At 37.1% G+C, this 65,438-nt stretch overlaps 1 pseudogene; it reads right to left on the reverse strand.

Annotated features, from left to right (window-relative positions):
- Nucleotides 1–20,812: 20,812 nt before the first annotated feature.
- On the reverse strand, nucleotides 20,813–47,626 carry LOC143622043 (pentatricopeptide repeat-containing protein At3g50420-like; annotated as a pseudogene).
- Between the last annotated feature and the right edge of the window lie 17,812 nt (nucleotides 47,627–65,438).

Here is a 65,438-nt window from a genome sequence, read left to right on the forward strand (position 1 = left end):
ATGATTCGTCCCATCGTGTGGATTTACAAAACATTTGATTAAAAACATGACTTTGTGGAAACAAGATTTGTAAGGAGTTTTAATTTAAAACACTAGAGAGTCACCAATGTATAAAATAATTTCAAAAGTTGCAGTAATAATATTTTCACATATTTGCAAGTTTGTCCTTGAAGTTTGAAGATGGAAATATATTGGGGTAAAAACTAAGTTTAGGGCTTGAATTGCCATATTTTGAAAGGTACAAATATATATTTAATTAAGAAATAATATAATAATTAATTTACTTGATAAATACGGTATTTTCATTTGATAAAATAACCCGAACATAAAGTGGGTCGGGTAACGGTTAATAAAATAAAAATTTATTTTAAAAAAATCCGAGTTGTTACATCTACAAATATAAAAGTACTATGAAATTTCAAACCGTAGTTGCACATATGTTGTATTCATAAAACCCGAGAACATCAGTTTGAAGCAGCTACATACTTGGCTTCATAGGTAGATAGCAACACAGTTGTCTGCTTCTTACACTGACATGTCACCAACTTGCTACCAAAGAATTGACAGTCGGCGGTGGTAGATTTGGCGTTCCGCTTGCAGCTTCCATAGTCCGAATCAGTATACACTCTCAGCTCATATACATCGTATCGAGGATACCAAAGACCGACCCCTGAACACCCCTTAAGATACCGTTGTATCCGCTTCACCAACGTTAGGTGAGAGACCCTTGGACTGGATTGATATCGGGCGCACAAACATGCCGGATACATGATGTCTGGCCTTGAAGCAGTGAGGTACATGAGGGAACCAATCATTTATAGGTAGAGTGTTTTATCAACCTTCTCTCCTGTGGAATCAGGATCAATTCCATGATTTAGCAGGATAGGGGTGCTGATCGGCGTTGATTCAACCATATTAAATTATTCGAGGATATCATTAAAATATTTTGCCTGATGAATAAAGATACCATCAGAAAACTGTTCGACTTGCAAACCCAAGAAAAACTTCAATCCTCCCATAGCACGCATCTCAAACTTTGACTTCATAACTTCCTTAAATTCTTGGCACAGAACATCGTTTATCGACCCAAAAATGATATCGTCAACATAGACATGGACTATCAGTAGATGACAATCTACTTCCTTTCTGAGGAGTGTACAATCAATAGTGCCATGAACAAAGCTATTGTCTAACATATTTTGAGACAATGTTTCATACCAAGCTCTCGGGGCTTGATGTAATCCGTGAAGAGTTTTGTCGAGCATGCATACCTTGTCTTTGTGAATTGGATCGACAAACCCCCGGTGGATGTCCTACAAAGACTTCTTCACTCAATTTTCAGTTAAGGAAAGCAGAGTTAACATATAACTGGTAGACATTAAATCCTTTCCAAGATGCAAAGGCTAAGAAAATCCCGATAGCTTCAATTCTAGCAATGGGAGCATAGACTTCATTGTAATCGATTCCTTCCCTTTGATTGAAACGAAGAACCACCAATCGAGCTTTGTTTCTGACAATTATACTATATTCTTCACTTTTGCACTTGAAAACCCACATGGGATTAATGCATCATTTGTTATCAGGTAGATCAACAAGTTTCCATACCCCAAGCTTTTCAAACTGCAACAATTCTTCTTGCATCGCATTGACCCAACTCTCTTCAATTAACGCTTGTTTATATGTCTTTGGTTTAATTTGTGAAATGAAACATTTGAATGAGAACCACTTTTAAAAAGGAGCAATTTGAGTATAGTAACAACTGAGACTCTGGTCAATTTGACATCGAGTTCGTACTACTGTATTAAACTCACCAATAATATTCTCTTCTGGGTGATACGATAATGTTCGAGGCATAACTACATTTGGAACGACCACATCATTTGGATGATTCGTGACATTCTCTTAACTAACCATTTCATCAAGAATCACTTCATTAGAATTCGGTGTTGTTTGAACCAAGGACTCAATCACATCATCTTGATCTTCACCATCATCGTCAAAGGATGGTGTAGCTGGTGTATCATCAACATGTTCATCAACATCACGTGCCTGATGAACATTAATGATTGGAACATCTTGTGTAGTATTTTCTTCATGAAACCCTTCACCCAAATGTTGTTTAAATAACAGTGTGGCCATTTAATCAGTGATTTCCTCTTCAAGAAATGAGAAACAACTCCATAAGCTGTCATAGTTAAACATCCATGAATTACCCTTTCTTTGAATAGGAGTAGCATACCTTTAACAGTCAACATGTTGTACTTACATAATCTGGTTGATGCTAGGTAAAAATACACGTCTTAAAGGACTAGCATAACCAAAAAAGAAACCTTCCACAGGCTTAGCACCAAATTTACCATCATGATTAAGAACAGTACATTGTGATCCAAACAGCTCAAACCACTTCAAGTTCGACTTTCGTTGATTAAGCAACTCGAAACAGGTTTTGTCCAACTTCTTTACCATTAGAACACGGTTAAGAGTGTAACAGGCTGAGGCAATAGCTTCTGACCAAAAACTAATAGGTAGTTTTGAATCAGCCTACATAGCCCCAGCAGTTTCAATTAAAGTCATATTCTTTCGTTCAGCAATTCCATTTAGTTGTGGTAGGAGCACTGGATTTATGAATAATGCCACGCTCGTTACAGTATTCAAGCATTCGGTTGTTCCTGAACTCGGTACCATTTTCGCTTCTGATTTTTCAGATTGGCAGATTATATAACATCCCAAGCTTATTGAATAAGATCATCAAGTTGTCGAAGGTCTAATCTTTTGACTCAAGAAACATCACCCACGAGAAGCGTGAGTAATATCAGTGGCCATCAAACAATAAAGTTCCCCGGTGATACTTTTGACATTCTCGAGACCAAACAAATCCATATGTACCCTTTCTAAAGGTAAGTTGATTGAACTGAGTGACTTCATCGGGTGCGACTTCTTCTTTTGTTTTACTTCTTACAACTCAATAAATCAGTACTCAAATGAAAACCCTTGATATTTACCCCTTCAACCAGTTGGTTGGGAACCAAAAAGTTCATCTTGCGAACATTAATGTGACCCATTCGACAATGCCATATCACCGACTCCTTTTCAGATGCCTTGTTAACAAAGCACTGAACAGTGCCTTGATTCGATGATGCAACACTCATATTAAGAACGTAAAGATCATTCTCCCTTGGTGCTTTCATCAATATCCATTCATCTGGAATCTTGAACCTAGGCTTAAGAATCAAACAATCTTGACTTGTAAAGTGAGTTGAAAATCCTTTGTCACAAATTTGGTAGATACTTAGCAAATTATTCTCAAACTCAGTGATGTAATTCATATTCTCGAACATCACCTTCCCGTTCGATAAAGTACCCTCACCAACAATCTGTCCTCCTTGATTTTCCTGCAAACCCCGCATATCCTCCTCAAATATATTTAACATTCTTTAGCAAATGAAGAGTTCCAGTCATGTGTTGAGAGGCTCCACTATCCATAATCCAACGTGAGTAATTGGATCTTGAAAGCCCCTACAAAAGTAAGCAGTTAGTGAAACAAGGAAATCAAAGCCTTCTTGGTCTTGGGTTGTTTCAATTTATCATAGAATCTATCATCAAAACTATCATCCTCATAGTCAGTCAAAGATTCAACCGATGAGCATGATTCAAACAAATTAGAATTTGAAGGCTCAGATTTTAAAGGTTCAAGTCCTTTATCTTTCTCAATTTTAGAAGACTCAACTTCATTCCCTGTTGTTGAATTAACATGTTTATCTTTGATTTCATCCTTAACCACCCAGTTCTGCCCAACAAAACTTGTCTTCTTGTAAAAACCATCATTTTTCTTAACTTTTAAAGATTCACTACTTCAAGAATCTTTTTGGAAAGTTCCTTATCCATACCCCTTTTTAAAATCTTGATGGGTGAAGATGTAGATCTTACAAATGGAACTTTCACATGTAGTTTTTTATTCACCACATGATTTCTTTCTTGAGAGAATCATTTAGCAAATGAGTAGAACAAATGTCCTTCCTCATGACAACAAAAACATTTCCTCCTATCAACAAATTTGTTAACAGGATGAACCTGATTATCTTATTTCTCTCATCTGCCTAGAGTCTATAAAACTCAACATTTGATTGCTTTGTAATGATGTGTTGTAATCTGTCTGCCCAAGACACATATTATAATTGATATGGCTAGTATGTTATGATCCAACTCGGATCATACCCAATAATAAGTTAGACAAACACCATGATATTTATTGTAGATATGATCTAACAAATAAATATTAACACTTATGATATTAAGAAAATGGGTTTCTATATATTTGAACTTGAGGAATCAATAAATTATATGGATAATTAACTTAGAGAGATTATCTTATGATATTATCTAAGTAGGTCAAATAATATATATATGATAATGGTTATGATATATTGCATGAAACTTATGACATGTTAAAAGTGTTACATGTCACAAAGTTTCAATAGACATGCGACCGTACATGGAGTATTAGTCATGTGACTAGTACATGAGTGTTAGTGTTACCAAAGAAATATAATAAATGGGCTGGTAGGGCCAAACATTTATGGGGGAGGGGGGGGGGGAACTTCCCACCCATTTGATTCGAAATTATCCCTCTTTATATTTTGTTGAACACAACAAAAACAAACCACTAAGATTACATGCAATATTAAAAACTCTCTCCTTTCTCTCTCTCTCTCTCTCTTGGATTTCGGCCAAAGAAGGAGCAACAAGAGAATAAGTTTTTCTTTAATCAAGTGTTATCAAATCCTAGCAAGACAAGGTGTTTGTTGGTGGCTTGGGGGTATACAAGCTTGAGGCACTTCTCTCTTGAAGGCTAGCTATTCAAACATCATCTTCTTCATCCTCCTTGAATCTTGAAAGGTTGTATTACATAAACACCCTATGGTTGTTGATTTTGGAAAGCATGTAATTTCGTATATGGATCCGGGGCTTGGGTTTTTATATATAAAATCGGTTTTATATCAATCTAAATAACAAGATCTAAAACTAATTAATTCGATGTTTTTTTCATATAAATGGGTTTATATGACTTTCATAATCTTGTTAAGACCCAACAATGACATCATGAGCCGCTTCTACGGATACATGCTTCAATAGATCTAAAGATTTTTCGGGTTTTACGGTGTGGTTCACCGTATGGCTGATTTTTTTTTGGGTTTTTGGTTGTCCCTTGGTTTTCAAGATTATATTTTACATGCATGTGATAATCTTGAAGAATTAAGTCATTTAGAATTTAGGTAATAAAATTGGTTTTATTAAATGTTAACGATTTCACAATAAAATGGGTTTTTATTAATAGGAATTTTGAAAATTGGTTTTCAAACAAAGTATCATACATTTGAATGCATGCAAATGCAAGGTACATAAATAGTTTTCCAATTTAGAATTTAGAAAACTTAAATCCCTTTTAAAACAAGTTTAACACCATCCTTTTATACAACCCTCGAATCAATTGGAAACTCGATGTGGGATAAAGGTCACCTAACCACATTGGAGAAAACTTGTGAGTTTGAGGTAGGTTTACCATATTTGTGGGATAAAGGTCACCTAACCACTTGTATGTGCAAATTCACATTGTGTGTAAGTAGGACGACTTGATTTGGAAACCATATGAATAGGGTCACCGAAGCATGGCGTACAAAGGTGTTGATGGTATTAAACATGTCAACTAAATATATGATGTTTAACCAATCCCATAAAACTAGAATTTGCAAAGGGTTGCATTCGTCAGACATTGACTATCTTGTTAATTCAATAGTAGGATAAAGGTCACCCAACTACTATGTGAGTGTAACGTTGGGTTCTAGATTTTAATCATAATTGTCTTGGAGACATAAAGGGTATTAACGATTAAAATTATCAAATGATATCGAAAATACTAAAATTGAGCATTGTTAAATTATGTATATAGCCGCAATCAACAATACACCTAATGCAATTATCCCACCCATGCATAACCTATCACTAAGAGCTATACTTGATAAGGATCGTCTTAACTATAACAATTTTATGGACTGGTATCGAAATTTAAGAATTGTTCTCAAACAAGAAAAGAAATCCTACATATTGTACGATCCTATCCCGATGATCCAAACATTGACGACTTGGATGTCTATAACGATTGGTTGAAATACACCAAGGATTCGGTGCCAGTTTCTTGCCTCATGTTGGGAACTATGAATTCAAAAGGATTTCGAAAATCATGGGGCATATGACATGATCACCCAACTTAAGGAAATGTTCCTTACTCAAACTAGGGTAGAATGCTTCGAAACGGTTCGAGCGCTTCATGATGTCATATGGAAGAAACCCAATCGGTTTCATCTTATGTGATTAATATGAAAAGCCACATTGATCGACTTGAACAGCTAAATTGTCCCGTCTCAAAAGAGTTAGCCACGAATATAATCCTTAATGGCCTAACCAAAGTTTCTAGCCCCATTTATGTGTTGATACTTGTTAATACACTTATCCTAAGTGATAAGTGTATGCCATATGTGATTATGTGAAGAGTATAGACGATTGCTTGTCGGTATGTGAACGATCTTCGGATATCGCACGTATTGACGAGGTATATTTATGAATACGAATGTTATGTATAATGTATGAACGATATGTATGAATGTTATGAATGAATGTAATAATGGGATGATAATGAGAGGAAAAGTAAGGATAAAGGGTTGCATACCCTACTAATATATGTGAAGGATAAAGGGTTACATACCCTACTAATATATGCGAAGGATAAGGGGTTGCATACCCTACTAATATATGTGAAGGTTAAATGGTTGCATATCCTAATAATATATGCGAATTTTATAGGGCGAAACGCTCTTTAAAACGTAATGTGTGAATAGGAAAGAAAGAAAGTATGCAGGTAAGTAAGTATATTGTAACAATAGTATAAAGATATAACGTATGTATGGAAGTATGTAAGTATGTATGTAATGTATGTTATGTGATTAACTAGAACTCCCTCAGCGTAGCTGACTTTTAGTATGCACGCAAGTGAGTCACATGAGGCAGCTCGCTTGAGGGGTACACTTGGCAAGCAAATAAGAGACTGGCATCGAAAGACGCGAGATGTTTATCAGTTTATGTTTAATGTTTGTTTATTTTAAAAGACAAAGATATTTTTAAGACAAGTTATGTAATGTTTTATGAAAGTTTTTATATTTCGCGAATGTTTTTATTAACTCTGATGATTAGAACTATGTAAATGAGTAAATCCAACGTCCAAATGTGGGGCACCGGTAACTGGGCCTTACAAATTGGTATCAGAGCAAAGTTCGAGAGATTTAAGCATCCTACATGCTTAGACTCGAACAGAGAATGGGATTTAAATAAAAAGATGCCAGTCCAAGAATGCCATGTGTCACTCAAGCAAGCACAATAAAGGTAAAGTGTATGGTTAGATAATAAATGTTCATGTTAGCTTAATTGCTAGAGAAAGGATGTGTTAGTGATACAGATAGGATTTCTTGCTTATTTAATTGTTTAACTGTTTGAGATTAGAATCAGTACAAATAGACTCGTAAAAGGAAGTGTATAGGACACGGAAATTAACGTGATCAGCTAATCACAACTGGCCACTGTTATTACCTTTTAAACTTAATATCCTTGTACTAAATAGTTCCTTGAGTGATGACGTTTGTGTTTTCCCTTTTAGAATACAATGGCTGGAACGGGAGGAAATGTGGGAACTGGAGACATTGTTAAAGCTGGAGGTCACACTGGACATCGCGGCAGGCCTCGTCGTGTCCAACGACCTTCGGTCAAAACGACTTCTAACACCGGAGATGAAGGAAGCGCAGTTGGAGGAAACCTGAACAACAATGAAGGGGTTCAACTGGATCTCGCAATTCAAGCAGCTATTGTTCAAGCTGTAGCCACTGCTGTGAAGAACCTGACTCTTGAAGGAACTGCTCTAAGCCGTGAAAGAACTGCTGAAGGGGCGGGTGGTGATGGTAGGAGAGATGGGGAAGGAGAGAGGGAAGCCTCGAGTGGGGTTAAGTCTGTGAAGGCCGATAACAGGAAAAGAGGCCAAGGTGGGTGCAACTATAAGTCCTTCAAGGGATGCGACCCGCCAAAGCTGACTGGTCTGGGAGACGCAATCGCTACTCTTCAATGGATAACCACTATGGACAAGGTTATCCGCATTAGCGAGTTCCGTCCTAACCAAGCTGTCTGTTATGCCACCCAATCATTTGGTGATGAGGCGATGTATTGGTGGGAATCGTTTGAGCAGAGGAAGAGTAAAGAGGAAATCAAGGCTATGAGGTGGGAGGATATGAAAGAACTGGTTATGAAGAAATTCTGTGCTGACGCCGAGGTGGAGAGGGCAGAGATGAAGTTCCTGAACTTGAAAGCTGGGACGATGACACATCGTGAGTACACCGCCGAGTTCAACCGAATGTTTAGGTTGGTGCCCGATATGGCCAATACTAAGGCTAAGAGAATCAAATGCTATGTGAGGGGATTGCCACAGAAAGTTCGCATACTGGTTAGGGCGAATAAACCTGCTACTTTTGACTCTGCTGTTGAACTCGCGGAGATGGTTTATGAGGATCTGGCTGCGGATGATGTTGTCGTGGGGGAAGAGAGGAAAGATAAGAAGTGGGTCGCTCCTGTTAAACGACCTGGTACTCAGTTGTGGATCTCAAAGGATAAGAAGCAGAAAGTGTGGGAGAAGAGATCGTGCAAGACGTGTGGTAAAATGCACGGTGGTGAGTGCAAGTGAGGTAAGGGATCAGATGTTTTTTATAAATGTGGAAAGGCGCATGGAGGAGAGTATAGAGTATGGTCAAATGCCTGTTATAAGTGCGGAAAGGTGGGGCACTATGCTCATGAATGCAGTGAGAAGCCGGCATGTTTCCAGTGTGGCAAGACGGGCCACATGTCCAGGGAGTGTACTGAAGCTGGAGGAAGCGGAAAGAAAGACGCTGAACCAACAAGGCCAAAGACCAGAGCCTACATGCTAACTCAAGAACAAGCCAAGCAGATTCCCGATGTCGTCACAGGTACGTTTCTAGTAAACGGTATTTCCGCTTCAGTATTATTTGATTCGGGTGCGAACAAAAGTTTCGCAGCCACGCCATTTAGTAACTTAGCTAAAATGAAATGTTGCCAAGTGACTGAAACCTTTATAGTAGAAAACGCTAGTGACACTTCAGTTAAAATAATGAAAATGGTTAAAGACTGTAAAATAGAATTAGAAGGACATGATTTCCCTGTTGTTTTGTATATTATGACCTTGGGAGGGTTTGATGTGATTTTGGGAATGGATTGGTTGTCTGAGTATGAGACTCGGATAGTGTGTAAGAGTAGAACGATAAGGTTAAAGTCTTTGGATGGTAGTGTGGTGACGGTTTATGGTGATAAGGAAAGATCTGGGCTTAATGTCATTTCGATGATATAAGCCGAGGGCTTTTTAAGGCGAGGGTGCAGTGCCTACCTAACGTATGCTATCAACTCTACGGCCGAGAGGAAAGAATTGGAAGATGTTCCTATCGTTCGCGACTACCCAGAAGTATTCCCTGAGGATCTTCCGGGGTTGCCACCGGAGCGAGAGATACAATTTCTGATAGATTTAGTACTAGGAGCCCAACCCGCTGCGAAAGCGCCTTACCGTCTAGCGCCGTATGAGATGAAAGAATTGATGTCCCAACTACAAGAGCTCCTCGACAAGGGTTTTATTAGACCAAGTGTTTCCCCTTGCGGCGCACCAGTGCTGTTCGTGAAGAAAAAGGATGGAAGCATGAGAATGTGCATAGATTATCGCGAGCTGAATAAGCTTACGTTAAAGAATAGATATCCTTTGCCAATGATCGATGATCCGTTCGACCAATTGCAAGGTTCAAGCTGGTTCTCACGAATAGATCTCAGATCTGGATATCATCAGTTAAAAGTGAAAGAGGCAGACATCCCTAAAACATCGTTCCGGACGCGATATGGATACTACGAGTTCCTCGCAATGTCATTCGGTCTAACGAATTCTCCCGCAACATTTATGGACATGATGAATAGGGTGTGTCGGCCAATGTTGGATAAGTCAGTTATCGTTTTCATCGACGACATATTGATTTATTTAAAGAACGAGTCTGATGAAGCCGAGCATTTGAGAGAGGTATTGGAGACGCTGAAGGAAGAAAAGTTGTATGCTAAGTTTTCGAAATGCGCATACTGGTTACGAGAAGGGAAATTTCTAGGTCACGTGCTTAATCCTGAAGGGATTACCGTGGACCCCGCTAAGATTGAAGCTATAACGAACTGGAAGACTCCACAGAATGCGACTGATATACGAATCTTCTTAGGGTTAGCTGGCTACTATAGGGATTCATCGAAGGTTTCTCCAAGATAGCCGCACCATTGACCGATATGACCCGAAAGTCGGTAGTATTCAGTTGGGGAAAGCTCCAATCCTTGCTTTACCCAACGGTAACGAAGATTTGGTTGTTTGTACTGATGCTTCATATCGTGGGTTAGGTTGCGGTTAATGCAACGAGGTAAAGTAATAGCTTACGCGTGTAGACAGTTGAAAGTCCATGAGAGTACTTATCTGATGCATGATTTAGAGCTAGCAGCCGTAGTGCATGCTCTGAAGATATGGAGGCATTATCTGTTTGGTAAAAGTACTTCTTCAAACAGAAGGAATTGAACATGAGACAGAGAAGATGGCTAGAGTTGATTAAGGATTACGACTGCGACATTAAAAACTATCCTGGTAAAGCTAATGTGGTCGCCCACGCGCTAAGTCGTAAGAACGAGGAAGTCATTGTAACAGTAAGTCATACCAGCTGATTATGAATTCAAGTCTTTTTGAAGAAATCATCAAAGCACAGTCAGAGGTGTTGGTAGATGAGAAGTTAGTAAAGAAAGAAAGAGTTTACGGCCAGCAAGATGAGTTGATGGAAAACACACATGGTGTTAAGAAGAGGTTTGACCATATGTGGATCCCACGCCATGGAGATCTTAGAGGTTGAATCATAGATAAAACTCATAAGTCAAGATACTCAATTCATCCAGGAGCTACAAAGATGTACCAAGATTTGAAAAGGGATTACTGGTGGCCAGGGATGAAAAACGATGTAGTGGGTTACGTTAGTAAGTGCTTAACTTGTTTACAAGTCAAATCCGAACATCAGAAACCTTATGGGAAAATGCAACAGCTTGAGATACCTGAATGGAAATGGGAACACATCACTATGGATTTCATAACTAAGCTACCTCGTACAGCTAAGCAGCATGATACCATCTGGGTGATTGTGGCCGTTTGACCAAGAGTGCTTACTTTCTGCCTATACGAGAGGCTATCTCGTCAGAAATGTTGGCAAGCTTGTTTATAAAAGAGTTTGTGACTAAACACGGAGTATCGTTATCGATCGTGTCAGATAGAGATACTCGGTTTACTTTGAGGTTTTGGAAGAGGTTCCATGAAGCTATGGGAACGAGATTAAACATCAGTACGGCGTATCATCTTCAAACAAATGGACAGTCTGAAGGGACGATCCAAACCCTTGAGGATATTCTACATGCTTGTGTTTTAGATTTCGGTGGAAGTTGGGATGATCATATGAATCTGGCAGAGTTCTCCTATAACAACAGTTACCATTCAAGTATTGGTATGCCACCATTTGAAATGCTCTATGGTAGACGATGTAGAACTACCGTATGTTGGGGAGAGATTGGACAGAAAGAAATTGGAAGTTTAGAAGTGGTTCAAGAGACATCTTCAAAGTTCGATCAGATTAAGGCAAGAATGAAAGCCGCTCAAGACAGACAGAAGTCGTATGCTGATAAACGACGACGACCGATTGAGTTTAATGTTGGTGAAAATGTGATGCTCAAGGTCTCGCCTTGGAAAGGGATTATCCGTTTTAGGAAGAGAGGAAAGTTGAGTCCAAGGTACGTTGGGCCATTTAAGATTGTGGATCGTGTGGGTGAGGTAACTTATAAGCTGGATTTACCCGAAGAGATAGAGGGAATTCACTCAACCTTCCATGTTTCTCATCTGAGGAAGTGTCTAGCTGATAACACGTCTCACGTGCCATTAATGGACATCGAGGTTGATGAACAACTGAACTACATTGAGAAACCGATAAAGATTGTTGATCGCAAGGAGAAGCAGCTTTGTCACAAGGTTATACCATTGGAGAAGGTAATATGGAAGCATCGAAAAGAATCTGATGCCACCTGGGAAGCTGAGGATGAAATATGCAAGTTTTACCATAATCTTTTTAAGTAGTAGTTAGGTTTCGGGGACGAAACCTCTTTAAGGAGGGAAGACTTGTAACATCCTAAATATCCTAATAATAAATAAAGAGAGTTGCGTTAAATTGTCGTGCGTTAAATAATTAATTAGTATTAAATTAGAAACAAGTATGGACTAGGATTAATTAAAATGAATTAAAGGGTAATGGGCCGTAGGTCCATGGGCTTTAAGGGATACAAATACCCCTTAAACCATTCTAAAACCCTAACTCTCATTTCCATCTTCCATAATCTCTACACACACTTAAGAACACACACATACACCTTACAATAAACGGCCAAGGGAAAGAAAGAAAGAAGAAGCAAATCGAACGCTAAATATTATTAAATCGTCCGTATACAAGATAGATCCAAGGTTTAAAGTTAATAACTAAGCTAAACGACAACGAACGAACTCGAAAAGTTAGCAGAGCCCAATTAAAGAAGGGAATAATGATAAACGGAGAAAGAAACAGGATCCAGGTGATTTTCTAGCCCCATTTATGTGTTATGTTTTCAGGGCTGTGTGCATACTCGATGTGACTTGTTAATACACTTATCCTAAGTAATAAGTGTATGCCATATGTGATTGTGTGAAGAGCATAGATGATTGCTTGTCGGTATGTGAACGATCTTCGGATATTGCACGTATTGACGAGTTATATTTATGAATACGAATGTTATGTATAATGTATGAACGATATGTATGTATGTTATGAATGAATGTAATAATGGGATGATAATGAGAGGAAAAGTAAGGATAAAGGGTTGCATACCCTACTAATATATGCAAAGGATAAAGGGTTGTATACCCTACTAATATACAGTAGAAACTCGATAAATTAATACTCTATTATTTAATAAACTCTCTAAGATAATATTTTTTGCCGGTCCCTACTCGGGGATAGGGTGCTAAATTAATAATTCGCTAAAATTATAAGATAATACATTTTTGATAATTTCTTTAGACCCCATATAAAATATAAATTAATAATTCCTTATATATAGCATATTACATGAATGATTTACGAAGGTTTCTTGAAAAATGACTTAATTGTCTTTTGTTGAAATCAATTTCCCATTGAATCTCATCTCTAATTTTACTTAGCACGGTAAGAACTTTTGGTGTTGTTTTCTCATAGCTCAACAAGAAATTGTTCAATGTGTTTGCCGCTTTAATAGCTTCGTTTCGCGAAGGGGGCTCCATTGTACATAAAACTTTCATCATCTTCTTCATCGATATCATCTTTATTATTTCCAATAACGCTTTCAATAATTTCTTCATCAGTCAACAACTGTGCAACTACATTTTCTTCTGGGTGAGTCAGAACATCTTTGACATCCATTGCATTGCGATAACCCAACTCTTTGATCAAATTCTGAAGTTCTTGAGTGCTTTCACCACCTTCATCTGAGTTCTCAAAAGTCATGTTGTAAACTAAGTCTTCTACTATAAATTAATAAAATATTAATTAATATATAAATTAATAATTATTAATTTATCGATTAATTAATAACTCTTTTAATTAATAAATTTTGGTGGTCCCAAGTGTATTATTTTATAGAGTTTCTACTGTATGTGAAGGATAAAGGGTTGCATACCCTACTAATATATGAGAAGGATAAAGGGTTTCATATCCTACTAATATATGCGAAGGTTAAAGGGTTGCATACCCTAATAATATATGCGAAGGTTATAGGGCGAAACGCTCTTTAAAACATAATGTATGAATATGAAAGAAAGATAGTATGCATGTAAGTAAGTATATTGTAACAATAGTATAAAGATATAACGTATGTATGGAAGTATGTAAGTATGTATGTAATGTATGTTATGTGATTAACTAGAACTCACTCAGCGTAGCTGACATTTAGTATGCACGCATGTGAGTAGGATGAGGCAGCTCGCTTGAGGGGTACACGTGGCAAGCAAATAAGAGATTGGCATCGGAAGACGCGAGACGTTTATCAGTTTATGTTTAATGTTTGTTTATTTTAAAAGACAAAAGATGTTTGTTTAAAACAAGTTATGTAATGTTTTGATGAAAGTTTTTATATTCCGCGAATGTTTTTATTAACTCTGATGATTAAAACTATGTTAATGAGTAAATCCAACGTCCAAATGTCAGACACCGGTAACGGGGTCTTACATGGTGAAAGATACTTCATTACCTTTATTGATGATTATAGTCATTATGGGTATGTGTACTTGTTAAGACACAAAGATGAAGCTTTTGAAATGTTCAAAGTCTTCCAATATGAAGTAGAAAATTAACTCAATAAAACCATCTAAGTACTTCGTTCAGATAGAGGAGGTGAATACCTTAGTGATGCTTTTCAAGATCATCTTTGGAGTTGTGGAATCATCTCACAGCCCACTCCACCAACATAATGGTGTGTCCGAAAGGAGGAATCGAACTCTATTGGATACGGTTCGATCTATGATGGCTAAAAGCACCTTTCCTCTATCATTTTGGGGTTTCGCATTGCTCTCGGCAGCCCGTATTCTAAATATGGCACAAACCAAGAAAGTGGACAAGATACCTTTTGAAATATGGCATGGAAGGGTTCCATCATTATCATATATAAAGGTATGGGGTTGTGAGGCTTATGTTAAGCACATTACCCAAAACAAACTAGAAAGCCGATCCACTAAGTGTATCTTTGTAGGATATCCCAAAGACTCTATGGGATATTATTTCTACAACCTAACCGAGCAAAAGGTGTTCATTTCTCGAAAGACCGAGTTCCTAGAAACGAAGTTCCTTATGGAAGGAACTAGTAGAGCGATCGAACTCAAGGAGGAGCGAGAAACACAAGTTGATACACGTTTAGTTGATACTAGCACTCAACAAGAGGCTGTTGAGAATGATCAAATGGTTGATCAAGACACACAAAACATTCGAAAATCTGGTAGAATTAGCAATCCACCCGAAAGATATGGATTTTTCATGGATGGATGCTATGTGGTAGATTCGAATGAACTGACCACATACCATGATGCAATGTCACAACCCGATTGTGACAAATGGCTTGAAGCTATGAACGTTGTGATGCAATCCATGCATGACAACCAAGTATGGGATTTGGTTGTACCACCTCTTAACTCCAAACCGGTTGGAAGTAAGTGGGTTTTCAAGAAGAAAATCGATATGCATGAAAACTTTGATACTTATAAAGCAAGACTTGTAGCAAAAGGTTTTACTCAAACTCAAGGGGTTGATTATGATGAGACCTTTTCGCCCGTGGCAATGCTAAAGTCAATTAGGATATTATATGCCATAGCCGCATATTATGACTATGAGATTTGGCAAATGGGTGTCAAAACCGCTTTTCTAAATGGACATCTTGAAGAAGATTTCTATATGGTTCCACCCGAAGGTTTTGTCAATCCACAACATCCTAATAAAGTATGCAAGTTAAAGAAATCAATCTATGGATTGAAACAAGCATCTAGAAGTCTTAATCACCGTTTTGATGAAGAGGTTAAGAAATTTGGATTCATCAAAAACGCTGATGAGGCTTGTGTGTATAAGAAAGCTAGTGGGAGCATCATTACTTTTCCTAGTATTGTTTGTTGATGACATACTATTGTTTGGAAATGACATTCCAACCATGGAAGGTGTAAAAGCCTAGCGTGGGAGTTGTTTTTCCATCAAAGATCTTGGTGAAGCCACCTATATTTTGGGAATAAAGATCTACAGGGATAGATCAAGGCGGTTGATAGGATTAAACCAAAGTGCATACATTGATAAAATCTTGAAAAGGTTCAAGATGGAGAACTCTAAGAAAGGTTTGGTACCTAATCAAAGAGGAACGATATTGAGTGTGTCTCAATGTCCAGGCTCAAAGGATGAGCAAGAGAAAATGAAAAGAATCCCATATGCATCGACTATAGGATCCATCATGTATGCCATGATATGCATTAGACCGGATGTCTCATGCGCTTTGAGCATGACAAGTAGATACCAACAAAATCCAGAAACTAGCCATTGGATGGCGGTTAAGAGTGTATTGAAATACCTTAGAAAGACTAAGGATATGTTTCTAATATATGGCTCTGGCGAGGAGGAACTCGTTGTTAAGGGTTACACGGATGTGAGTTTCCAAACTGATCGAGATGATTCTCGATCACAATCGGGATATGTTTTCATTATGAATGGTGGGGCAGTCTCTTGGAAGAACGCAAAACAAGATGTGGTAGCATTGTCCACCACTGAATTGGAATACATCGCCGCCTCATTGGCAGCTCAAGAAGCTTCATGGATAAGAAAGTTCATTGCCGACCTAGGGGTGGTCCATACTATTCGGTACCCTCTAGGGATCTTTTGTGACAACGAGGGCGCGATTTTCTCAAATCAAGGAACCCCATGCACATCAAAAGACAAGGCGCATTGAGCGGAGATTCAACTACATAAGGGATGATGTTGAAAAAGGAAAGATATGTATTCGCAAAGTTCACACCAATCAAAATATTATGGATCCACTCACGAAGCTCCTTGAAAGGGCAAAGCATGAAGGTCACACTTGTGCCTTAGGACTTCGATATTCTAGTGATTGGATTTGATCTATTTTGTATTTGGATATCGGGAACAATTGTTATTTTGACTCATTAATATGATTATAGTTTAAGATTATGACTTGTGAGTTATGTTCCATTTTAGCATGTTTAAATCCCTGAATAAGTAAATTATTCTAAATGTCCGTAGTCGTTCATATTTGTGGGAACAAATATGAAGGTTAGACTATTATGAACTTGGATTGGTGGATATTCATAAGTTACGAATATAGAGCAAGGGTTTGCTGCCAAGGTTCATAGATATATATAGGATGTAAATATTGAACTGACCCCCCCTCAAATATTACTACATGGAATCTTTATGATTGATCTTAAGTAAATTTGAGTAAAGGCGAATATCATAGTATCCTCCGACCTGAGATACATATTGGGTCTTGATATTCACCGAATATTACACTTTGACTTAGTTCTTCGTTGCTCTGAAACATGACGGTACATAAGGCTAAGATCAAGTGTAGTACAAGGTGATTGTGAGAGGCGTATGTAGTAAAAAGGGGATTTGTCGCTCTTATTCGTTGAGAGTAACATGTCTTAAGGCCTGCTAAGTTAGATCAACAGAGAATTATCACTCTTTATCTCTGGATTTGACATGACATATGTAGCAAAAGGATAAATGATAGATTCACCTAAGTCATTTCAAGTAAGGGACTTGAAGGGGATGATGTTATTGAATGGCACTTCATCATACGTATTAGGGGTAGTAAACCGTTGTTAGGCGGTATTTGCTACTTACATAAATCTTCTATGTATCGTGTGCAAGTGGGAGATTGTTGGAATCGGTCTGCCCAAGACACATATTATAATTGATGTGGCTAGTACGTTATGATCCAAGTCGGGTTATACACAATAACAAGCTAGAGAAACACCATGGTATTTTTTGTAGATATGATCAAACAAATAAATATTAAACCTTATGATATTTAGAAAATGGGTTTCTAAATATTTGAACTCGAGGAATTAATAAATTATATAGATAATTTATTTAGAGAGATTATCTTAAGATATTATTTAAGTTGGTTAAATAATATATATATATATATATATATATATATAAATATATATATATATGATAATGATTATGATATATTGCATGAAACTTATGGCATGTTAAAAGTGTTACATGTCACAATGTTTCAATAGACCTGCGACTAATACACGGAGTATTAGTCGTGTGACTAGTACATGGAGTATTAGTGTGTTACCAGAAAATATAATAAATGGGCTGGTAGGGCCAGCCATTTATGGGGGGAAACATCCCACCAATTTGTTTTGAAATTATCCCTCTTTATGTTTTCTTGTAACATAATAAAAATACAACCACTAAGATTACATGCAATATTAAAAACTCTCCTCTCTCTCTCTCTCTCTTGGATTTCGACCAAAGAAGGAGCAACAAGAGAAGAAGTTTTTCCTTAATCAAGTGTTATCAAATCCTAGCAAGAAAAGGTGTTTGTTGGTGGCTTGGGGGTATACAAGCTTGAGTCACTTCTCTCTTTAAGGCTAGCTATTCAACCGTCATCTTCTTCACCCTCCTTGCATCTTGAAAGGTTGTATTATATAAACACCTTATGGTTGTTGATTTTGGTAAGCATGTAATTTCGTTTATCGATCCGGGGTTGGGTTTTTATATATAGAATCGGTTTAAATCAATCTAAATAACAAGATTTAAGACTAATTAATCCGCTGCGTTTTCATATAAATGGGTTTATATGAGTTTGATACTCTTGTTAAAACCCAACATGATGGCCTCTTTCTCTTCCTCAGAGGTCTCACCTTTAACAAAGACAATCTTTTGAAAACCCACAATTGGTTTTATAGGCACTTTGTCTTCCTCTTTGAACCCAATACCTTTTCTTTTGTAATATAACTGGTTTTAAAAAATTTTGAGTTATGATTACCAATTTAGTACATGATTGAGTTTCAGGTCTAGTTTTAACATTTTGATTAACAGATTTATTACTTGTTTCATATTTTATCTTAGAAAACACAAATTTCAGCAACTTTCTTACCTACTTCGCTCTCATATTCAGAGCTATTGAAATACTTAACAGGTTGCTCATCATATGAAATAGATGATGAAACATCATGATGTGGTGAACTAGTCACCACATTCATCGCCTTAAGAAACCCTTTTGGTTCTTTTGGAACATAGGAACTCCAAATGGGTTCCTCTTTCTCATCAACATGCCTATTAATAGCAATTTGTTTTATCTTTAACTGTGTGAGTTAGCATAGAAATTGTTTTCTCATCTTGTAAGATTTTAACCCACAAGCTTTTCTCACATTTTTGAAGTTTATAAAAAGCTTCTTTAATTCTTTTATAATCTATTTTAAGTGAGTTAATCACAAAATCTTTTTCATCACATGCTTCACAAAAATGCTCAATATTAGTAGAGAATTTTACCTGTCTAGCCATGAAAGCATGATTAGTAGATTCTAATTCAACATCTTCAATACTATCTGTCGCTGGCATGGATTCTTCACTCATTTCTTCAATTATTGCAGCTACATGAACTTCATCAGTTGCTACACTCTCATCTTCTTCATCATCAATTCCAAAATCAATCTTTCCATGAGGTACTTCCTCGCCATTGAACCATCCCCCAAAACTTTCAAACATATCAGGAGGAAAAAATGAGTTAAAGAATTAATTTGGAACCAAATAAAAACTTTTTGGAGATTATGTCCCCTCAGGATCACTTGTCATCTCCTCAGTATTGTTCTCTTGATGATCATCAGCATCAGTTGGATCAGCAACAATATCTTCAGTTTCCACATCTTTCTAAGCTTTACCTGCATCTGAAACACAAACATGTTCTCCCTCTTCCTCATCAATCACCTCAGCAACATTTGCTTGATGAACAATAGAATTCCAGTTGAAACCCTCATCCAATTGTGCATGACATGCTTTTGATGACGATGCTTCATTCGTTTTCGAAAATTCAGCTGATTCAGGAGAACTCTGATGAAAGATGGCTTGCCGGTTGTAGTCCCTACCAAAAGGATTAGGACTAGCATCTCTAACTTCTGGATTAGTGCATTCCCTCTTGAAGTGACCTTTTTCTTTTCATTGAAAACATCGGACTTTTGACTTGTAAAATCCCAGTTTTGAAGTTGTCCCATAAAGGTAGTTCTTACCAGTAATCTCTCTGAATATTTGTGCCCTTCTCACAACACTCCCCATACACCAACGAATATCTAGCATCTCCATTTCCTCATGATCAATCTGATCATAATATTCTTTTGTCATATTGTAATTCCCAATACGTCCAGCAATTAAACACTCATATGACTCAAGGACGAATCCTAAGAAAGCAATATGTTTTTGAACGTTTTCAGCAACCAGTCCATTGTTGTTCTTGATATTTACAGCAATGTTGCATTGAACAACATCATATGGTGGACTAACAGGCTTTGGAGATTGATCAAGAGCAAAATTTGTTGAATTGGTTTTAGTGTAAGAAATTGTGTAGTGTGGTATGTTAGGAGGTTGACTTGTTTGAAAACTACCACCAAAACTATTATATGTGACAAAAGAAGTTTGAATCTTTGGGCTAGGAGCAATCACGGATTGTGATGAATTAAAGTATAACCCAATGTCTTGAGTAACCTAAGTATTCTTCATCTTTTGTTTCTTGTTATTCTCAAGTTCATGTGCTTCCAACTTTTCAATGAATCGGGCTAGCGTCAATCTTGCATAGTTAATCGGGTTTGATTGTTGAATCATAATAAAAGTTTTCAAATCATCAGATAAAGAATCAGCAAGCTTTTCAATGTATTCATACTCTTCCTTATCAATTCTCAATCTTTTCATCTCATTCACAAGATGACAGTATCTCTTAATCAATTGAGGCATTGATTCACCTTTGACCATGGTAAATATGTCAAACTCTTTCCTCAACATAGCCATTTTAGATTTTCTCATGTATGGATTTCCTCTATCTTTATTCAGCAACGCTTCCCCGATTGAGTGGCATGATCCATTGTGTTGTAATAATTGAAAATCTCACACTTGATTGATTGTTGAAACAGATTCATCATCTTCCTCTCACGAAGAAATCTTGCTTTGTCAGCCTCAGGAATTTGAGATACTCGGTGACTAGTAGTACCATTCTCATTTCGTGGAATGTTGTATTCCACCTCAACAGCTTCCCAAGCATCATAATTCATAGCTTGAACATAAGTCTTAAACTTGTCAGCCCAATTTGGATAATCTTCATCCTTAAAAGTTTTTGGGCTTTGTAGATGTTCCCATATTTTTCTCCAAATTAATATTCTGAATTATTGGTGACAGATATGTCACAAAAGCATTCAAATCTTTCATCGTTGCACAAAAATCTAGAAATCAGCTAAACCAGAGTATATGTGTTTTGAAAGAGCGTGTAAACTAATCAACGTATAACAACATATACGGAAAACAACCAACGTATAACCACTACAGCGTATAACCCAAACTGATACTAAACAATCCACTTATACGTCCAAAACTATTATACGAACATGAACCAAACTTATACGTGGTTTAAGAAACCTATACGGAAGCCAACTTGAGTTATACATGATCAGAAACTTGAATTTCAACTTGAGTTTGATGATTCCACTTGTACAGAACTGATTAACAAGTATAAATGATCATAATCACCGAAGAAATTTGAATATTATCCGTAAATGAGTAAGTAATTGAAGAAATAGTAATCGGCCATGGTTTTCACTTTGTGTTCTTCAAATCTTCAAGTAACTGTGCTCAATTCAGTAGCAAACACGAGCCAATGCTTTGATACCACTTGAAATTCCTTGTTCCGGATCATATACGTCATCATATACATGTAAAACGATACAATACGGATCGATGATATTGTGTTTACTATACTAAATAATATTGCGGAATCATATCATAAAGGAATTGCTAACACATTCACTCACAAACATCATTATATTGATATAACACTTAAAGTACAAAAGATGTTCTCTCTAATCAGATTCTCATAACTGTTACAAATATGACAAGTTAAAGGCTATTTATACACATGCCTATGATCCGTATAATCCTTCCTGGCATATAAGACTTATACGCCACGTATAAGTCATATACGTTGGCTTACACTTATACAGATCTTAACATATTCTAATATTGACACTTTCAGCCCTTTATCTATAGAATAATGACAGATTAAGCCCATAAGACCTAGCACTACACACTAATGCACTAAAAATATTAGCGAATGTGAAATTTACAATTACCAAAATACCCTTAATACTTTAACTAACATCCAAAATACATTAACAAACGCTGAGACGCAAAACAATGCACTAACAAGGCCAATACATAGAAATAGATTTTTTTTGCATAGCATAGTGTCTCGAAATATCTAGAGTCTCGCAGAAGGGATCATCTTGCAGTATTTCATAAAATGAGATTTGCGACATAAGGTGTACCTCGCAAACTCCAAATTTGTCAAATAATATTGACTTGTGAGAAAGCCATAATATGTTGGAGGCCCAAGCTTTTGCCAAATTATTACGAACTACGAAATACTAAGTGATGCAAGACAATCAATATTTACGAAATGGCCAGTTTGTGAGTTGGTAGGGTTTTGCGAGATGGACATAAATACGAATTAGAGTTATGAATGTATGATAGTTATGATACTTAGACCTTATACAATTGTTTAGAAGATTAGAAGTTTAGCCGGTCAAAACGCGAGTAAAAGTGTTAAGTAGTTTTCAAGCTTAAATAATCTAACTCGAACTTGTGACCAACCATTTATGATCATTCCATTTATACAAACCGGAAAAAACACTAAAATATATACGAGTTATGGAATTTGAACTTACTAAGTAAAATATGACTTGAATATGGAGATAGGAGAAAACTTCAATTTGCTTATTTACGACACCATATCAAGAGGTTTTCTTGATTTCATTGTCGATTTTTTATTATCAAGGTTGATTTGTTAATTCTGGTGGCTGTATTATGAGAGATAGATGGTTCACGATGGTGGTTCATGATGCTAGTTTATGACGACGTTAGTGACAAAATGGAGAGTGTGCATCACCAATGATGTGCACTGATCGTGAGGGAGTTGAAAGTTATGGGGTGAATGAAACATATACGCTAATTTGGTGACTTAGAGCTCATTAAACCCTATGTTGATGGAATCTTGTCACCATAAGGTGAGAATGATGATGACGTTTCATTTATTTCACTAGTTTTTAGAATAAATAAAAAGCCAAAACATATAATTATTGACAATATGTCTTCGGGATAGAAAACTCATTTTGCTGTATATTACTGTTAAATGACGCATAATTTTGGGCAAATCCCGCCCAAGGCTTTGGCGACAACACGTCGTCGAGATATGTAATGTATTCTTGGACTTGTTCTTATATTAACATTGTCGGCCATCTAAGCGGTGGCCGGGACACAAGTTTTTCTAAAATTCCCGATGTTATATATAGAATACCCAAACGCTTATAGTTTCACAATTTTTATAATACTCAAATACTTTTTAGAACCACTTTTATGTGATTACACAAAGACTTAAAGGCTCATTAATAATTGAAGAAGACCCACTAGTTTTAACTAATCAATAGAAGTTAAATAAAAAAAAGAAACGAATAAGCGGGATAACAACAAAGTGGACTTCGAACACTAACATGCACGGTAGCATCTGCAGAAAGGATTTTGCCGAAATTATAGTTATTGAAATCTTATTTACGAACCACAATGCCCAAAGAAATGCTTAGTGGGCCGATTGGCGATAAAAGCTATCGAGAACGGAATATTATTATAACAAATCGGCTATTTAAAATTTATATTTTTATTAAATACTCGACTCGGTTTTCAGGTTATTTTTTTATTAAAAATATTTTGTTGTCGAATTAGATTGATTTCTTTATTAATATTTAATGATTTATAATTAATCTTTATTTTTCTTACACTTTTAACCCAAAGTATAGGTTTTTAAATCCTTTTGTATCACACTTCAAACTTTAAGGTCCAACCTGTAAATATATTACAACCCATATGATAGTCTGGATATCTTAATACCCAAACCCGACCCATATTAGTTTTCTTGTACCCGAATCAAACAATCACTCAATTAAGCTAACAAAATCCGTATAATTGAAGTTTTGATCTCATAATCGTTTGTAATTATCAAACCGCGGCCTAACCGTCACTCTAAACGAGTTAATAACATCAATTTTGATCCGTTCTGCCATATTTAACTTAACCAACAATCGTATTAACCCTAACCCTTGATGAACACGAAATTGGTGTTTATAATTCAATTAAATTTATAGATACAATCCTCATATGCTAGCCGACATTACCCCTATATTTAATTATATAAGTTCACTCGTCTATAACTTGTTCATTCACCTCAATACCGCCGGCAATGTTGCGCCTCGTTAACCCAGCTCCGATCATATCAAGAGGTAATTGAATACGTAGTTAAGATCGCGAGTCTATGCTTAACAAAAGCCCCTTAATTGATTTGATCAAATACATCGTATTTGATCAAATCAATTTGATTAGGGTTTATGTGTAATCTGGTATGAACTGATTTCGTTTGTAAAGTATGGAAACCGATTATGGTTGCACATCGCTGGATAGCCCAGCTGGTTTGCCACTTGATTAGGGGGGGGGGGGGCACAGGTCGCGGGTTCGAACCTCTGCCATCCCGTTTTTCCTTTATTTTTCAAGAAACCTTCATAAATCATTCATGTAATATGCTATATATAAGGAATTATTAATTTATATTTTATATGGGGTCTAAATAAATTATCAAAAATGTATTACCTTCCTCGAGTCGGGACCGGTAAAAAAATATTATCTTAGAAAGTTTATTAAATAATCGAGTATTAATTTATCGAGTCTCTACTGTTATGATTAAGGCTAAATAGATTTATAAACTAAGTAAGTTTAAATAGTATATGTAACTTTATAAATATTATAATTATCGAGCTTTCTTAATCGATCTAGTTCATTTACTTAGCGTATCCATATTCTACTTTCCTCATTAGGCCTTATCGTCAACGCGTGATTTCCGCAAATGGTCATTCTCATTGTTATCTAATTCTTTTGTTCGTCTATCGAGGTGAGTACCACATTCCCCTATTTTACTTGTTTTCCACGTTTTGGGGACATATGCGTTAATATATTTCTTATATATATTTATACTCAAAAACTGAACTTTGTCTTATGTGTTAACAACTTATACCTTACATGTTTCTGTGCTTATTTGCTTTGTATGCTTCCGCATTCGGAGAGGTCCAACATAATCTAAGTCTAGTATGATCATACGCCAGTCGTTATAGCTTTGTGCTTCTCGATATCTCAGTTCTACTTGCTCATTTTGTTAATTTGTTATACTCATATGACTTGTTGCAAATACTTATTTTTCTATATAAACCTTCAAACTGGTGTGTTGCTTACTCAACCTTGTGTTGACAAAACTTCTTTATTTTCAACGCATGTGCAGGTTATCGTTTGATGTGAAGTACAAGTTAATTAAAGATTTATGCTAGAAGGATTTATATTGAGACAATGAATTTCATGATTTTGATTTATTTGATGTTTTGTTTACTTTGGATTTTGTAATGAATATTGGTGTTATTTGAATTTAATAAATAGATATTTAAATTTAAAATGTTTGCATGATAGTAACCTTGCGAGTTGTGACAATCAGTTCACGCCCCGGTATTTCCGCCGTAGGTTGGGGTGTGACAGATTTGTATCAGAGCCGAAGGTTTAAGATAGGTCGTTAGTGGTGCCATAGTAACATGTTTAGGAGCCCCATACGTGCTTATCTGTTTACCTTTATGTGTTCAAATTAGATTGATTACAGCTTTCTTAGAGAATTAATTAATTATCAATTATTGTATTATTATACACACACACAAATTCCGAGGTTGTTCCTCAACATTCAAAGAAAATATTTCAAAAATTAGATTGCTTTTATTTTCGGAAAATTCTCTTAGAATTCCCACCTGTTGTTTTCGCTCGTTCACCTTATGGCTAGGTTATGTGGCATGTCCCTACGATAAATGAAAGGGGACGAGAAACTTTGAGTTGGGCACTGGCAAAACGGTTCCAACAACCAAAGGTAAGATGCTATTCCTTACCTGGGTGATAACCTGAACACAATACTCAACCCTATGGACCCGAGCGAGACCCGAAAATGCCATATGACCGACACCCTAAGTTGTCAACCGTGACCACATTAGTGGTTGCATCCCTATATATTTTTAAACCAAATTCACAGTTGTTCGTGGCTTAAATTCGGTAGCCTTCCGATTATGGTTTTTACGGAATCCCGACTACTCATTTTTCACTTTGTTTCACGTTTTTGTTGGGGTCATCATATGTGGTGATTCACGAGATACTCCAACTACTCAAATTTTATTTTGATAGTTCGTTATATAGTTTGGTCGGTTAAAACGCCATGTAACACTCATTGGACCGGCAAACTTCATTGCATTGTTAATTCGTTAATTAGTTGGGACAATCAATTGCCATGTAACGCTCACGGGATGTCCAATTCAGTTGCTTTTAATCGTTAGTTTCGTTGGTCCATTCAAATTGCCATGGAAAGCTCATGGGAGGCCAACACACAATTTATATTTCGTTTGTTTACTTTAAATTTAACTTAAACAAATATAATTTAAACTAACTTAACTCCTTATGTAGTCATCACACATAAATCTTATTGACTACATCATTTAATAACTATTTACGCTATGTGGCCCCCCACCCCCTCATCTTATAATCTTTTACATTTAGCCTTTGTGGTGCAAATCCCCTCACTTCTTAAGACAACATTATTATGTTCACATAATTAAAAATTTTACTATTCTTATGATTTCCTCAATTTATCCTTAATCTTATAAATCCTCATTTTTGATCCCTATAGAATGTCGTCTCTAAGAAATCACCGTCGTCACCAACGTTCATCCGGTTCACGCGATCGCCGCTTGGATGCTAGAATCACAAAGGAATTTGCTGCTACAATGCCCACAATCATCACTCAAATCCAAAGCCTCAACTCTAATGGATCTACTACTTCGGCCGCACAAAACAATTCTGATTTCCGCAACTTCTTGAGCACTAAACACCCACCCTTTCTTGGTGAGGAAAACGCCACCAAATTGCTGCAATGGTTTGAAGAGATGGAAAATATTTTCATCCACTGTGAATGTACGGATACCAAACGGACTAAGTTTTCCTCGAGCAAGTTCGAGGTTCGAGCTGTCATCTGGTGGAATGCCCTGAGGAATGACCAAGGGTCTAACTTGGTTGTATCCATTCCTTGGGAGGAACTTAAGGAAGCAATGAAGAAAGAGTTTTGCCCGGAACATGAGCTGTAGAGACTTGAAGCCGAATTCTAGGAACTTAAGTAGATTGGTGGGGATAACTCCGCCTACTCTAACCGGTTCCACGAGCTTAGTCGTATTGTGCTCCATTTGGTAACCCTTAAGACTCGCGGTATTCAGAAGTACATTCGCGGTCTTCCGATCATTTTCTGTGGTTCCGTGATGAGTCGTGACCCGTTAACCATCGGTGAGGCGATGGACCAACCCAATAACCAACCCCCTCCTAACCAAAACCAAACTGCCCCGAACAAGAAGACTTACCTTGGTCCTCATCCCTTATGTGCCAAGTGTAACTTTCATCACTCTCCCCAAACCCCTTGCCGAATTTGCACCCAATGCAACAGTTATGGCCACCTTGCTAACACTTGTCGTATCCCGCTTAATGCACAAGCCACCTCACGTTCTCAAACCGGTGCTCCTAATACCCATGCTTGCTATCATTGTGGAGACCCAAATCATCTTCTTAATATGTGCCCTCAACTTATCCATGCCCATCAAGCCCAAACCATGACTACACCCTACAACTTGACCCATGCTCAACAAATTCAAACTCAACCACCTTATGTCCTGCAAGCTCCTCCTATCCATCCAAGTCAACCTTACATAACCCAACTCTATCAAGCTCCGCATCCGCAAGCTCAAGTGTACCAATCCTACTTTGGTCAAGCCCCTGCTATGCAAGCTCAACCTATTCAAACTATTCCAAGTCAATCTACTCAACTGCTCCTACTCATGCAACTCCTCATGGTTCCTCTAGTCAAGTCAATTAAGCTACTCAACGACCGTGAAGACTTTTTATCTAACTTGATCATTTTGTCTTTTCTTAATTATTGTAACGTCTCTTTATGGCCTTGGATTATTTCTCATTTGAACTATTTATCTTTTATAATCTATCTTATGAATAAAGTTCCTTTTTGGTTCAAAATATTGTTGATTAAAGTTTACTTTTATCTTATTTGTTTACCTTCATAAGTGATGTCTTCTTCAAATACTTATATTTTTACGATATCTTAATAAAATTCCACTGCAACTTTTGGAATTATTTTGATTTCTGTTCCCTCAAAATCTTGTTTTACTTAAGCGTTTTGTAACCCACATAATGGGACGAGTCATTTAGACCATCCAACGATCTAAGTAATTATGGATGCATACGTAATTACTAAAGTCCTCGAATGGAAATCATGATCCGAATGATTGTGTGCCATAACATAGGACCGTAAGTAGTTGAGATATTGGTACAAATGTAAAGATGATAAGGACAAGGCGGATACGCCGCTGGTACATCCTATATATAAGTGCCTTTATCGGATTTTCATTTGGAGCGTTACTTCAACTATTTAAAGTTCTGTATTACGTATATTTTTTATTTAATGGTTTTGTTATGGTATTCCTTAATTTCGGGACGAAATTCCCTAAAGTAGAGGAGACTTTAACAACTCGGCTTTTTTAAAATCTATATTTTTATTAAATACTCGACTCGGTTTTCGGGTTATTTTTTTTATTAATAATATTTCGTTGTCGAATTAGCTTGATTTCTTTATTAATATTTAATTATTTATAATTAATCTTTATTGTTCTTACACTTTTAACCCAAAGTATAGGTTTTTAAATCCTTTTTTATCCAACTTCAAACTTTAAGGTCCAACCTGTAAATATATTATAACCCATATGATAATTTCGATATCCTAATACCCAAACCTGACCCATATTAGTTTTCTTGTACCCGAATCAAACAATCACTCAATTAAGCTAACAAAATCCGTATAATTGAAGTTTTGATCTCGTAATCGTTTGTAATTATCAAATCGCGGCCTAACCATCACTCTAAACGAGTTAATAACATCAATTTTGATCTGTTCTGCCATATTTAACTTAACCGACAATCATATTAACCCTAACCCTTGATGAACACGAAATAGGTGTTTATAATTTAATTAAATTCATAGATACAATCCTTATATGCTAGCCGACATTACCCCTATATTTAATTATATAAGTTCAGTCGTCTATAACTTGTTCATTAACCTCAATACCGCCGACACTATAGCGCCTCGTTAACCCAGCTCCGATCATCTCAAGAGGTAATTGAATACGTAGTTAAGATCGCGAGTCTATGTATAACAAAAGCCCCTTAGTTGATTTGATCAAATACATCGGATTTGATCAAATCAATTTGATTAGGGTTTATGTGTAATCTGGTATGAACTGGTTCGAACCTCTGCCATCCCGCTTTTCCTTTATTTTTGGTAAAAATTCATTAAAATCATTTTTTATTAATTATATTAACAATAATGATAACCAATCAAGACCATTTTAATAAAAACCGACTTTATAATACTTATTTCTCATGTTCTAGTTCGTGTATATATGTGTATGAAACATATATATATATATATATATATATGTTAACATGAACAATAATATTTTGATATAAATATATATCAAGTAAACTATTAATTTATTTATAAAACTAACAATAATTTAGTTAAGATGTGTTTTATCTATACTCATATATTTCGCAAATTGATTAGTTATACACGATGTGTCTTACTTTTACGCAAATATTTTTATATAATAAAATCCTATATTAATAAACTGATAATTTTTAAAAGATGTATTTTACTAGTATAATATTTTTATATAATAAAATATTTTAATATACTTATATAGTTAACGAATTAATTAATTTCAAAGGATGTATTTTATTTATACAAACATTACTACGTCATAAAATACAGTAGAAACTCTATAAAATAATACACTTGGGACAATAAAAATTTATTAATTAAAAGAGTTATTAATTAATCGATAAATTAATAATTATTAATTTATTTATTAATTAATATTTTATTAATTTATAGTAGAATACTTAGTTTACAACATGACTTTTGAGAACTCAGATGAAGGTGGTGAAAGCACTCAAGAACTCCAGAATTTGATCAAAGAGTTGGGTTATCGCAATGCAATGGATGTCGAAGATGTTCTGACTCACCCTGAAGAAAATGTAGTTGCACAGTTGTTTACCGATGAAGAAATTATTGAAAGCGTTATTGAAATTAATAAATATGATATCGATGAAGAAGATGATGAAAGTTCTATATACAATGGAGCCCCCTTCGCGAAACAAAGCTAATAAAGCGTCAATCACATTGAATAATTTCTTGTTAAGCTATGAGAAAACAACACTAGAAGTTCTTACCATGCTAAGTAAAATTAGAGACGAGATTAAAGGGGAAATTGATTTCAACAAAAAACAAAAGACAATAGAGTCATTTTTCAAGAAACCTTCATAAATCATTCATGTAATATGCTATATATAAGGAATTATTAATTTATATTTTATATGGGGTCTAAAGAAATTATCAAAAATGTATTATCTTATAATTTTAGCGAATTATTACTTTAGCACCCTATCCCCGAGTCGGGACCGGCAAAAAATATTATCTTAGAAAGTTTATTAAATAATCGAGTATTAATTTATCGAGTTTCTAGTGTATGATTAAGGCTAAATAGATTTATAAACTAAGTTTAAATAGTATATGTAACTTAATAAATATTATAATTATCGTGCTTTCTTAATTGATCTAGTTCATTAACTTAGCGTATCCATATTCTATTTTCCTCATTAGGCCTTATCGTCAACGCGTGATTTCCACGAATCGTCATTCTCATTGTTATCTAATTCTTTTGTTCGTCTATCGAGGTGAGTACCACAATCCCCTATTTTACTTGTTTCCACGTTTTGGGAACATATGTGGAAATATATTTATTATATATACTTATCCTCAAAAACTGCAACTTTGTCTTATGTGTTAACAACTTATACCTTACTTGTTTATGTGCTTATTTGCTTTGTATGCTTCCGCATTCGGAGAGGTCCAACATAATCTCAGTCTAGTATGATCATACGCCAGTCGTTATAGATTTGTGCTTCTCGACATCTTAGTTATACTTGCTCATTTGGTTAATTTGTTATACTCATATGACTTGTTGCAAATACTTATTTTTCTATATAAACCTTCAAACTGGTGTGTTGCTCACTCAACCTTGTGTTGACAAAACTTCTTTATTTTCAACGCATATGAAGGTTATCGTTTGATGTGAAGTACAAGTTACTTAAAGATTTATGCTAGAAGGATTTATATTGAGACAATGAATTTCATGATTTTGATTTATTTGATGTTTTGTTTACTTTGGATTTTGTAATGAATATTGGTGTTATTTGAATTTAATAAATAGATATTTAAATTTAAATTTTTTGCATGATAGTAACCTTGCGAGTTGTGATAATCAGTTCGCGCCCCAGCATTTCCGCCGTAGGTTGGGGTGTGACAATTATAGTGCTTAAACTGCGAAGAGTTGATTCACCAATTTGCTATCAAGAATGTTAAAAGAACTTCACAAATCTTTGGTTTTCTAATAGCCATTTAGTATGTCATAAACTCATTCTAATGCCATGATTTTGCTAATTGTTATGTTTATTGCCCTAATTTTAATCGGCATATAAAAAAAGTGTTAACATTATTTAGTACGTTAAGATTTATGGGATATTTTTTTACTCGGCCAGGGCATGTGAATTCTCATGGACGGTTCTGTATATTAATTATGTAAAAAAAAACTTTTAAAAATATAAAATATGGTTATGGAAAGTTACTTTTTACCAAATCCCGCCTAAGGTACGTCGACGATGTGTACTTGGAAAAGGTAACAAAAAGAAATCCTAAATATGCAAATTCCGATAGCGACACACATCCACACTGTATGTCGACCTATACGGATGAAATGTTGACATGATATGTCCTAATATATTTCCATTAGTGTTTTATTGCTTAGTAATAAAATTTTATTTTATTTTTCATTTATGTTGAAGTAATTAAACTACAAGAAAACTACCTTTTGACGACACAATGATTTATTGTTAGTAATACCATTCAAAAAACATATACTATTAGTCATGTTTGAAAACTAAAGTCACATTGCTTTGAACTTAATACATATAATTGGGAATTACAAATTAAGGTAAGTTAACATATTTAGGTTCATGACCATCAGTATAATGTCATATAAAAAAGATGAAATGATTTTTTGCAGGCATAATTTGAAATAAGTCAACAATGTAATCCCAATATTTATATCATGATAAGAAAATCTATAAGATACATTTTTGGATGTCACACTTTACTCATTATTTATTATAATATACTAAAAGGTGAAGTGCATCTTATCATCTTTCAAACGCATCTAACTTGATATTTTTTTTATAGAATGAGCGTTCGTGTGTTGCCGTGGGTTTGAATAAATTATTCACTCATTGTTTTCTAGTGTTTGTTGTGGTGTGTAATGGGTTATCAGTGCAAGCGTGTCATTACATGCACATATGGTTTTTTGGATGTTGCTTTTTATGCAGGAATGCTAACTAAAATATTGACATATGAATATATATTTGATAGAGTTCGAATGAAAAACGTAAAGTAACTGTAGCTTTTAACAAATCAAATACAATAATTTGAATTTAAATAAAACATCAAAGTTTACAAGCCTCCCTACCCTAACCAAATCCCTAGAAATAAATGAGTACTAACAAACTATTTATAACCAATGACCAATATCGGCAAACAAAATTATACAACTTACACAAAAAAACAAACCAGCAAAGGTAAAATCAAAGTTGAATGCGGAGATCACATTGCTAACCCGTAGATATGCACCTATTGTCCTCATCACAAGAGTAAAGCTGCTAAGTCCAAACACAAAATTAAGAACAACTCAGAATCATAGAACTCTAATGAAATATACGATCAACCAACATATATCAAATTTGAAAGAGTCAGAAGAAATTGTTCGATCCCCTCATTTGTGGTCCAACTATATTAGTTCCTCTTACCTATATACCCCACCTTTGAATTTTTGGTCAGAAGAAATTGTTCGATCCCCTCATTTGTGGTCCAACTATATTAGTTCCTCTTACCTATATACCCCACCTTTGAATTTTTGGTCAACTATGACCAATAAGTCTATAATATGAAAGGTCAGCCTCAACCAATTTGACTAAAAACTCCTTTGACCCAAGCCGCCAATTCGATTTCACTACCTTTAATTTTATTTGATTTGCAGATTCAACATCTTCTGACACTTTTGTAACCCCGGCTTCATTCTTTGTATCAAGTTGTTACATGATTAATTACCACGTGAACCATAAACGAAGCTAACTTTTTTTTATTTTTATTTCACTTAAACCTGTTTTAATCTCGAAGAATTATCAAACTGAACGTTTTGACTGCAACAAAACATATTAAAATACAGCAAACCCTATGTTTTGACAGCAATAAAACATATTATAGTTTACACTCGCTGACAGAAATAAAATGCAGAAAACTGCATTTTTTATAGCAAAAAAACAAAACTACATGTTTGATAAAACTTAAATGCATCTAAACGTCACGTGTTGACAACATTATTAGCACTTTTGACAACATTAGAATGCTGCAAAATCTGCAATTTTGACAACATTAAAATGCAACTAAAACTTCACGTTTTGACAGCATTAGTTACACTTATGACAACATAAGAATGCAATGAAAATTGTATTATTAACAACCTTTAAATACAACATAAAAAACACACTTTTATAATAATTAAAATGCAGCAAAAACTCATAATACTGGACAAGCTGTCCTCTTTTGCTTATAAGCTCCAAACGTATAACAAATTCAAAACAAACAAGTATTCATACCGAGATCAGAGCTCGTTACTTATGTGCACGGAAACCACATCGATGTCCTTGTCCAACGCCAATCCCGTTGCATCTTCCAATGCAAAACTCAATATAAAACTTAATTACTTTCTAACAACCTATTTAAGTTTATCATCATCACGAATCCATTATTTACATTTCACCTGATCATCAACTACAAAAACTTAAATCTTAGCTAAAAAGATAAATAAGTATAATCCATAAGTAACAAATGGATTTACCGGGAACACGTATTCTCTCTCTCTCTCTCTCTCTCTCATGTAAGTAATTATGTGACTGCGTGTGAAAAACAGAATAGGATCATTCATCGGAAGCCTAGGGTGTTACGAACCATGCGTATATTAGATGCAAAACGACTTGACAGAATGTATGATCAATTTAAAATTTTTCACTAACATAGTACATTTCTTACAAGAAATTAACAAATATCTCAGCAGGCTTTTAAATATATAGTCAACTAAAATCTAAACCATTTTCTTCTCCTTTGACCAAATTCTTTTGCGATAACAACAATTAAGCTTGCACTTCATCAACCTTAGGGTGAGTTTGATCACCCGAAGAGAAAACATATGCACCACTAATATGACAAACTGAAAATTTTTCCTTCTTTTTCAGGCTCTCATCACGACTTGACTCAAATTTTCGGGACGAAAATTCTTTAACATGGGAATGATGTGACAATCGTCAATTTCAGGTTAACCCCGTTAACTCAACTCCGTCAATTCAAACTTTAAGATCGTTGAATCTATAACGCACACTTCATTACATTTAAACTAGGGTTTAAATGACGCTTAACACTTACTACATGTGTAGTCTTTCGGGATTTGCACCGAAACGCAAACGAGTTGACGCGAACGATTGATAAATAAACGACAAACGTCAAAACACTAATTATGTGATAATTATGTGTTAGGTATATGTGTGTTACTTGATTGTTATGTGGAATGTTAAACAAGAAACAAGAACCAACTAGTTTAGGCTAGAGATGTAACACTTGAAATATTAGGGACTAGAGTGTAACTTGTATTATTATAAATATATCCTTAACTAAACCCTAACCTATTATTATTCTTTCTTCAAAATCCCGATCGGAACAAGCTCCCACCTCACCCTTGGCTGCCGTCACTTCCATACACACATTCAAGCCTTAATCAAGTGTTTAATCCAAGAACTAGGTGCTAGGAAGGTATAATTGATCATCCTTTATCTTCTTGTTGTTTGATTTTGATGTTTAATGGGTTAATCAAAAACCCTAGGCAGCCGATTTTCTTATGTATGTATGAGTTAACATGGTGGTTGTTGAATTCATGATGATTGATAACTAGTATTGATGTTGTTGCTTGATTGATTGTTGTCTTTGATTTGAATTAAAACACAAACCCTAATCTTGTATGTATGGTGTAATTGATATGCATGGATAGTAGTTATAGTGTCTAGAGGGTTATATGGATGCATGATAGTTCATAGATTGTTATTATGTTGAGTTTTGATGTGAACAGATTCTGGACAGAATGTATATACGATGTTTAACTGACTGTAACGAAGTGTAAACGTGAAAATTGATTGAGATTGTGGGTACTGCAGTAAACTAGGTTGAGTCTAGTTTCTATAAAGTATAAATTCGTAATTTTTGGATAAGTGGAAGTATACTTTTATGATTTTACAAAAACGTGATGCAAAGCTGAGCTGTTAGACCTGCTGTTAGGTTATGTTGTAAATGTTATATCTCATGAACTACGAGACCAATTGGGTTGGTTCCACTTCTGGAAGTTGACTCATTGAGTTAGGAACCAAACCCAAGTGGTCTTGCATTTATTGGATTTTTCGTTTAATGGGAATTGCAAATAACATTCTGTTGCACATGAATCTGACTGATATGAGTTAGCTGTAATGTTTTGGTCATTATAAGAAAAATATGTGGAATAAAAATAAGATAAAATATGTTCTGGAAACCTAAGATATGTATGCTTCTGTGGTAATTTTTGGTGAATTAATTGAGACGTTATAATCGGTGAACTAGTGCAATCTTTCAAGTAGAAATTCTGTCATAACGAAACTAGCTGCTGAGTTGTATAGGAATGCATGAAATATGATAGTTTTTATATAATTGTTGTATTTTGACCAAAATACCCTTGCGGGGAATAATTGCTAGTTAATTGTTGTGTGTGACCAAATTGCCCTTACGGGGAGAAATTGCTAGTGATATACATTATTAGTACGTGACACGAAAGTAATTGCTCACTCATGTATCGTATCACAATTGTACTTGTGTAAGTCACACACGACTCACAAACGAAACACGAAATCTGTTACGTGCATAGGAATTATGTGCCGAGTCTAGAGACTCGTTAAACGTACCGATACTTAGAAAATCTCTTTGTTATTTAGAACGCTAGAGAGTTTCTACGACGCGCATCACTTGGTGATCTAGATCGGGATAGTCTTCGCAAACAGTGAGTTTCACTTACCCCGCTCTTTGAACTGTTTTCAAACGTTTTTCACTTGGGGGAGATAACGTACTCCGATAAACATATTTTCTGAGATAAACGCTTATTTAAGATTTTGTTATAAATTATATATCACTTGTAAAGGCTAAGCGGCAAACGTAACATTTGAAGTCCCACACATCGGACCGGTTAATATTTGGAATAGCGAGTCACTGTTGAGTAGTACTACTGGGTTTGACAAACCCCACCCGACGCTAAGCTCAACTGGAGGTTGAGTGGGTGTAATTTTGGCTAACACTTACCATGGTCTGGATTGACCTGGTGACGGGCACTTGATAAACAGTCAGCTTCGGTCGCGACCCACTTAGCGATACTTGTTGTATAGATTAGCTACCTATCGATATATAATTTGACATAACACTATCTGGTAATGCAAAACACTTAAACGTCGTAACGAGGTTACGCAACACTTAAACGTCGTAACGAGGTTACGCAACACTTAAACGTCGTAACGGGGTTACGCAACACTTAAACGTCGTAACGAGGTTACGCAACACTTAAACGTCGTAACGAGGTTACGCAACACTTAAACGTCGTAACGGGGTTACGCAACACTTAAACGTCGTAACGGGGTTACGCAACACTGAAACGCCGTAACGAGGTTACGCAAAACGCTAAACGATTTATCTTATTTAACTTGTGAACTCACCAACCTTGTGTTGACACTTTTAGTATGTTATTCTCAGGTAGCCGAGGCGGGCGCGCGGTTTAGGAGCATGCATTAATTGAAAATATCTTTATTCTGCAAACTTAATTTTAACAGTTACATTTGGTTTTAAGTCGTCCTGCGTGACGCAACTTTTGAATTAAGGTTTTACGCTTCCGCACTTACTTACATTTAAACGTTTTTCTTTGGTTTGATTATAACTAATGATTCCGATCCTGCCAGTTCACACCCTTAGACGGTAAAACTCCGTTAGTGGATTTTGAGGGTGTGACAGATTGGTATCAGAGCCATTGGTTATAGCGAACAAGAAGCTGCATGCATACTAGACTATAACCGCAACGACCCATTAGTTATAATGATACGCACTGCATAGGTTTGTGTAGTCTTGAAATCTTATTTCTTTACCTCTTTCACTCATACGCGCGCATATACACGTCTTACCTGTAGGAATGTCGACGCCACCCTCATCATCATCCGATTCGATGACGCATGGTCACGGGAAGGAACCGCAGTTACCTACTGCCTCGCCACCCCGTGTAGTCCCGGAACTCGAAGCTCCTGCACCGAAGAGGTACCGCCTATCCGGAGGCCTGTATGAAAACGACGTTAGCTGGGATTGGTACCCCAACATGATCAGACGTATGGTCTACCGTGAACAAGTTCCCCCATTGCCTCACCCGAACCACCCTGCTTACCCTAACACTCTACCACCCATAACCAAACCTGTAGAGCGAGTTCTCGCAGCTGTCGTTTCATGCTTTGAGCGTGACGTGGGTTACATGCGCTATACGAGAGCTAACATTTCCAGACTGTTAAAGGAAGGAACCGAGACTCAGGAGGAGATTGCCCGCATGGCAGCGGCAATGAAAGAAATGCAAGAGACTAGTGAGCAACAAACGAAGGTTATGATGAAGATGCAAGCCGAGGTGATAGACTTGCAAGAGCAACTCCAGGTAGCAAGGACCCGAACTGAGATAGCGTTGGAGGGTTGCGATGTCTTGCAAATGCAACTTGCTCAGAACGCAGCCGAACCCGAGGCAGGGCCCGAGGCCGAGCCTGAGGCGGAGCCTGAGGCCGAACCTGAAGAATATTTCGAAGAGGAGCCTGAGGAGGATCCCGAGGAAGATCCCGAGGAGGAACCCGAAGAAGAAACGGAGAAAGAACCGGCTGAGCCAGAGGCACACTCAGAGGTGTCCCCAGACGATGTGCAGATGTGCAAATTCTTGGATTGGAACTGACTAACGCGATGAACTGGGAGGAGTTCAAGAACATGATGCGAGAGGAGTACTGTCCGAGAGAAGAGATTTCGAAGTTAGAGTCAGAATTTTGGTCGCTGAAGATGGTGGGCTCAGAAATTGAAGCCTACACTACTCGTTCGCACGAGTTGGCTGTGATGTGTCCGCGGATGGTGGATCCGCCGAGCAAGAGGATAGAAATGTACATTGATGGGTTAGCACCACAGATTCAGGGTATGGTGACGTCTTCCAGACCAGCCACGATCCAACAAGCGATCCGTTTGGCTCACAAACTGACGGATCAGGCTGTGACCCAGGGTGCGTTACCACCGAGGGGTTCGACTGTTAAAGCCCGTGACAACCAGAGTAACGACAATAACAACAACAGCAACCCGAACAGCGGGAAGAGAAAGTTTGACAACACCAGATCTTCATCCTCAAACCTCCCACCGCAACACCACTACCGTAAGCCCGAATTTACTCGGAGCTTCAACACTCAGAATCACAACAACAACAACGGTAGCGGGCAGGTTTCGAGCGGATATGCTGGGAAATATCCAAAGTGCAACAGGTGCAACTTTCATCATGTTGGTCAGTGTGACCGTGTCAAGTGTCAAAGATGCGGAAGGTTAGGTCACCAAGCGAAGGAATGTAGAGGAGACCTTGCGGCGAAGGGTGCTACTAAGCCACCGATGACGACTAAGGGATGTTTTGAATGTGGACAGGAAGGTCATTTCCGGAAGGATTGCCCCAAGCTGAAACAGAATGACAATAATGGGGGTAATGGAAGTGGCAGTAACGGTGGAGGAAATGGCAAAGGAAGAGCGTTTGTGATTGGATCGGGTCAAGCCCGCAACGATCCGCATGTGGTGTCTGGTAAGTTCCCTGTAAACGATTGTTTTGCTTCTGTTTTGTTTGACACTGGAGCTGATAGGAGTTTTGTGTCAAAAGCTTTTAGCCAACTTTTAGACCTTACTCCAACCCCGTTAGACGCTAAGTTTCCTGTTGAATTAGCTAACGGTAAAACTGTAATAACAACTCATATACTTGCGGGATGTAAGTTGAAACTGTCAAGTCATGTCTTTGACATCGACCTTATTCCTTTTACGCTTAGTAGTTTCGATGTCGTTGTCGGCATGGACTGGTTATCCGAACCGAGCGGAGATTATATGCCATGATAAGATAGTCCATATTACCACCCCTTCCGGCGAGATCATTTCGGTCCGAGGCGAGAGAAGCGGCATGACCACCAGCGTCATTACCCTTTTGAAGGCACAGAAGTATTTACGAAAGGGTCATCCGGCAATTTTGGCGCAGATTGTTGAGAAACCCGCGAAGGAGAAACGAATTGAAGACATACCGGTTGTGCGAGACTTTCCGGAAGTTTTCCCGGAGGATTTGCCCGGACTCCCTCCTATTCGTCAAGTTGAATTTCAAATCGAGTTGACACCTGGTGCAGCACCCATAGCACGAGCCCCGTATCGACTCGCATCGGCGGAACTTCAGGAGTTGTCCACTCAGTTGCAAGATTTGTTGGATAAAGGTTTTATCCGACCTAGCTCATCGCCATGGGGAGCCCCTGTCTTGTTTGTCCGAAAGAAAGACGTGACTTTCCGAATGTGCATCGACTACCGGGAGTTGAACAAGGTGACGGTCAAGAACCGTTATCCTTTACCCCGAATTGATGATTTGTTTGACCAGCTTCAGGGATCGAGTTACTACTCGAAGATCGATCTACGATCCGGTTACCACCAGCTGAGAGTGCGCGAAGAAGATATTTCAAAGACGGCTTTCAGAACACGGTATGGTCACTACGAGTTTTTGGTTATGCCTTTTGGCCTAACCAACGCACCAGCCGTATTTATGGATCTCATGAATCGAGTATGCAAGGCGTACCTCGACAAGTTTGTGATTGTTTTCATTGATGATATTCTCGTCTACTCCAAGAACGAGACTGACCACGAAGAGCACTTAAGGATAATTCTGGAACTACTGAAGAAGGAACAACTGTATGCTAAACTCTCGAAATGTTAATTTTGGCTTCGCGAGGTTCACTTTTTAGGACATGTGATCAACGAGAATGGTATCCATGTCGATCCCGGTAAGGTAGAGGCCATCAAAAACTGGGAAGCACCTAAGACTCCGACTGAGGTGCGACAATTCCTAGGACTGGCCGGCTACTACCAGCGTTTCATCGAGGGATTTTCAAAGATTGCTCAACCCCTCACCGCTTTGACTCACAAGGGCACTAAGTACAACTGGGGTGACGCGCAAGAATCCGCTTTTCAACTGTTGAAAACCAAGCTTTGTAGCGCCCCTATTTTAGCCCTCCCCGAGGGAACGGAAAATTTTGAGGTACACTGTGACGCATCTATACAAGGTCTCGGTTGTGTGCTGATGCAACTCGAGAAGGTTATAGCCTACGCCTCTAGACAACTACGGGTTCACGAGAAGAACTACACGACCCATGATTTGGAACTCGGAGCTGTGGTGTTTGCTCTTAAGATATGGAGGCATTACTTGTACGGTACCAAGTTTACCATTTACACCGACCACAAGAGTCTCCAACATATCTACGATCAGAAGGAGCTGAACATGCGACAGCGTCGTTGGGTCGAGCTGCTTAAAGATTATGATTGTGCCATCAAGTACCACCCTGGCAAGGCCAATGTGGTGGCCGACGCCCTCAGCAGAAAAGAAACGGATAAACCCAGACGGGTGAGAGCATTGCAACTCACGATTCATGCCAGCTTACCCGATCAGATTCGCGATACGCAACTGGAAGCTTTGAAAGATGATAATCTTCCATCGGAACTCATGCGGGGCATGAGCAAGCAACTTGAAACCAGATCGGACGGGGTCCGATATTTTGAGAACCGGATTTGGGTTCCACGATACGGAGAGTTGAGAACTCTAGTGATGGACGAAGCTCACAAGTCCCGATATTCTATCCACCCTGGCTCAGATAAAATGTATCATGATTTAAAGGCACTTTACTGGTGGCCGAACATGAAAGCCGACATTGCCACCTACGTGAGCAAATGTTTGACTTGCGCCAGAGTCAAGATAGAATACCAGAAACCATCTGGTCTACTGCAACAACCAGAACTCCCAATGTGGAAATGGGAGCACATCTCAATGGACTTTATTACGGGTTTGCCTAAGACACCGACGGGATGCGATACCATCTGGGTGATCGTTGACCGGTTGACTAAATCGGCACACTTCCTAGCAATTAAGGAAACGGACAAAATGGAAAGACTGACTCGCGTATACATGAAAGAAGTGGTGTCTAGACACGGAGTGCCTGTCTCGATCATTTCCGATCGAGATTCTCGTTTCACCTCGCACTTTTGGAAGTCGCTGCAAAGCGCACTGGGCACCCGTCTCGATATGAGTACAGCATACCATCCTCAGACGGATGGGCAAAGTGAACGGACTATTCAGACCCTGGAGGATATGTTGCGTGCATGCGTTTTAGATTTCGGAAAAAGTTGGGAACCCCACTTACCCTTGGTAGAGTTTTCGTATAATAACAGCTACCACGCAAGTATTAAGGCAGCGCCGTTTGAAGCGCTGTACGGACGGAAGTGTCGATCACCACTCTGCTGGGCAGAGGTGGGTGACAGCCAAATCACTGGTCCGGAACTGGTACTCGAAACCTCGGAAAAGATTGTTCAAATCCGAAATCGCATGGCAGCAGCACGAGATCGCCAAAAGAGTTACGCCGACAAGCGCCGAAAACCTCTCGAATTTCAAGTGAACGATCGGGTGTTACTCAAAGTCTCACCTTGGAAAGGTGCGGTTCGCTTTGGTAAGCGAAACAAACTCAACCCACGATATGCCGGTCCGTACCGGATAACTGAGCGCATTGGTCCGGTGGCGTACCGACTGGACCTACCAACAGAACTCAGTGGCGTACACGATGTATTCCACGTATCAAATTTGAAGATATGCCTGTCTGATGAAACCCAAGTAGTCCCTTTGGAGGAACTACAAGTTGATAAACAGTTACGGTTCATTGAGGAACCAGTCGAGGTTTTGGATTGGGAAACCAAAACGCTCAAACACAGCAAAATTCCAATCGTTAAGGTTCGTTGGAACTCGAGACGTGGACCGGAGTTCACATGGGAACGCGAGGATCACATGATGAAAAAGTATCCTCACCTTTTTGAAGGGCTAACCAAACACCGAAAACCGCGAAACCCGGCAAACCGTCAAACATCACCGGAGGTATGAACTAAATTTCGGGACGAAATTTCTTTCTACTAGGGGATGATATGACAAACTGAAAATTTTTCTTACTTTTTCAGGCTCTCATCACGACTTGACTCAAATTTTCGGGACGAAAATTCTTTAACATGGGAATGATGTGACAATCGTCAATTTCAGGTTAACCCCGTTAACTCAACTCCGTCAATTCAAACTTTAAGATCGTTGAATCTATAACGCACACTTCATTACATTTAAACTAGGGTTTAAATGACGCTTAACACTTACTACATGTGTAGTCTTTCGGGATTTGCACCGAAACGCAAACGAGTTGACGCGAACGATTGATAAATAAACGACAAACGTCAAAACACTAATTATGTGATAATTATGTGTTAGGTATATGTGTGTTACTTGATTGTTATGTGGAATGTTAAACAAGAAACAAGAACCAACTAGTTTAGGCTAGAGATGTAACACTTGAAATATTAGGGACTAGAGTGTAACTTGTATTATTATAAATATATCCTTAACTAAACCCTAACCTATTATTATTCTTTCTTCAAAATCCCGATCGGAACAAGCTCCCACCTCACCCTTGGCTGCCGTCACTTCCATACACACATTCAAGCCTTAATCAAGTGTTTAATCCAAGAACTAGGTGCTAGGAAGGTATAATTGATCATCCTTTATCTTCTTGTTGTTTGATTTTGATGTTTAATGGGTTAATCAAAAACCCTAGGCAGCCGATTTTCTTATGTATGTATGAGTTAACATGGTGGTTGTTGAATTCATGATGATTGATAACTAGTATTGATGTTGTTGCTTGATTGATTGTTGTCTTTGATTTGAATTAAAACACAAACCCTAATCTTGTATGTATGGTGTAATTGATATGCATGGATAGTAGTTATAGTGTCTAGAGGGTTATATGGGTGCATGATAGTTCATAGATTGTTATTATGTTGAGTTTTGATGTGAACAGATTCTGGACAGAATGTATATACGATGTTTAACTGACTGTAACGAAGTGTAAACGTGAAAATTGATTGAGATTGTGGGTACTGCAGTAAACTAGGTTGAGTCTAGTTTCTATAAAGTATAAATTCGTAATTTTTGGATAAGTGGAAGTATACTTTTATGATTTTACAAAAACGTGATGCAAAGCTGAGCTGTTAGACCTGCTGTTAGGTTATGTTGTAAATGTTATATCTCATGAACTACGAGACCAATTGGGTTGGTTCCACTTCTGGAAGTTGACTCATTGAGTTAGGAACCAAACCCAAGTGGTCTTGCATTTATTGGATTTTTCGTTTAATGGGAATTGCAAATAACATTCTGTTGCACATGAATCTGACTGATATGAGTTAGCTGTAATGTTTTGGTCATTATAAGAAAAATATGTGGAATAAAAATAAGATAAAATATGTTCTGGAAACCTAAGATATGTATGCTTCTGTGGTAATTTTTGGTGAATTAATTGAGACGTTATAATCGGTGAACTAGTGCAATCTTTCAAGTAGAAATTCTGTCATAACGAAACTAGCTGCTGAGTTGTATAGGAATGCATGAAATATGATAGTTTTTATATAATTGTTGTATTTTGACCAAAATACCCTTGCGGGGAATAATTGCTAGTTAATTGTTGTGTGTGACCAAATTGCCCTTACGGGGAGAAATTGCTAGTGATATACATTATTAGTACGTGACACGAAAGTAATTGCTCACTCATGTATCGTATCACAATTGTACTTGTGTAAGTCACACACGACTCACAAACGAAACACGAAATCTGTTACGTGCATAAGAATTATGTGCCGAGTCTAGAGACTCTTTAAACGTACCGATACTTAGAAAATCTCTTTGTTATTTAGAACGCTAGAGAGTTTCTACGACGCGCATCACTTGGTGATCTAGATCGGGATAGTCTTCGCAAACAGTGAGTTTCACTTACCCCGCTCTTTGAACTGTTTTCAAACGTTTTTCACTTGGGGGAGATAACGTACTCCGATAAACATATTTTCTGAGATAAACGCATATTTAAGATTTTGTTATAAATTATATATCACTTGTAAAGGCTAAGCGGCAAACGTAACATTTGAAGTCCCACACATCGGACCGGTTAATATTTGGAATAGCGAGTCACTGTTGAGTAGTACTACTGGGTTTGACAAACCCCACCCGACGCTAAGCTCAACTGGAGGTTGAGTGGGTGTAATTTTGGCTAACACTTACCATGGTCTGGATTGACCTGGTGACGGGCACTTGATAAACAGTCAGCTTCGGTCGCGAACCACTTAGCGATACTTGTTGTATAGATTAGCTACCTATCGATATATAATTTGACATAACACTATCTGGTAATGCAAAACACTTAAACGTCGTAACGAGGTTACGCAACACTTAAACGTCGTAACGAGGTTACGCAACACTTAAACGTCGTAACGAGGTTACGCAACACTTAAACGTCGTAACGAGGTTACGCAACACTTAAACGTCGTAACGGGGTTACGCAACACTTAAACGTCGTAACGGGGTTACGCAACACTGAAACGCCGTAACGAGGTTACGCAAAACGCTAAACGATTTATCTTATTTAACTTGTGAACTCACCAACCTTGTGTTGACACTTTTAGTATGTTATTCTCAGGTAGCCGAGGCGGGCGCGCGGTTTAGGAGCATGCATTAATTGAAAATATCTTTATTCTGCAAACTTAATTTTAACAGTTACATTTGGTTTTAAGTCGTCCTGCGTGACGCAACTTTTGAATTAAGGTTTTACGCTTCCGCACTTACTTACATTTAAACGTTTTTCTTTGGTTTGATTATAACTAATGATTCCGATCCTGCCAGTTCACACCCTTAGACGGTAAAACTCCGTTAGTGGATTTTGAGGGTGTGACAACTAACCAACTCAATCCAACTCAACCCTACGTCTTTCAGTGACGGATCTAAGTATAAATCTCAGGGGTAAAGTTAAAAAAAGAGTTTTTTTGTCGCGTTTCATACAGTGTAAACGAAAGAAAAGTACAAACACGATAATAAATATAACTAAACACATGGGTGTGAATTTCTCCTCTTCGATTTTTGAAAGCTTGAAAAACTGTCATTAAACCCTTTTCTTTTACTTTATCAAATGTTTCTCTTTCGACCGCACAAATTAAAGCATTGTTAAAATACTTATCACCCATTTGCTTCCGCAAACCCGTATTGATAAACTTCATTGAAGAAAAACATATTTCAACGGCTGCAGTTGCAGTCGGTAAAACAAAGGCTAGCTTTAATATTCGATAAACCAAAGGAAAAGTGGTGTGCTTTCCGGTTTCCACCATTAAACGAGCAAGGTCACACATTCCACCCAATCTTCCAAATTTATCATCTTCCTTTAAAGTGTGATAAAATGTCGTACGATTACCTGAAATACACCCTATTTTCTTCATTACTAAAATAATTCGAATACAACTCAAAAAATTGTACTATCTTAGAAATGTTAAACATGGAAAATGAATATGATAGATTTAAACTGGTTAAGACCTCGTTGAATCTATTTCCAAATTCATGAATTTGTATATTCAAAACCGTATTAAAAACTCCAACTTCAAAATAATGATTCTGTTGAGTCTTTTTCTCGTTCAAACAATAGAAAAATAGGATAATGGTTTTTATTTGCTTTTAGCTATAAACTTTTTTTAGGCTTTATTTTCTTTGAGTTTTTATAAATGATAATTCTGTTGAACTATTTATGTTTGAGTTTGTTTTTGTTTGATGTTTCTTATTCAAACAAAACAAAAAAATATTGATGGTTTTTATTTGCTTTGGGCTACAAAATTTGTTTGGGCTTTATTTGATTTGAACTTTTAAATTGGTTGGGTTTGAAACAAACAACGCTACCCTAATATTTTTTAGGATAACGTAATACGAAAACTAACCCAAAAGGAAAAAAATTTACACTACCGACGAAAAGTTGAGGGGTAGCGGATGGATATACATTACATCCGCCACTGTCATCTTTCTCCCCCAAAAGCCCTCTTATCTTTGGCGTCATTTTCGCCACATCATCCCACTGATCCATTAATGCGTATAGAATAGTTAACAACACATACGATGCACTATCTTCTTCATCCACTTTCACAATCCGTCCAGTCACACGCGATCCACTTCAAGATTCATCTTATTAACACACGAGCTCAATAAGGTTCTAAGTTATATATGCATAAACTCGAATCCAAATCCATTACCATCTTCTCGGCTTCTACCAAGAATCCTGCTCAGGTCAACAAGTTGACCAAACAAGAATTGTGCTTTGTCGGGGAGCAACCCGTTTTTCTTCATGGAGCTACATATAAACCTCCCTTTATCCACTAGCCCACAATGATTACACAGGGCAAGCATTGAATGATATGTTACTTCATTCAAGATCAATCTGAGTTTCACTATTTCATAAAAGATTCCAAATGCTTTATCGGCATCCCTATGGCTACCATATGCTAAAAAAATCGAGTTCTAACAGTTCAAATCATGGTTTTTTATGTTAAAAAGAATCGACTATGCTGACTTTAAATCACCCGATTTAGCATGCATGTCAATCAAGCTTCCTCATAAATTCATTTATGAATCATACCCGCGTTGAAGTGCTTGATGATGAATCATATCCCCTTGAATACTGGCAGCAAGATCTGCACACGCATTTAATGCAATACTAATCGCAAAGCTATTAGTTTTATGATCTTTCGACATTTTATGGAAGCATTTTATAGCAATTTTACAATCACATATTCGAGCATAACCCGTGATCATTTCAGTCCAGAAAATAACATCTTTATTAGGAACTAAACTTTGAAGCTTTTGAGACGATTCACAATCACCCTTTTCAAAATACATTGACACGAGCATACTTCCAATGTACACGTTTACTTCGAATTCCGATTTGATAACTTGAGTATGAAGCGGTCTTCCATAACTGCAAGCTGGTAATGATCTCGATCCCCATATAAGCAACAGTATAACCATCCGGTTTGATTTGATTAACAAAACTTTATAAAGATGTATAAACAATTTAAAATTTAAAACAGTTTTCATCGTCTTTTTTTTCCACTAATCCGGATAACATCGAGTTCCATGAAAACAAATCATGATTCATTTTGCACATAACAAGGAAAATTAAATTATAATGGATCCAAAAAATATCAACTTATACTAGAAACACTCAACTTGAGTGTGTGCACTTCATAGCCCCTGTCAGACTATAGCATAAACAAATAACATTAGTTTGACTTTGACTTTGAAAGTCAGTTTTATTATTTAAAGTAATAATGTTTAGCTTTTGTAAAGCATGTTTAGCAAAGACTAAAAGAATCAATATAACTAAAAGAATTTAGAATTGATGTGAGAATGTAAAGGCATGCAAGAATTCAAAACTTTGAAACTACAAGTTCAACATTTTAAAGTCATATGAACAACTTGTAGCAACACTAACTCATGAAAAAATAGTATACATATAATTGTGATCCATCAAGTTTACCAAAATACCCTTCAAACAAAGAGATTGACGAAAAAACATCACAAGCTCAAAAAGGTATAAACTTCAATTCGATCAAGTTTACAAAAACCCCTCGTCAGATTCAACTCAATTATCTAAAATAATCATGTCTCTTTTAGAAACCCGTTAAGAGAGCTCGTGAGCTCCAAGTCACGACGTAAGCTTTATTTAAGTATCTGCTCCTTTGGTTCCAAAAATCACCATCTGTCCAAGCTATATCTAGATCCTCCACCCAAACTTGAGAACCAACTATTATATTTGCACAACTGCACTTGATAGAAAATAAAACTAAAATTTAAGAATTGGGACAAATGAGTCTCACATTTGGTAACGATCAACCTGTGAAACCAGTGTTTAAGACATAAAAAACAATTCCTATAAGATCATTAAAATAAATAATCGTATACAATAGGGAACGGATTCAACAAAAATACCTCATGATTTACACCTAAAATTATGAAAATGACGACATGTGATCAAAACTTGAATTCAAGTGTTCAACATCCCTTTAACTCATTTAGAATTTTAAAATAAGAAAGATAATCAATATGGCTAAATAAAAAAAATCTATATTCTATAAAAAAAAATAAAAATAATCCGGCCTACTACAAAAATACCCATTGGTATTCGTAATTGGCTAAAGTGGAATTTATACAATAGCTTTCTTCATTCCTTAACCCACATAACTTTAAAAAAAAAATCCAAATATGCCCTTCATAATTACTAATGGTTATATATTGACTAAATTTTCAACATTCAACACACTCAAAGGTTATGTGTATTTAGATTTCCCAATATGTCAGGACCGTTATTGCACCTCGTACACAAACACTAATTGATAAGAACACTACGAGATACAAAGGATTTAAAGACCCCAAGATAATAGCCGGCGGAATCTACTAAAACCTGGATGTTGCTAGTTAAGGAAAGAACACAAAAGCAAACAAACAAACGATTCACTCAAATGATTTCCATTAGAATATTCAGAAAAATGCAATTGGAAAGGCTTTAGGGTTTCAGGTGGAATGTCATGTGCGGTTGCCTTTCGTACAGAGAATAATCAGTATGTCTCAATTGATGTGTAATCAGTCATTCTCATAAAGGTAACCTAGTATTCTCTTATATAGGCACTTACATTTCTTCTAGAAACCCTAATCATTGTAAAACATACTCAAAATAAACACAAGTGTCAAAAAAGGTCTTCAAGTAAACTTTATTTCTGTTGAGAAGACCTTGTAATCCTCGAGTGTGTTCGGAGCGTTCCTTGAGTAAACTTTAACTTGGAATATTTTCCTTAGAAAATATTCTTCAAGAAGGCTTCAGACTTCATGATATATCCCAACTTTTCTCGGTAGTATCCCACAAGCAAACTAGTTCTTTATGATCTGTTCAATCATTTCCTAAGACTTATTCCAGCAAACATAGTATGCTCGGGTACAGTAGCTAACTCGAGATTGAACTTTTTTCGTATAAGTCCTTATAATAAGTCATTTAACTTCTCACAAGTATGCTTGAGATCTTCTTATTGTATCTTTTCTCTACCCACCAAATTACTTGTAAACTAGCTTAAGCTTGGATATGTCAAGCGTTTGCTCTAACACAAACTAAACTCGACTGAAGAACAACTTTGCTAGACGAAGTGCAGCTTTCTCGAAGCTCAACACTTAAAATAATTCTTTAAGATAACCTTACTCGAGTAAGATACCTTGCTTGATTAAGTATAAACCTTGCTCGAAGTGTCTGGTTTACTCGAGTTCCATACTTAGTATATTTTTGAGTAGCTTGAGAAGATTACAATATTCCTTGATCAATTCTTTAGATCCAACAATCTCTCCTTAGATTGGAACAAATTAAAATGCACCAAAACACATCCGGATTACATACACTTGGTGAAAATAGTAAATTACATTACTATAAGGAAATTGGTTACATATTCTAAATTCTGCCTCATGGGCATTACACATCAAATAAAAAATACATAAAAACATAACAAAAGATAAATTACAAGTAATTCAGAAATGGTCTTCTTAGCATGATTACCTACACATTCACCTTCTCTCTTCTTCTTCTTCTTCTTCTTCTTCTTCTTCTTCTTCTTCTTCTTCTTCTTCTTCTTCTTCTTCTTCTTCTTCTTCTTCTTTCGTCAGTGATTCTCTCCAATCTCACAGTAGTAGCTCTTTACTGGAACATAGAAATTTCCGCATGGAAACGATGGTCCTCTAGTAAGTCCCATTGTCTTATATCATTCCAGTCTTACACATGTAGATATTGTTGGAAGTTTTAAGTGTGTGAATGACGGAAGTCGTAAATGTTTGTCCCACATCGGATTGGGAACAAAATAATGAATGGTTTATAAGGTGGAGCACTTACACCCATTTGAATTCTTTATGACTTGTTTTACCACAAGTTCTACCGCGCGCATGGGGGGGGGGTGCAAATTTGGGTTTCTGGACTTGAAATCTATTGAACTCGTGCGTGCCCGCAAGTCCCGCGGATACGAATGCAACTCCGAAAACCCGAGCCCACGTGAGACGATTTTTTGAATTTGTTTTTAAAATTCAAAACTGGTATAGTCAATACTATTAATAATCATTATGAGAATGATTATGATTTTCAGTTTTATAATTTGCACTAATGGCCATTATTTGATATTATTATTATTTAATGGTCATTAACAATATTGATTATTGAGTGTAATTGTATGGCTATATAAACAGGACCAGTTATCATTTGTAGACACACCAAATCAAACACACTTCTTCTTCTAACTCTCTACAACAATATTATTTTGCTTTCGTTTTCAGGCAAGTGATCGAGTCCGGCAGAGCACCAATTCTGTTTCGAACCGGGGTACCCTGGGAACAGACCAAGAATCTGTTTAAAGGAATTGTGTTAAACACAAGCCCGGTTTACTGTGTCGATTGTTTCTTTATTTCTGTTTATTATTAATAAAAGATTTCCAACAAACTTAAACAGACTACTTATTATTATTCTTGTATTTTCGTTTTCAGAATGGAATCCCAAGCCATGAGTTCTTCCGTTTCTGCCATCGTGACTACCGCTGTTACTATCACAATCGGTTTAGTTGCTCCGCTGCCTGCTACAGTCACATCTCATGCCGAGAAACCGGAAAAGTTCACCGGTGTTAATTTCAAACAGTGGCAACAAAAGATGTTCTTTAATTTGACCACTTTGAACCTTGCGAGGTTCTTGACTGAAACCGTTCCCTAAGTTGATGAAGGGGCAACGGATGCGCTGTCGGTAAGCGTGGTTCACGCTTGGAATTATTCGGATTTCTTGTGCCGGAACTATGTCTTGAATGGCATGGTAGATGCACTTTATAACGTGTATTGTAAGGCCAAGACTGCCAAAGAATTATGGGAGTCGTTGGACCGCAAATACAAAACCGAAGATGCCGGTACTAAGAAATTCGTGGTGGCTAAGTGTAAGGCCCCGTTACCGGTGTCCTACATTTGGTGTTGGATTTACTCATAAACGCACTTCTTAATATCAGAGTTAATTAAAACATTTGCGGAACATTAAAACATTCATAAAGCATTACATATGAATCCATAACTTTGTCATAATAAAACATATTGTCTTTTAATTCAAATATAAATACTAAAACGTCTTTAAGTCTTCAGATGCCAGACTCTTATTCTTCTGCCATGTGTCCTCATCAAGCGAGCTGCCTCATTCTACTCACCTGCGTGCATACTAAAAGTCAGCTACGCCGAGTGAGTTCTAGTTAAGCAGGTAACATACAATACTTTCACCTACTTACACGTACGCATCCGAAGATATATATTATGTACTTAACCTGCTCATCTTTCTTTCGTACATATATAAATATATACTTCCTGTCTTTCATTCTTTCTTTTATCATTTCTTTTCATACTTTACATCTATCAATACTTTACCTACTTATACATTTTAAAGAGCATTACACCCTACTGCCTCGAGTATTATTAGGGCTCGGTCCCTTTTTCTGCCTTGAGTATTATTAGGGCTCAGTCCCTTTCTGCCTTGAGTATTATTAGGGCTCAGTCCCTTTCTTCTATACCTGGCTACCTCTTACATTCATTCATAACGTACATACATATCATTCATACATTATACATAACATTCATACCCATAGGTATAACTTGGCAGTACGTGCAATATCCGAAGATCGTTCACGCACAGACAAACAATCGTCTATACATTTCACATAATCACATATGGCATACACTTATCACTTAGGAAAAGTGTATTAACAATTCACATCGAGTATGCACACAACCCCGAAAACATAACACGGAATGGGGCTAGAAACTCACCTGAATGCGGTTACGTTCGCCGTTTATAGTTATTCCTTTCTTGAGCTGGGCATGGCTAACTGTGTAATAATTACATGTATTAACTAACTATTACTATGCATAACGTATTTATATCTTTATATAACCCACAACGAACGGGGTTCCGGGGGCAGCGCCTAGCTAGGGGCAGAGCCCCTGGCTGGGGTCGAGCTGTTAACTCTTTATTTCCATTAACTGTCTTAACACATTTTCCATTCGGATTTTAATTCTTTATTTAATTTGCTAACTTAAAAGTCCAAGGGCTTTTTTGCAATTAAATCATTCTTTTCTAAGTCCAGGGACTGTTCTGTCATTTTATTAAACTTCGGTTCGTTATCCAATCCTTATCGAATTTGGGTTCATTCGTTACTTCTGTCTCCCATAACGAATTGGCTAATTCATTACTTTGTGACGAATTGATCTTTATAGCGAACTGAGCCCTAAAATGAATTGGAGCTTATAACGAATTGAACCTTGTATCGAATGACCCTTCTAACGAATGAGGATTCATTCTTGATTTCCCATAACGAACTGTCTGACAAATTGCGTAATGAAATGCTTAACGAATTAGTTAACGAATTAGTTAGCGAATGAAAGCTAGTTCGTTATTCTTCCATAAAGAATTGGCTTAACGAATCATGGGTTAGTTCGTTAGGCTTCCGTAACGAATTAGGGTTATTTTAGGTCAGAGAATGTCAGAAACTTTCTATGACAACCTTAAATATTCGCGCCGCCTTTCCGGCGCCGCCGTGCCGGAAAACCGCAAATCTCAGCGGAAAAACGTATTTGCACCGTTTTACATCGTTTTTCATCCCGTTCGATCCAGATCTGAGCTAGGGTGATCCCTAAGTTCATCTTAGGTTCGGTTTATACCCGATTCCACCCGGATCTCGTGACTTAAACGGTTTAACGGTGTCGGCTCGTCGTTTTGTGACCATATCTAACGGGTTTAAGCTCATACAATATCCTACTATCATTACCTCGGGTCGGTGCTCGGTTTCCTTCTTGGTTTCGGTTTAGATAGATGGAGAACTAGAGAGAGAGCTTAAGTGTGTGTTTTGGTGGTGTATGGAATATGTGTGAAATGAATTAAATGGGTGATTTAAGGTTTATATAATTATGGATCATGGGCTTAAGCCCATGGTCTTTCCTTCTCTCTTTTATAACCCAAGTTCATAACCCATATCCATTTAACCCAACATTAACCCGACTCATAATCGCTCGTATTTTCATTTATTAACCGAAACTAGAAACGAGATGTTACACTAAGTTCTTGGACTTTAAAATGATAGACTCAAAAACTGTTATGAGTCAAGTCCAAGATTTGCAAGTTATTCTTCATGATATTCATGCGGAAGGGATGTCGCTTTGTGAGACATTCCAAGTTGCTTGTATTATTGAAAAGCTACCACCAAGTTGGGTCGATTTCAAGAACTATCTCAAGCATAAGCGAAAGGAGATGACCATTGAAGATCTTGTTGTTCGTCTTCGTATTGAAGAAGATAACAAAATTGATCTAAAAAGAATTGACGGTCCCGGAACAACAAAGGCCAATGTTGTTGAACATGGCCAATCTTCAAAGGGTAAAAATGGTGGAAAGAAAAATCATGGGAAAGGCTTCAACCTTGGTCCTAAGGGGGGAGTTGGGAAGAAAAAGATGTTCCAAGGAACTTGCTATAATTGTGGAAAGCAAGGCCATAGGGCCAATGAATGCAAGCTTCCAAAGAAAGAAAATACTCGACAAGTTAACATGGTTGAGAACCTTGTTGCGGTGGTCATGGACCTCTCGATTATGGTCACCGAAGTTAACTTGGTTAGGCAAAATAACAAAGATTGGTGGGTCGATACGGGGGCTACCCATCATGTGTGCTTTGACAAAAGTCTCTTTAGCACTTTCAAAGAGGTGACTAATAGAGAAAAGGTGTTTATGGGAAACTCCGCTACGGCCGAAGTCAAAGGTGAGGGGAATGTGGTTTTGATTATGACTTCGGGAAAGGAACACACTTTGTCAAATGTGTTGTATGTTCCCGAAATTCGTAAGAATCTTGTGTCGGGGTGGCAGTTGAACAAGTTTGGGTTCAAAACGGTGATTGAGTATGATAAGGTCGTGTTGACCAAAAATGGTATGTATGTTGGTAAGGGCTATGCCCTTAATGGTATGTTCAAGTTGAATGTAACCGTGTTTAATAAAATGAATGAGAATGCTACTAGTTCTGCTTATATGCTTGAGTCTTCCAATGTTTGGCATGGTAGACTAGGTCATGTTAATTTTAATTCCATTCGACGTTTGATTAAACTTAATTGCATACCAACATTCGATATCGACTCAAATAATAAATGTGAAACTTGCGTCGAAGCAAACAAACGAGATCGTTATTCAAAAAGATTGAACGATTTACTGAACCCCTTGAGATGATTCACACTGATGTGTGTAATCTAAAAGCAATTCCTACTCGTGGTGGGAACAAGTTCTTCATCACGTTCATTGATGATAGTACAAGATATTGCTATGTTTACTTACTTAAGAGTAAGGACGAGGCTATTGATAAGTTTATCTTATTTAAAGCCGAAGTTGAGAATCAACTAAATCAAAAAATTAAATGAGTAAGGAGTGACCGAGGAGGTGAATATGTTTCACCTTTTATTGACTTGTGTGAAAAAGAAGGAATCATACATGAAGTCACTCCCCTCAATCAAATGGCATAGCGGAATGTAAGAACCGAACATTGAAAGAAATGAATGTAAGAATGAATGCCATGATGATAAGTTCTGGGGTAAGCCCAGACATGTGGGGGGGGGGAAGCAATCTTATCGGCTAATTATGTCTTAAACATGATACCAAATAAGAAGAAAGATCAAACTCCATATGAGTTATGGAAGAGAATTAAACCACCATATAAATACTTGCGAGTGTGGGGTGCCTAGCCAAGGTAGTGGTGACTCCACCAAAACGCCTACTAATAGGACCCAAAACCGTGGATTGTGTATTTATAGGATATTCCCTTCCCGGTGGTGCATATCGATTTCTTGTACATGATTCCAAGAATCCCGGAATAAACAATGGCACCATAATAGAATCAAAGGATGCATCATGGTTTGAATATAGGTTCCCATGTTTGGATAAAGGAAAACCGAGCTATTCTAGACCGGTTGAGGAAATTATTCAAAACGAGAGTACTTGAGATGAACCTCGGGAACAATCTGAGACAGAGGAGGTTGAAATCAGAAAAAGTAAACGACAAAGGACTGAAAAATCCTTCGGCCCTGATTTCCTTACCTACATGGTAGAAGAGGAACCCCAAACGTATCAACAAGCGGTGATTTCCACTGAAGGACCTCAGTGGAGGGAGGCCATCAAATGTGAGATAGATTCTATCTTACAAAATCATACGTGGGAACTAGTGGATCTTCCTCAAGGGTGTAAACCACTAGGATATCGAAGGATCTTCAAGAAGAAGATGAAACCTGATGGCACCATCGATAAGTATAAGGCAAGGTTCGTGATCAAAGGATATAAACAACAAGAAGCTTTAGATTACTTTGATACATATTCGCCAGTTACGTGATTAACATCTATAAGGTTGGTGCTTGCCATTGCCGCAATTAGAAACTTGGAAGTGCACCAAATGGATGTAAAACGGCTTTCTTGAATGGAAATCTAGAGGAAGAGATTTACATGGAACAACCTGAAGGCTTCATAGCCGCTGGGCAAGAAAAGAAAGTGTGTAAACTTGTGAAATCCTTGTATGGATTGAAACAAGCTCCTAAACAATGGCACCAAAAGTTTGATCATGTCATGCTTGATGTTGGGTTCAAAATCAATGAATGTGACAAATGTATGTACGTGAAGGACACATCCGATGGATATGTCATTTTGTGTCTATATGTAGATGATATGCTCATTGCTGGAAGTGATGACAAAATCATAATGTCCACAAAGAACATGCTAAAAGCAAGATTTGACATGAAGGACATGGGTTTTGTGGATTTGATTTTGGGAGTTAAAATCACACGAACCCAAGATGGACTTGTTTTAAGTCAATCCCATTACGTGAGCAAAATTCTTGAGAAGTTTAATGCAAATGAATATAATGTAGCTAGAACTCCCATTGACACAAGTCAACATCTAGCTAAGAATAGAGGTGAACCCGTTAACCAGTTGGAATAATCAAGAATTATTGGCAGTTTGATGTATCTTATGAGTTGCACTAGATGTAGGAATCGGTTTACCCAAGACACATATTAGAGTTGATGTGGCTAGTACATTATGATCCAAGTCGGGTCATACCCAATAACAAGCTAGACAAACACCATAATATTTATTGTAGATATGATCTAACAAATAAATATTAGCACTCATGATATTTAGAAAATGGGTTTCTAAATATTCGCACTTGAGGAATCGATAAATTATATGGATAATTTATTTAGAGAGATTATCTTATGATATTATTTAAGTTGGTTAAATGATATATATATGATAATGGTTGTGGTATTTTGCATAAAACTTATGGCATGTTAAAAGTGTTAAATGTCACAAAGTTTAAATAGACATGTGACTAATACATAGAGTATTAGTCCTGTGAACTAATACATGGAGTATTAGTCCTGCGGCTGGTATGTGGAATATTAGTCCTAAGACTAGTACATGGAGTATTAGTCTGGTTCTAGGAGGAAAGAGAAAATAATTTCTGGTAGGACCAGCCCACTTTGGGGGGGGGGGGGGGAATTCCCACCCTTTTGTTTAAAATCCATTTTCTCTTATTAATACTTCTTGGGACAACAAACACAACCACCCAACCGCATTACATGCAAAAGATCTCTACAACCTCTCTCTCTCTCTCTCTCTCTCTCTTTGATTTCGGTTCAAGGAAGAAGAAAACACAAGAGGTTTTATCTTTCAAGTGCAAGAGTGATTAAATCCTAGCAAGCAAGGTGTTTGTTGAAGGCTTGGAGGGTATACAAGCTTGAGGCTCTTCTCCATTGAAGGCTAGCCATTCAAACCGTCATCTCCTTCATCTTCTTGCCTCTTGAAAGGTTGTATTATATAAACCCCCTATGGTTGATTATTTTGGTATGCATGTAATTCGTATATGGATCCGGGGCTTGGGTTTTACATATAAAACGGGTTTTATATCAATCAATATAACAAGACTTAAAACTTTTAATCCGCTGCCTTTTTCATATAAATAGGTTTATATGGTTTTGATAATTTTGTTAAAACCCAACAATGGTATCAGAGCCGCTTATACGGATACATGCATCAATAGATATAAAATTTTTTCGGGTTTTATGGTGTGGTTCACCATATGGCCGAAGTTTTTTCAGGCTTTTGGTTACCCCTTGGTTCTTCAAGGTTATACTTTACATGCATGTGATAATCTTGAAGAATTAAGTCATTTGGATGATTGGTTGTTTTGTTTGGACAAAACCCGAAACTTTCGGTTTTTCTTATCCTTGGCCGAAAGTTTGAGGTTCACAAGGGGAACCATTTAGAGATGTAATACTTGTATATTTGGATGTGCATTTGGATGTTCATAACCTAGCCATGACCTTGTGTTTGGATGTGTGTTTGTGTTGTGATTTATTCAATATTCAATTTGGTTGTAATATTATTTTATTTGGGTTTGTAATCTATTTATTCATTCATATTGGTTTGTAATAATAAGTAGATTAGTTGTAATTCTTTTAGTAGAGAAAATGTATTAGGATATATTTTTGTAAAAGAAGATGCAACAAGGTTACGGTTTTGGTTTTGGGCCTTAATGGACCTTATAGTCCAAGATGGGATTTTAGCCCAAAGGCCAAAGCCCAAACGTGGAGGCCCAAGGAAGCTAGAAGCTGAAGTTGGAGCCCATTGGAAGCCCAAATAAAGTAGAAGAGTCACAACACAAGGTGGACACTTGAAGCATATGGATGCGGGATCAAGTGGGAGTTCACCGACACATACCTTGTGTCATTTCTCGTCCTTTAGGAGAGACCTTTTGGCACACTTGTTTCGGTCAACAAGTGTGGCCAAGATTAGGTGGCTAAGGTTATGAACTTGTGGTTGTTTATTTATGCTTGCATGGTTGATTTATATATTTTGTTTTATCTTATTTGGATAAGGATAATTAACAAACTTAATATCAACAACTTGCATAAAATTGGTTCCTTAGAAATCATTAGGTAATAAAATTGGTTTTTATTAAAGGATAATGATTTCACAATAAAATGGGTTGTATTAAAAGGAACTTTGAAAATGGGTTTTCAAATAAAGTACCATACATTTGAATGCATGTAAATGCAAGGTACATAGTTTTCCAATCTAGAATTTAGAAAACTTAAAATCCCTTTTAAAAACAAGTTAAACACCATCCTTTTATACAACACTTAAGTCACTTGTAGACTTTATGTGGGGTAAGGGTCACCTAACCACATTTAATAAAACTTGTGATCTTGAGGTGGTTTTACAATACTTGTGGAATGAGGGTCACCTAACAACTTGTATGTGTAAACTCACACGTGTGTGTAAGTAAGACGAATTGATTTGAAACCATGTGAATAGGGTCACCGGCACATGGGGTTCAAAGGTGTTGATGGGATTAAACATGTCAACTAGACATATGATGTTTAACCGATCCCATAAAACTAGAAGTTGCAAAGGGTTGCAATTGTCAAACGCTGACTACCTTGTTAATTCAATAGTAGGATAAGGGTCACCTTACTACTATGTGAATGTAACGTTGGGTTCTAGATTTTAATCATTAATTGTCTTAAAGACATAAAGGGTATTAAAGATTAAAATTTAATTGATATCGAAAATACTAAAAGTGAACTTTGTTAAATTATGTAGATGTCCGCAATCTACAATCAACCTAACGCAATTATCCCACCCGTGCAAAAGCTATCACTAAGAGCTATAACTGATAAGGATCGTCTTAACTATAATAATTTTATGGGTTGGTATCGAAACTTGAGAATGGTTTTGAGCAAGAAAGGAAATCCTACATATTAGACGATCCTATTCCCGATGAACCAAACATTGACGATTTGGATGCCTATAACGATTGGTTGAAATACACCGAGGATTCGGTGCAAGTTTCTTGTCTAATGTTGGGAACTATGATTCCCGAGATTCAAAAGGGTTTTGAAAATCATAGGGCATATGACATGATCACCCAACTTAAGGAAATGTTCCTTACTCAAGTTAGGGTGGAACGCTTTGAAAGGGTTCAAGCGCTTCATGCATGTCATATGGAAGAAACACAATCGGTGAAGAGGCGTCACCCGAAACCTAAAGCAAAGGTTGCTAGAGGTAAGGGATACGTCAAGGGTAACGTCAAAGGGAAAGCTAAAGCGGAACCATCCAAACCAAAGGAAAAGAAGCTAAAGGTTAGCTTAAACGACTCGTGCTTTGGTTGTGGTGAGATAGGACATTGGAAAGGGGATTTTCCAACCTATCTCAAAGAGTTGAAAGACAAGAGGGATGCGGGGCAAACCTCGGGTATAAATTTCATGATCTATATTGATCTTAATGTAATTTCTTCTAACACCCATGTATTGGATACCGGATGTGGAACTCATATTTGCAACTTGTTGCAAGAGTTCAAAAGAAATAAGCATTTCAAGAAAGGAGATACAAGTCTCTTCATGGGCAAAGGAGCGAAGGTTGATGTTGAAGCCCAAGGAGACTATGTTTTGAAGCTTTCAAATGGTTTGGAAGTTGTTTTGAAAAACTTTTTGTATGCTCCTAGTTTGACTAGGAACGTTATCTCCGTTTCTCTTTTAAGACAATGTGGTTATTAATTTAAGTTAGTTGACAATGATATTTATGTTTTCATGAATAATGTCTTTTATTTTAAAGCAATGCCGTCTAATGGCATTTATGAATTAGTTCATGATAATACATTTATTGATAACTCTTTGTACCAAACTAGCACCAAAAGACTCAAATGGGATTTGAGTAAAACCTTTCTTTGGCATTGTCGCCTTGGTCACATAAACAAGGATCGCATTCATACACTTCAAAAGAATGGTCTTTTGAAATCAAGTGATGATTCATTTGATGAATGTGAAACTTGTTTATTGGAAAAGATGACCAAGGAGCCCTTTAATGGAACTAATGAAAGGGCGAAAGACTTATTAGGTATCATACATTCCGATGTATGTGGTCCTTTTAGGACAATGACAAGGATAGTGAAAGATACTTCATTACCTTTACCGACGATTATAGTCGCTATGGGTTTGTGTTCTTGTTAAGACACAAAAATGAAGCATTTGAAATGTTCAAACTCTTCCAAAATGAAGTACAAAATCAACTCAACAAAACAATCAAAGTACTACGTTCCGATAGAGGAGGTGAATACCTCAATGATGCGTTTCTAGAACATCTTAGGAGTTGTGGGATTGTCTCACAACTTACTCCACCTGGAACACCACAACATAATGGTGTGTCTGAAAGGAGGAATCGAACTTTATTGGGTATGGTTCGATCCATGATGGCTAGAAGCACATTACCTCTATCATTTTGGGGTTTTGCACTAATCTCTGTTGCCCGTATTTTAAATATGGCACCAGCCAAGAAAGTGGAAATGACACCTTTTGAAATATGGCATGGAAAGGTTCTGTCATTATCATATTTAAGGGTATGGGGCTGTGAGGCTTATGTTAAGATCTACACCCCTGATAAACTTGAAATCCGTTCTACTAAGTGTATCTTTGTAGGATATCCCGAAGATTCGATGGGATATTACTTCTACAACCCAAATGAGCATAAAGTGTTTATAGCTCGCAAGGCTAAGTTCTTGGAAAAAAGGTTCCCTATGGAAGGAACTGATAGAACTATGGAACTCGAGGAGGATCGAGAACCACAAGCCGATACATGTTTGGTTGACACTAGCAATCAACAAGAGGTTGTTGATGATGATCAAATGGATGATCGAAACACACAAAGCGTTCGCAAGACTGGTAGAATTAGCACCCCACCTGAAAGATATGGATTTTTCATGGATGGATGCTACGTGGTAGATTCGAATGAACCCACCACATACCGAGATGCAATGTCGCAATCTGATTGTGATAAATGGCTGGAAGCCATGAACGTTGAGATGCAATCCATGCATGATAACCAAGTATGGGACTTGGTTGCTCCACCTCTTAATTCCAAACTAGTTGGAAGCAAGTGGGTTTTCAAGAAGAAAACTGATATGCATGGAAACTTGGATACTTATAAAGCTAGACTTGTAGCAAAGGGTATCACTCAAACTCAAGGAGTTGATTATGATGAAACTTTTTCGCCTGTGGCAATGCTAAAGTCTATTAGGATATTGTTTGCCATAGCCGCATATTATGACGATGAGATATGGCAAATGAATGTCAAAACCGCTTTTCTAAATGGACACCTTGAAGAATATGTCTATATGGTTCAGCCAGAAGGTTTTGTCGATCCACAACATCCTAATAAGGTATGCAAGTTAAAGAAATCAATCTATGGATTGAAGCAAGCATCTAGAAGTTGGAATCACCGTTTTGATGAATAAGTCAAGAAATTTGGATTCATCAAAAACGCTGATGAAGCTTGTGTGTATAAGAAAGCTAGTGGAAGCATCATTACTTTCCTAGTATTGTATGTTGATGACATACTTTTGTTTGGGAATGACATTCCAACCATGGAAGGTGTAAAAGCCTGGCTTGGGAGTTGTTTTTCCATCAAAGATCTTGGTGAAGCCGCCTATATTTTGGGAATAAGGATCTATAGGGATTGATCAAGGCGGTTGATAGGTTTGAATAAAAGTGCATACATTGACAAAATCTTGAAAAGGTTCAAGATGGACAACTCTAAGAAAGGTTTCGTACCCATTCAAAGAGGAACAATAGTGAGTGCTTCTCAATGTCCAAGCTCAAAGGATGAGCAAGACAAAATGAATGGAATCCCATATGCATCGGCTATAGGATCCATAATGTATGCCATGATATGCACTAGACCGGATGTGTCATGCGCTTTGAGCATGACAAGTCGAACCCAACAAAATCCGGGAAGTAGCCATTGGATGGCGGTCAAGAGTATATTGAAACACCTTAGAAGGACCAAGGATATGTTTCTATTATATGGCTCTGGTGAGGAGGAACTCGTTGTAAAGGGTTACACGGATGCGAGTTTTCAAACTGATCGAGATGATTCTCGATCACAATCGGGATATGTTTTCGTTATGAATGGTGGTGCTGTCTCTTGGAAAAGCGCAAAACAAGATGTGGTAGCCTTGTCCACCACTGAATCTGAATACATTGCCGCCTCATTGGCAGCTCAAGAAGCTGCATGGATTAGAAAGTTCGTGGCCTATCTAGGGGTAGTCCATACCATTCGGGACCCTCTAGAGATCTTTTGTGACAACGAGGGTGCGATTGCTCAAATCAAGGAGCCTCGTGCACATCAAAAGACAAGGCACATTGAGCAGAGGTTCAACTACATAAGGGATAAAGTTGAAAAGGGAAAGATATGTATTCGCAAAGTTCACACTGATCAAAACATTGCGGATCCACTCACGAAGCTCCTTGAAAGGCTGAAGCATGAGGGTCATACTTGTGCCTTAGGACTTCGATATTCTAGTGATTGGATTTGATCTATTTTGTATTTGGATATCGGAATAATTGTTATTTTGACTCATTCATAGGATTATGGTTTATGATTATGACATTTGAGTTATGTTCCATTTTAGCATGTTTAAATCCGTGAATAAGTTAATTATTCTATATGTCCGTAGTCGTTCATATTTGTGGGAACAAGTATGAAGGTAAGACTATTATGAACTTGGATTGGTAGATATTCATAGGATATGAATATAGCAAGGGTTGCTGCCAAGGTTCATAGATATTTATGGGATAAATATTGGACTGACCCGCCCTCAATTTTACTGCATGGAATCCTTGTGATTTGTGATCATAAGTAATTTTGAGTAAAGGCGAACATCATAGTATCCTCCGATTTGAGATATATATTGGGTCTTGATATTCATCGACTATTATACTTTGAGTTAGTTCTTCGCTGCTCTGAAACATGCCAGTACATAAGGCTGAGCTCAAGTGTAGTACAAGGTGATAGTGAGAGACGTATGTAGTCAATAGGGGATTTGTCCCTCTTATTTGTTGAGAGTGAGATGTTTAAGGCCTGCTAAGTTAAATCAACAAAGAAGATCATTCCGTGTCTTTGGATTTGACATGACAACTGTGGAAAAAGGATAAATGATAGATTCACCTAAATCATTTTAAGTAAGGGACTTGAAGGGGATGATGTTATTTAATGGCACTTCGTCATACGTATTAGGGGTAGTAAACCGTTGTTAGGCGGTATTTGCTATTTGCATCAATCTTCTATGTATCTTGTGCAAGTGGGATATTGTAAGAATCGGTCTGCCCAAGACACATATTAGAGTTGATCCAAGTTGGGTCATACCCAATAACAAGCTAGGCAAACACCATAATATTTATTGTAGATATGATCTAACAAGTAAATATTAGCACTCATGATATTTAGAAAATGGGTTTCTAAATATTCGCACTTGAGGAATCGATAAATTATATGGATAATTTATTTAGAGAGATTATCTTATGATATTATTTAAGTTGGTTAAAATAATATATATATGATAATGGTTGTGGTATTTTGCATAAAACTTATGGCATGTTAAAAGTGTTAAATGTCACAAAGTTTTAATAGACCTGTGACTAATACATAGAGTATTAGTCCTGTGAACTAATACATGGAGTATTAGTACTGCGACTGGTATGTGGAATATTAGTCCTAAGACTAGTACATGGAGTATTAGTCTGGTTCTAGGAGGAAAGAGAAAATAATTTCTTGTAGGATCAGCCCACTTTGGGGGGGGGGGGGGGGGGAATTCCCACCCTTTTGTTTAAAATCCATTTTCTCTTATTAATACTTCTTGAGACAACAAACACAACCACCCAACCACATTACATGCAAAAGCTCTCTACAACCTCTCTCTCTCTCTCTCTCTTTGATTTCGGTTCAAGGAAGAATAAAACACAAGAGGTTTTATCTTTCAATTCCAAGAGTGATTAAATCCTAGCAAGCAAGGTGTTTGTTGAAGGCTTGGAGGGTATACAAGCTTGAGGCTCTTCTCCATTGAAGGCTAGCCATTCAAACCGTCATCTCCTTCATCTTCTTGCCTCTTGAAAGGTTGTATTACATAAACCCCCTATGGTTGATTATTTTGGTATGCATGTAATTCGTATATGGATCCGAGGCTTGGGTTTTACATATAAAATGGGTTTTATATCAATCAATATAACAAGACTTAAAACTTTTAATCCGTTGAGTTTTTCATATAAATAGGTTTATATGGCTTTGATAATCTTGTTAAAACCCAACACTAGACTCGACTTAGCATATGCTGTGAGCAAGCTAAGTAGATACACAAGCAACCCAAGTTCAAGTCATTGGAACTGTGTGATTCGGTTGCTTCGGTATCTAAGATACACTAGAGAATACGGGTTAGAATATAATAGATATCCAACAGTTGTCGAAGGACATTGTGATGCAAATTGGATAACTGACACGAATGATTCCAGAGCAACAAGTGGGTATGTATTCACACTTGGAGGTGCTGCTATATCGTGGAAATCGTCTAAATAAACGGTTATAGCAAGATCCACGATGGAATTAGAATTCATCGCCCTAGATAAAGCGGGCGAAGAGGCAGAATGGTTACGTCAATTTGTTGAGGATATACCAAGATGGCCTAAGCCGGCATCGGCCATCTGTATACATTGTGATAGCCAATCGGCAATTGGCAGAGCTCATAGCACAATGTATAATGGTAAGAATAGACATATTAGATGTAGACATAATACGGTACGGCAACTAATATCTACCGGAATTATCATTGTTGACTACGTGAAGTAAAAGGATAATATTGCGGATCCGCTAACCAAAGGCCTAAGTAGA

The sequence above is a fragment of the Bidens hawaiensis genome, unplaced genomic scaffold (assembly GCF_021521415.1).
Source record: "Bidens hawaiensis isolate Kalapana, Puna unplaced genomic scaffold, B.hawaiensis_p1.1 tig00003015_1, whole genome shotgun sequence".
Lineage (NCBI taxonomy): Eukaryota > Viridiplantae > Streptophyta > Magnoliopsida > Asterales > Asteraceae > Bidens > Bidens hawaiensis.